At 41.8% G+C, this 57,339-nt stretch overlaps 1 long non-coding RNA gene across 1 annotated transcript; it reads left to right on the forward strand.

Moving 5' to 3' along the window:
- The first annotated feature begins 10,689 nt into the window (after positions 1–10,689).
- On the forward strand, positions 10,690–29,531 carry LOC118730521. Its single transcript, XR_004991500.1, has 3 exons — positions 10,690–10,837; positions 22,753–22,758; positions 29,521–29,531. It is a non-coding gene; the product is annotated as an uncharacterized LOC118730521 (long non-coding RNA).
- Positions 29,532–57,339: the final 27,808 nt, after the last annotated feature.

Genomic DNA, 57,339 nt, shown 5'->3' on the forward strand with positions numbered 1-57,339 from the left:
GGCAAGACAAAGCCATCCTCTGCCTTCTGGGAGCTGCATGTAAACACCCTGCGTTAAATCACAGTGACAACTTGGTTCGTTTATTTGTCATGTACTGCCCCCCTTCCCTCCCCACCTCCAGCTTCACAGCTGCTTTCTGGTGTGTCCGCCCACACGCAGAAGCACGTTATTGGGGAGGAAATGTTAGTGCTTCAAGACAGGAATGAAAAGCTTTTCCTACGACATAAATATCGCTTTGTTCGCTGCCTCCCTGTCCTTAGGAAATGTGCATGGCTTCTCCCAGGGATGAGACCCACCTTACTAGCAATGGAAAGCACCCTTCCTCACATAGTAACTGAGGACCTACTATGTACTAAGTGCTATGTTCTAAGTGCTTGTAATAAAGCAGTGAACAAAAGAGACAGGGTTCCTGCTTTTATGGAGCTTATATGTGGAGTGAGAGCACACAGTCAATAAAACAAACAACTAGCGTACGAGACAGCTTCAGGTAGTGAATACATAGAGTGACGCGATAGAGAATGACCAGCTGAGGAAGCGCATTTGAGCTGACTGACACCGGAGGATGGAGACCTGCCGGGGGTGATCTGGGGCTGAGTGTTCTATGTTAAGGGAACACCCAGCGTGAGGGTGCAAAAGGCTCATCTCACTCGCTGCCAAGCCAGTGTGTGCTTTGCTGATGTGGAGAACGGCTGGGGGACCTAGATCCCCCAGGCTGGTTTTCTGCTCTTTAAATTGTCTCTGATGGGTGCCCACAGGGTTAAGAACACGTGCTATCTGCTTCTCTGTGGAGCTTTCCTCTTCTGCAGGGTTCTCTCCAGAAAACAAACAAACAAACAAACAAAAAAACCCCCCCAAAAAAACAAGACAAAACAAAAAACAGATTGCATAGCTGGTTTCAAGTCTCTGCCTTTCCTCATCACCCCTATTCCTAGCTAAGCCTGTGAAACCTTTGCTGAGATCTGTGTCTACAATGCTCACGGAAGCCAACAACCCCCCCCCCCCTGCACACAATCATTCCTCTTAGCTACTACTAATAATAGAAATCGTGACCTTTCATCTACAGACAGACCTCCTCCTGGGAACTTATGAGACTGATGAAATGTCCATGTAAGCAGGACACCTGCGCCTGTGTGAACAGACCAGCTCCGGGTTTGCAGCGGTGGTTTCATCAAAGGGGAGGGGGGAAACGCTCTATCAATCAGTGCAATAGGAGCAGGCTTCCGCTAGAGCCGTGGTGGGCAAACTGCGGCTCGCAAGCCACATGCGGCTCTTTGGTCCCTTGAGTGTGGCTCTTCCACAAAATACACGGCCTGGCTGAGTCTATTGTGAAGAAGTGGCATTAGAAGAAGTTTAAGTTTAAAAAATTTGGCTCTCAGAAGAAATTTCAATCGTTGTACTGTTGATATTTGGCTCTGTTGTCTAATGAGTTTGCCGACCGCTGAGCTAGAGAAATTACTCACTGGATGCTGAGAGCAATTCTTCTTGCAAGATACCACCCCAGGGGGCACTTTGTGCCAGTTCCCCCAGATGCCCAAAGGAAATCGCTCAGTGACGGTTCCCTCTATATCCTTTTTTCCATTTATATGCCCATCTACCCTGGGAGCATTTGACATACACAGCACCACTGCCCCCCGCATAATTAAACTAAAAGGTGTAAGGAACAGAATAAAATAGGCAAGGCAAGTAAACAAAGTGGGTGTTGCAAATGCACGAGATTTCTCGGCCTCCTGAACTCCAGAGGCTTGTTCAGCCCACAGACTGGCACCGTCACGGTTCTTGCTGCTTCGGTTCTTGCTGCTTCCTTGGCTGAAACCTACCCCTGAAGTCCACTCACTCGCTGACCTTGATCTTCTGTAGGTTCTGTGCCAGGCCCATCCCTATGACACTCTGCTGCTCATTTCTTCTTCAGGGCCAATCTTAGATCATTCATTCACTTACATTTATGACATGTTTATTAAGCATCTACTACAAGCCAGCCAGTGGGCTTAGCTTGGGGGATACCAATCGATTCGGCATCATGGACAAGCTAAACATGAGTTTTACTAAGGGATGTAAACAAGTAGGCAAGAGTGACATGGGTAACAAGTACATTGATAGAAGTAACACAGGAGGTCTGGGAGCATAGAGAAGAGAAAGGAGGAAAGCTACTCCTTTGAAGAGGAGTAGAAAAATCTCTCTGCCTCTGCTGGCCTCATCTTCTAGGTGTTTCCTTGGCCTTTTCTACCTTTTCCTGTGTCTGGAGAGCCACAGGCCACAAATCATCAGTATCCATCCGGTCTGCTATCAGCTACAGAGCCAGTCAGAAGTCATCACCTTCTTACCTTTCTTGTCTGGCAAGTCCCTGCTCTGCATCGTTTTACCAATTGAAGCCTCACTCCCAGCCTCCTCTGCCCATCCCCACAACATCCAAGCAGCGGTTTCCTGTTTGTAGGATCACAGGGCTACTGCCTCAGCGGCACGAAGATTTAGGGTCATCTTCCCAGGAGTGATTATGATGCCTCCTGCTCCTGGTGACATATCTAGGTTAAGGGTTAGGAGGAGAGCTTTGTGGCTGTGGGGAAAACTCTCTCTGAGCACTAAAGAGCCTACCCGGGAATAAAACCGGCTCCCAGGCTCTCTTAGACCTGAGTCTCACTAGACCGTACAGGGTAGAACAATGTTAAATCAGTGATTCAAATGAGGAGATTGGCATGTACTTCCAAGCCCACGACCTGACATGCCTGCTAGAATTATAATGATAGAAGCTGTAATCTTCAGCACTCATTACAATTGATTGACTACACCAAGCAGGAAAAAAAAAAAAAGCATTAATAAAATCTTTTTGATGGTTCTGGGGAGGGGAAGAGATTTTTCAAGATGCACAGTATATTCTTTGTGATTCTTACCCACCCCGTGTCAAAAGCAATGAACAACACCTGTGTTGTATTCTAGGGACCAACTCTCTTTCTTTTACAGAATCATTATGTTGCTGAGTCACCCAGGGGTTAACCATTGGCTTGAGACTTACCAAGTGTTGGTGTTATTTCTTCTTCCACACAGATCTCAGAGGCAAACTGCCTGTCCCTTGACTCAGGCCTCATCTGATAAGCAAACACAATAGAATTGGCTGAATGAAAATCTCACACCAGGGCCTGAGTCATCTTAGGAAGGGCCCCAGTGGGCCCAGCGCTTGGTCCAGGTGCCTCTTCCTCCATAGCAGTGCTGAGAGTGTCCTCAGAATTCTCCCACTCGTCTCTCTAGAACTCAGAATTATTATTATTTTATAGATAATTTTTATATTTCCCAGATAACATGTTCTTTATAGAACAGTAGATAATAAATAAAATCCAAAACATAAAATTAAAATAATCCATAATTCTGCCCTGGCTGGTGTTGCTAAGGGTCATGGGTTTGATTCCTGGTTAAGGGCACATGCCTGGAGTGCGGTTTTGATCCCTGGCCCCAGTTGGGGTGTGTGTGGAAGGCAACCAATTGATATGTCTCTCTCACATGGATGTTCTCTGTATCTCTCTCTCCCACTCCATCCCTCTTAAAAAATCCTCTTGCATTGTACCACCCCAGGGTGCACTTGGTACCAATCCCCCCTCTCTTAAAAAAATCAAAAGAAAATATATCTTCAGATGAGAATTAACAAAAACAAAATAAAAAATCCATAATTGCAGCATTCTTAGATTGCAAACATGCTTGTTGATATGCATTCTCTGGACTTTTCAGTACGTGTAGTATATGCATTGTGGTGAGTGTGGGCATGTGTGCTAAGGTTTGACTGTCTGACTACTATACATGTTGCTTGATGATTTATTATTTTTTCCATTAATTACTCATTATGAACTCTTATATTATTACATGTTCTATATTTTTAATGGATGTAATTCATTAAATATACAGAGATTTAATTAAACCTCTCAATGTGGGATATTTAGAATTTCCAATTTTCATAAGGCTATGATAAACATTTCCCAGAGGAAAGTCTTTGCAAATACTCTCAAAATGTTTATTTTTGGGAACATTTTTCTGGGTCAAGGCCAACTTGGATGTCTTAGTCCATTCAGGCTGCTATAACAAACAGCATAGTTTGGGTGGCTTATAAACAACAGACATTTATTTCTCACAGTTCTGGAGACCAAAAGTTTGATATGGGGGTGCCAGCATGGTTAGGTCTAGTGAGAATCTTTTTTCTGAGTCACAGACTGCCTACTTCTCATTGAACTTTGCATCGCACAGTGCAGAGGACAGAAGCCTCTCTCCTGACTCTTACAAGGGCACTTATCCCATTCATGATCGTCTTTAATCCTAATACCTCCCAAAGGCCCCTGAGTATCATCTCATTGTGCTGCCCACAGTTTTGACATGAATTTGGGGAGGAAACAAACATTCAGTCCATAACATTGGACAACCTGCAACAATAGACAGGTTCATAGAATCATAGATTTCTCTTTGAGAGGAAACAGTGGTGCCCTGTTTGCTGAAATGTAAATTAATAGTAATACAATCTAACTCAATGTTTACTTCCGCTCTTGACTACCCCTGTCAGTCCATTCATGCTTGAACAGTTCCAGAAATGGGTAATCACTCTGTTTATATAGCTCCTTATAACCCACAAATAGTTTCACATACATTATTTTATTTTAGACCAAGAATAACCTATGGAGTAGAACTGATAATGTTTTTTTTTTTTCTCTTTTTTTCTTTTCTAGATGAGATGATATTGAATCCCAGTCACTCATCTTACACCCTTGTTCTAATTCTTTGGTTGTGTATAGACAGAGCAAATCTATTCCTTTTTTCACCAGTAAGTTCTTCCTGGTGTCTTTCAGGAGGAAAGATAAATAAGTTTGAACTGGGACGGAGGGAGTATGAACTGGAGGCCATGAGATCCAGAGCAGAAAGAAATGGGCTGTGGTGTAGCCCAGTGGGACTGCTTATGTGTGCGGTGAAGTTGTGCATAGAGGAAGAAGAGAAATGGGAATGAGGGTGAAGGGCATCCGGAAATACACCTGGCAGTGCCAATTGTCATTGTTTGGTTGGTCGCAGGCCTATTTCTGTTTAGGCTAGACACAGGTGTACTTTCATGTCATCTTTTTAAAAAAAATGATTTTAGAGAGAGGAGGGAGAAATGGGCAGGGAAGAGAGAGAGAGAGAGAGAGAGAGAGAGAGAGAGAGAGAGAGAGAGAAATCCATTGATTGTCTCTCGCACATGTCCAGAATGGGGATGTAACCGGCATGCCGGGTATGTGCCGTGACTGGGAATCAAACCTGCCACCTTTTGGGGTGGGAGGCAGCTGAGCCTCACTGGCCAGGGCTCATTTCATCTTATTGTATTCTTGTTATTAAAGTATTAAGAAAACGAACACACAAAGATAGATCACTCTGGAGTGGAGTTAATCTAGATATATTTATTTCCCTATTGTTTTTGATGTTTTGCCCACTTTTCCTTCATTTGAAGTTGCTTCTCTGATGTTGGAGAGAGAACATTTGCTTGATGATCTCAACCAGAAAGCTATCAAAGAGGCAGCATTTTCCCGACACTGTAGAGGGCAAAGCAAAGGGCAGCCAACTGTCTGGGAAACCGCTTAGGTTGAAGGAAGAGTGGGGCGGGCGCCCTCTTGTGGAATTCTGTTCATTGTCTAATCTGCCTGGCAACCGGCTTTCATAGGTCTTTAAACCAATGGCTAATTATTGCCCCTGGTGAATTTGTGTTTGTGGGTATTCTTGCAAGACAATTCTGAGTACAATTCCTGGACGTTTTCAAAATGCACCAAGAATTTATAAACTCAAATCAATGTGCGGTTCAAAAGGTCACATTATTATTATTATTTTTTAGAGAGCCAAATTGATTGTGAATTGTCTCCCAAACTGGCATGTTGAATGATTATGGCATTTTCATATTTTGGCATAAAACCTTACAAAATATGGTTTTGCAATTAGACTTTTTAAAAAACAAAAACAAAAACTGCCTTTCCCACCTGGGTAGGATTTAAGCAAAACCCAGGCAGTTTGGGGCTATTTTTAGTCCTGATTAATTATTAGGCCAAGATAATACCAAGTTCAGCAGCTTATTGGGAGGAGACACGACAGCTGGGCTCTCAGGAGAGCCCCAGGTCAGAGCCAACATCTTTACAACAAAATGGTCGGTGTTTTCCCCACCTCCGGGGAGCGCGCAGGGCGGCACCTTCTGTGACAAGGGTGTCGCCTAGCCAGCCTGGAGCCAGCGAGTGAGAAGGAACTGCTGATTCAGGGGCCTGCAGACATGGTTGATCTCACCACAGTGAAAATAGGTCACTAATGACAGGTGGCGAAAAGCCAAAAAAACTGTGGCCAGAAGCTCTGAACCGTCTGCTGGTGGCAAGACCCATTTTACTAGAACTCCAGAAAGAAAGCGATCTGCTTGAATTTATTTAGAACAACTTCAGGCTTGCAACTCACATGCTCAGATTCTGATCTCTTCCCTGCTGGCCTTTATTTTTCTTTAACCATTCAAGTTGTTTATTGTTTCAGTTTACCCAGTTTCCATTCCCACGCACTGAAATAACTCTGCAGCTCCTGCTTCTTCTTTTTTCTTTTTTTTTTTTAAACAGTCCAGCTGATAGGATTCTTCTCCCCTCAACCATGTCCCCGCCCCCTCCCTCCATGCCCCAAGTGGCAGGGAGCAGAAGGGGGACAAGGCCAGGGTGACATAAACCTCTCTGATTCCTTATATGTTGACACTGAGATGGTTTTGATCAGCTTAGAAAATACCACACTGATCTTCATGAAGCCACCCATGTCTATGATTCCAGAAAGTATCTGGCATTATTATTCTACACTAATAAAAGTGAAATATGCAAACTGACCATCACTTCACACTGCCATCAGCCAATCAGGAGTGAGTATGCAATTAACCTCATCACCTCCATGGAGACTGACAGCAGGGAAGAGGCAGCTCCCAGCACGGCCTGCTTGGCTGTCCCATGGTGTGGAGAAGGCAGGCCCTGCAGAGAGCAGAGAACCATGGGGAGTGAGCCTAAGCCATCAGTGAGACATCCCCTGAGGATCCTGGATTGGAAGGGTGTAGGTCAGGCTGAGGGACACCACTCTCCCAACCTCCGTGCATGAAATTTGTGCACCAGTCCTCTAGTTGTGTGATAAAATAGTATATTACTTCATTTTGAACAGTGTGGCTCCAGATTGGCATTTCTTATCATTCTCAGTAGTTCTCTGAGAAGAGAAGGGGAATTGCGGAGAGGAAGGCTGGGAATTGCTAGCGGGTCCTCCTCACAGGCCTGGGGTATCTCGGTGTAGAGCTTAGACCAGAGATTCCCAAGTGAAAATGAACTTCTCTCACAGGGCCTGGTAAAACCCAGACTGCTGGGCTCCACCTCCGGAGTGGGTTTGTAAGAGGGCCCAACATGGCGCATTTCCAAGCAGTGCACAGGTAACTACATTCTGAGAAACAATGGCTTAGGCAGTCATCAGTGGCCTCAGTACTGTCCCCACAGAAGCATATTCCATGTCCCAGAGCTTCTTCCACTGGACTGTGAACAGCTGAAGGGCAGGGATGATGTCTCACTCATCTTTGAATCTCTAGACTCCAGCATAGTGCCTGACACTGAGAAATTATTCCTTAAATGGTTGTTGAATTAATTAGTTAATGACTGAATCCTATCAGCTGATCTTAAAACAGAAGCAGGTTTTTCTGAAGGCTTGGGATTACCTTAAATGGAATATTGGTCTCACTGAATGCAAATGATCTAATCACTGAAATGACTATTAAAAAACACATGAATAAGAAGAAGTTAGACAACATATTCTTCTCAGTCCTGCTCAGGTTGAACATGAAGAGTTGGGGTTTAGGGAGAGGCTGGGCAGAGGAAAGATGGGCCCATCACATTTGACAAGGTGTTTCACCCCTAATTTGTAGTAAGGGCCAGAACTCTTGCACAACTGGTAAGCAGGAGGCCTCGGGAGTTCCCCCTTTCTTCCATGCACTAAATCTCACAGGGGAGGGTAGGAAATGGTGCTTATAGCAGAGAAGGGTTTTCAGTGTGGTTTGTGTTCCCACACATACTGGGAACAAGTGTGTAGCTCCTGGAGATTAGCTCCCAGAACTCCCCACATTTAGATGGGAATCAAGGGGAAAGAGGGTTTAAGTCTGGTTTGGCCACAATCCCCATCCCCCGTGACCTTATTCTAGCTGCTGCAGCTTGTCCTCCCTCATGCCCTACCTCACAATTTGCCTCTATCAATACCATTATGCTGTATGTTTTCTAGCATAGAGCATGCTATCCTCCTGCTTCTAGATTCCAACCAGTCCAAGTCTGGGTAACTTGAACTTACTTATGACTTCACTTAGCAGCCACCTTTTACAGAAGTCACTTTAAGTGTCTTTCCTCAGTGTTTTCATAATACTCTATGGATACCTCTATCACTCCGTTATTTATTCATTCAATATTACCTACTAAGAGGTCCAGAGCATGACATTCATGCACTTGGGGGAGTCGCTCTCTCTGGCCTGTGCGTTCTCCCAGTACAAGAGCCCTTGGGGGATGTCTGACTGATGGCTTAGGCTGGCTTCCCATGTTGTTGGTCAGACATCTTTGGAGCTGCTGCAGATGAGGGAGAGGCTCCCACCACCGCCACCGCCTCTGTGCTCACCAGCTGTGAGCCTGGCTTATGGCTGAGCAGCGCTCATCTTGTGGGAGTGCACTGACCCCAAGGGGGCAGCTCCTGCATTGAGTGTCTGCCCCCTGGTGGTGAGTGTGTATCATAGAAACCAGTTCCACTATTTGGTTAATTTGCATATTAGCCTTTTATTATATAGGATTGAGTACCTGCTATGTGCTAGTCACTGGAGATACAAAGATGAATGTGACATGCCTCTTGCTTGTCCTTAAGCAGCTCATGGTCTATGAGAGAATACAAATATAGAACAAGTAACTATAATGCAAAGAGTGAGGTCCTAAGTAAGCATTAGGTGCTACAGAAGTACACAGAAAGGGCACTTAACCTTATCTTAAAGTATTAAGGAGGGTTTTCTAGATAAAGAAACATCCTAGTAAAGATCTAAATGGATGAGTAGTATTTAGCTAAAGAGATGGGAGAAAAGCATGCCAAGAGAGGAAAAGCATTTGCAAATCATATAGTCATATATCTGTATATGATTGGCTATAGACCGTGGATTTGGTTTTATTCTTTTGTCTAACCTCAACTCATAGCACAGTACCTGGCATACAGTAGGCATCCAAGGAAATACTATGAATGAGTGAATGAATGAATTAACCTCAAATGGCTGGGGAGGGTGGCAATAACCACAGAAGGTGAGGATTCTTAGAAAATGAATATTTGTTGGCTCAGTGGCTCTCTATTTTACTTTCTTGCTCACTCCTTCCTGTGTGTATATATCAATGGGTTAGCAGACATGAAAATTGCATGGGCTTAATCTTACCATTTGCAACAGCATGGATGGATCTAGATGGTGTTATGCTAAGTCGGTGGTCAGCAAACTGCGGCTCTCGAGCCACATGCGGCTTGCGAGCTGCGGTTTGCTGCTCTGTTGACTAATGAGTTTGCCAACCACTGTGCTAAGTAAAGAAAGTCAGACAGAGAAAGACAAATATCATATGATTTCACTTATATGTGGAATCTAAAGAACAAAATAAGCAAATAAACACACAGAAACAGACTCAAGCTGCAGAGAATGGACTGATGGTTGCCAGAGCGGAGGGGGTTGGGGAATGAAGAAGTACAAATGGGTAATTACAAAATAGTCATGGGGATGTGAAGTACAGCATAGGGAATATAGCCAATAATATTGTAATAATTATGTAAAAAGCTGCATGGGCTCAGTGTGCAGGTGCATTTTATGTCCTGGGTATGATTGTTGATACAGTTTCCATGTAACAGCTAAATGATCCAACCCAATGCTTTGAAAACAAATGTGCAGTTTCTCAAAAAAAGATTGATGTAAACAAGGTTAGCACTGATCATGCATTTTAACACTACTTGAAATCTAGAAATATCACAATGTGTTTTCAGAATCAGACCTCCTTATTTTTTCATGATTAGATAAATGCTGATTTTTATTGGCGGTGGTGCTAATGTAGTTGCCTCCCAAGGTGTGTTCTGCCATTAATGAAACAGCAAGGTGTGTCCACAGGCCCACACATTTGCCTACACACTGTCAGTGAGCTCTGAATTTCTAATCACCTTGGGAAAATGGGAAGTGATTAACTCAAAGCAACGAGGTGATTTACACTCGCTGAATGAATAATAATGATTGCAGTGCTCATGCCTAAGAAATGTGCAGAGGAGTTCATGCAAGAAGCAAAGAACACACCTGTGTTCTCACAAATTGCTTTAGTTCCAGAAGCCCTACCTTAAAGAGTTGGGGATTCAAAGGAGGCAAGAAGCAGCTAGTGGGAAAATTTGAACGACTTGGTTGGAGAGTCCATCCTCCTCAGAGCATTACTTTGTGGCTTGACACCTATCTGCAGACAAATGCTCAGCACAGGCTTACCATGCATGGCTCACCAGGGTTCTTTGCAACTATGGGTGTCTGTAGAACCATCTGCAGAACTTTGAAATATAGCTTTACCCCAAAAGTTTGGTTTAATTGGTGTGGGATAGAACCCAGGCATCGGTATTAATTTGAAGTTCTAGGTGATTCTATTTAAAAGCCAGGATTGTGACTAATTGAGCTAGGATAGTGATTTTTAACTGGTGTGCTGCAAGAAGTTTTAAAACATGCAATACCTGCCTATTTAGTCAGGGGTACTGACCTCTCTTCCCTTAGATTGTCAAATAAAAATTGACAATAGCCAACATAACAATAACTGTCTGGTGTGAATAAGTCAAAATTGTACTTCTTTTGGTCAGTCTGGCAAAAAAATGTATTGATATATTTTGTTGTGCTGCAGAATTTTAGTAATCAGCTTATCTGTGCCATGAGATGAAAAGGTTAAAAATCACTGATCTAGTACCAGCAAACCGTGAGCCACATGTGGCTCTTTGGCCCCTTGAGTGTGGCTCTTCCACAAAATACCACATGCGGGCGCACACGTACAGTGCAATTGAAACTTCATGGCCCATGAGCAGAAGTCGGTTTTTGGCCTGGGCCAATCTATTTTGAAGAAGTGGTTCTAATGCCGAGCCACACTCAAGGGGCCGAAGAGCCGCTTGTTGCTCGAGAGCCACTGTTTGCCTAATCTTCTAGATCAGTAGATTAGGAGGGCCTCACGCCAGCTTGGGAGTGGCTCCTTGATTTCAAGTTGTTCTTTTCCAGGATCTCTCGGGGACAGGGACATGGAAGGGAGAAAAAGCAATGAGGAGCAATTAAGAGTTTGGTATGATCCTTTAAAACTCCAGGTTGGAGAAGCTTTAGGAAACGTGGGTTATGTGCCCTGAGATTAGTATTTTTAGCCTCAGAATCAGAAGGAGGTTTAGAAATGAAGAGTCATGATGGGACAATGGTTTTCAAGGAAGATACTTCTAGGAAGTCTTGGAAAGTGTTTGGCAAGAAACTCACTGATCAGTGAAATCAGAGGGAAATGGAAGATAAGTACTGGGCCAGGGGAGTGGGAACTGGGAAACCAGATATCAGGGAATTAACTGTTATAGTACCTACCTCAAAAACAATGGAGTATGGATGGTAATGTAACTTTTAAGATTTTTGTTTAGATAACTAAATATATTTTCAAAATTTATTATTTTAAGCATCACCAAAACTGTGAGGGTGAAATTTGTAAGCAGAACACCCCACCAGAGGTCTGCCCCCTAGTTACAGATTCCCAGGAGGTGTAAAGCTCTTTGCCATGCATATATTCCATCCAAAGCTCTTCAAGGCTCTCAGATCATACTAGAGTGCTCTTGGGGGTAAGTGTCATTGAGGAGAACATTCTAGCAACCATTTTAACTCTACACCATTAAGTAGTTCTAGTTTGTGCCAGTCTCGATGCCCAGTTCAAATTCACATAAAGAAAACCTGGGTCTAGTCCAGCCAGAGGTCCTGGGTTTCTTTCCTTGACCACACAACTGATTCTGAGCTTCCCTTTGGCTCCTTCCTGTTGGAGCAGTTACATTTACTAAGCCACAGAGCTGAGAGCCACAATTGGTTCCATCTTGGAAAGTCCCGAGCTCCCTGGAATAAAAGATGCTGTACCCTATAAACTCTGGAATCCTAGGACTCTGCCCCCTTCAAGAGACTCAGCATCTTGCAGGTGAAGCTGCAAGACAGAACATCAGTCCTGCAAATAGAATAAACCAAGATCACCACCCACTACTGCCTTGACACATCTGGCTTGGCATTGGTGAGCTCATATCTGGATAGAAACTTGACTGCACAGTCCCGTGGCTGCTGGAACTCCTGAAGGCTGGCTAGAGAGTCTATACTATCCCCCCTTCCCCAACAGAAGGTAGTGTCTGCCTTCAGGCCCAAACTAACTTCAGACACCAGGTACCCAAGGCTTTTTACCAGCCTCTCCCCTGCACATCTGGCCCCTTCCATTTTTCATTCTTTTTTTTTTTTTTAATATATTTTATTGATTTTTTACAGAGAGGAAGGGAGAGAGCTAGAGAGCTAGAAACATCAATGAGAGAGAAACATCGACCAGCTGCCTCTTGCACACCCCCTACCGGGGATGTGCCCGCAACCAATGTACATGCCCTTGACCGGAATCGAACCTGGGACCTTTCAGTCCGCAGTCCGACGCTCTACCACTGAGCCAAACCGGCTTCGGCCCATTTTTCATTTTTGAGGTGTGTTCTGGCGATGATTGAAGGCGCATCCTTCTGACTCTCTCCCAGCCCCTCCTTCCCTCCACCAGTACTGGAGCTTCCTGGAATAGCTTTGGCTGGCAGTAACTTGTAGCTTTAGCAATGAGTAACCTGCATCTCCAATTGGTGGGTCTAATGCATGAATCTCATTTTCAAAACTTTTACATACAGAAAAGTTGGCATACGAATTTTCAAAGGCTCAATATTCCTGGGTTACCAGCACCCAGATCAAAAAGCATAATATTCTTAGAAGCACCAATAATGTTTCTTTCTGGTCACTCTAGACTTCCAGCAGCATGGATTAGTTTTACCTGTTTATAATCTTATTAGAGGCCCAGTGCACAAATTTGTGCATGGGTGGGGTCCCTCGGCCAGCCTGGCTGGTGATTGAGGCCTGGGGCAGGGGTCACTGGCTAGCATGGGAGAAGGGCTGTTGGAGGTTGACCGGCTGGCTCCCTCTCCCCTGACTGGGAACATGGTGGGGGGTGGCTAGCTGCGGGGAGGAACCAAGGGTGGTTGGCCAGCCATGGGAGGTTGGCTACGGGAGCACACTGACCATCAGGGGGCAGCTTCTGTGTTGAGTGTCACACTGACTGGTGGTCAGTGTGCATCACAATGACTGGTCTTTCTGGCCATTTGGTTGTAATGGTCGTTTAAGCTTTTATATATCATATATATATACTAGAGGCCTGGTGCATGAAATTTGTGCATGGAGGGAGGGCTGTCCCTCAGCCCAGCCTGCACCTTCTCCAATCTGGGACCCCTCAAGGGATGTCCTACTGCCTGTTAAGGCCAGATAACAATACAGGACTGCTAGCTCCAAACTGCTCGCCTGCCTGCCTTCCTGATTGCCCCTAACCACTCTGCCTGCCAGCCTGATCACCCCCTAACCACTCTGCTGCCAGCCTGATTGATGCCTAATTGCTCCCCTGCCATCCTGGTCACCCCTAACTGCCCTCCCCTGCAGGCTTAATTGCCCCCAACTGCACTCCCTTGCAGGTCTGGTCCCTCCCAACTGCCCTCCCCTGCTGGTCATCTTGTGGTGGCCATCTTGTGACTACATAGGGCCAGGATCTTTGACCACATGGGGGCAGGCATTTTGTGCGTTTGAGTGATGGTCAATCTGCATATTACTCTTTTATTAGAGCATGGGTGGGAGCCAGTTGGTTTGCCCTGAAGAGTGTCCTGGAATCAGGGTGGGGGTTCCCTTGAGGTGTGGGGTGGCTTGGGTGAGGGGCCTGCAGTGGTTTGTAGGCCGACCACACCCCCTGGCGACCCAAGCAGAGGCCCTGGTATCTGGATTTTATGTATCTTCTACAATTGAAACTTTGTAGCTTGGAGTGGAGCCAATCATCCTGCTTGCTCCATGGCTGCAGCCATTTCAGTTTGGATTTGTTTACCTTCTATAATTGAAACTTTGTACCCTTGAGTGGAGGCTTAGGCTGGCAAAGGCAGGAGGAAAGCTTGGCTTCCTCTGTTGCCTGGGAAACCCAAGCCTCCCTTTTGCTCTCTGTGGCTGCAGCCATCTTGGTTGGGTTTATTTGCATACTCGCTCTGATTGGCTGGTGGGTGTGGCTTGTGGGTGTAGCAGAGGTATGGTCAATTTGCATATTACTCTATTTTTAGATAGGATACAGTGAGTGGCCTGATTATTATGATCTCTGAATGCATAGTAATCTGGCCACTCAGTGTATATCCTATATAATAAAAGGCTAATATACAAATTGTCCCTTCAACCAGGAGTTCGACCAGCAGGCAGGCTGGCCAACTGCCTATGTCCTCTCCCCCTGGCCAGGCTGGCTGGACCCCACCCATTCATGAATTCATGCATCGAGCCTCTAATATGTAAATATATTGAGTGGCCAGATCATTATCAGATTATTATGCGTTCAGAGATAATAATTATCTGGCCACTCAGTGCAGATATAAAGAGAAGCATACACTACAACTCTTTTATGTCTGACTTTTTGCTCAACATTATATTAGTGCAATTCATCCATATCATTGCATAGGATTGTAGATTATGCATTTCATGTATCGTGTAGTATTTTATTAAGTGAACACTTCATATTTTCAAAAATCTATTTTACCATTTTTGGGGGGAACCTCCAGATTTTGGCCATTACAAATAGTAGTACTGTAAGTGCTCTGTTACCGGTATTCTGAGTGGACATATGTAGGCGTTTCTGTTGGATCTTTGTAGATGTTGACATAGGGATGCATTTGCTCTATGTTCCTGCCTCCACAACCTCATCAAACATTTTCTGTACATTCATTTTATCCATCCTGGTATATTACTGTGGTTTTAAATGACATTTCATTCTATGTCAGCCTCAGGTATGAAGTTAGGGCATCTAATGAAAGAAGTCACTGTAGACATATGCTTGTTTTCACTTTAAAGAGATGCAGCCTTTCACCCAACTTTGAAACGACTTGTTTAAAGAGCCTAGCTTGAAAATCCAAAATTCTTCAGGCAGCTACATGCTAAAGGAACATTATCATTAACAGGCCTAGTCACATCTCAAAGGATCATGCAAATGACATTGTGTATAGGTACGCTCATTTGTTCGTTCACCGACAAACGGTTGAGACCTATCTACACCGGGCAATGCTCCAGATGTTGAGAACATATCAGAGGAGAAACAGAATATAGATTATCATGCAGGTCATATTCAAGGGTGGGGAGATAAACAATAAAAAAGTAAATAAAACAGCTTATCAGACAGTGGTTAGTGTTATGGAGAATAACAAGGCAAGAAAGTGTAAGGAGTGCTGGCACAGATTTAAATAGAATGTTCAGGGATGGCCTCACCAACAGTGACTCAAGAACAAGCAACGTGGGTGCTGGGGGATGAACATTCCTGGGAGATCAGCATGTGCAAATGCCCTGAGGTGGGAGCACATTTGAGGAGCAGCAAAGAGGCTGTTGGGAACAGGGAGAACAAGACATAATGGAGTGCAAAGAAGGAGCAGGTTTTGTTGGGCTAATATGCAAGTCTGAGTACCCTGACTTTTCCTCAGCTCTGAGGGAAATATCTTCAAAGCTGCTATGATCCCACCTCTCTGCAGTCTCGGTATCACATCCTCCTTTCATCTCTGACCACTTGGATCTTCCCCCTCAGCCTTGTATGGGTCAGGTTAGTGTCCTTCTCCCTCATGTCTTGTCTAGTTATTTAGAGGCCATTTTGGTGATGCTACAGAAGGTAGAGGGCCTGGATGGAGTTTGAGGATATTAATTTTTCTATGATACAGTGAATAATGCTAGGGTTCACATATTACTGAGAGAATCCCCAGGTGATAAATCCCATTGGGCCTGGGTAGCATGTGATTATCAACAGACACCCAATCAAACAAAATAAAATAAAAATAAAACAACATGGAGGTATCAATTTTCCTCTTTCAAATATAAAAAATATTAAAAAGGCCTATTTCCCATCTGCATCATAGAAAACCAAACCCTACCTTCAAAGTCCCTAACCCAGATCAGTGTCTCAACTCTAAAAGGGGATCCAATATATGCTGTTGATTCAGGCAAATATATCTGTAACTTTTCTGAAAGGGATTAGGGAAGAAGTGCTCTTGATATCAGAATACACTAAGCAAAAGAGAAAAATTCAGAAAAGAAAAGTAATAGTACATGAAGCAGGGAGTGTTCATTAATAAATGGTATTGGAAAAATCTGGCTAACCACTGAGGAAAAAAGTAGACATTTACTCTATAAACAAAACCAAAATTAATTACCATAAAAATGCTAGAAGAAAATATGAGTGATTTTTTTTAACAACATATATATGATGACTTTTTACATCATCCAGAAAGAAATCTACCATCATCACCTTTGGACATCTGTGTAAACACACTATTAGTATTTTACGTATATTAAGTTATTTAATCCTCACATAAACATATAGGTTTTAATATTAAAAATTCCCATTTCCAGCCGAGACCGGTTTGGCTCAATGGATAGAGCGTCGGCTTGGGGACTGAAGGGCCCCGGGTTCGATTCCGGTCAGGGGCATGTACCTTGGTTGCGGGCATATCCCCAATAGGGGGTGTGCAAGAGGCAGCTGATCGATGACTCTCTCTCATCGATGTTTCTAACTCTCTATCTCTCTCCCTTCCTCTCTGTACAAAAATCAATAAAATACAATATATTGTATTTTAAAAAAAATTCCCATTTCCAGATGATAAAGAGGCACAAAGAAGTTAAGTAATTTTCCCAACAAGTGGTAGTGCCAAGATTCAAACCAAACAAGTATAATTTCCAAATTATTAAACTGGAAAGGAAAATATATAAATATTTAAATACATGAATTAACTATATTAAAAATCATGTAATAGACAAATGATACTGGGGAAAAATCATGTCACATAAATAACAGGTAAAACATTAATAGCCTTTACAGAACAACTTCTCAAATGTTATTGTCCAGAACACCAGTATCCTGAATGCTAATGAGTATTCTGGAAAAACAAAATTAAAAAAAAAAAAAGTATTTCTTCATTGACTTTAGAGAGGAAGGGAGAGGGTTAGAGCGATAGAAACATCACTGATGAGAATCATTGATTGGCTGCCTCCTGTATGCCCCCTACTGGGGATCGAGCCCACGACTCACGCATGTGCCCTTGGCTGGAATCAAACCTGGGACCCTTCAGTCTTCAGGCCGATGCTCTATCCACTGAGCCAAACTGGCTAGGGCAACAAAAAAGTTTTGATGGTCAATTAAGTTTAGGAAATGATGTGTTATATCTGACCATGGAAGTCTTTTTCTTCCCCTCAGCACACCTACTAATATCTCAAAAAGCAATACAGTTCTCTGAAATATATTATAGTCTAAAAAATGTTACCTTTTTATCTAATGAATTTCTACAGATCAGAAAGGAAAATATAAATACCCCAATAGAAAAATGGGCACAAGAGAGAACAGATAATTCAAAAAGAAAAAAGTATATTTATTAGCTTGAAAGCATATGCAAGCTTGTTATTAGTCAAAGAAAAATAAAACAACATGGAGGTATCAATTTTCCTCTTTCAAATATAAAAAATATTAAAAAGGCTTATGCTTAATATTTGTGAGAGTTTGAGGGAAAAATGCACTCTTAGAAGTTGTCAGGTTGTGAGGTTGTCAATGAGTACAAGCTTTCTGGATTGAGGTGCAATTTGATAATAAGTGTCAAAGGTCTTAAAAATATATCACTTGATCTAGAAAAGTGTATTCATAGGAATTTATCCAAGGAAATAATTGGACAAATAGGCAAGCACAGGGTTTATTGCAGCATCATTCCTATTAACAAAATTGTCCGTCAATGTAAGTTAAAGCACATTTACATACTGAAGTACTGCACATCTTAAAAACAATAATTTTGATCTATTTTTTCCCCATGGAACAATATCTAAAATACATGCAGAAAAAAATCAGATTACTAATAATTGGTAATTATTTTTTTATGAAAAGAAAAAGAAAGCAAAAAAGATTAACATCATATACATTAAAGTGTGATTGGTGGTTAGTTTTCTTTAGTGGGATTTGGGATACTTTTTTTCACCCTTTATCCCTTTTTATATTGATTACTTGTTACTATGAAAATAAAAATGGTTATTACCATTTTGAAACATGACATTTTTATTACTTTGAAATAGCGAGTCACAGATTTGAAAAATAAGAGGATTTCATTCTTTAACAGATATTAGTTCTTTATTATGCTAGTAAACTCAGCCTCAGTCTAATAAGCTAAACTCAAAGGGAGGGTAAGTAGGACTCATGAGGCAGAAGAAAATGAAGCTTACAAAAACCCAGAGTCTGCAGAAATAATAGATCTTTATAAAAGGGATGTAGAGAAAAGAGGGAATTAAACTTCACTTGATTTAACTGCTGCGTTGAATCATTGGCTTGTCAGGGGAAAACCTGGACAGCCGACTGTTCTTGAATCAGGTAGAAAATCAAGAGAATGCCAAACAGTGCTGGGCAAATGGACGGGACGAGCCACCCTCTAGCAGTTTCTGAAGGGACTCGCAGCTCCTTGTTCTTGAATTCGTGGAACAGGATCTGGGCCAACTCCTTCCCTTTCTGACTAGCCCAAAATGAATTTCTTATGCAAAATCTTGACCAGTTCCAGCACACCCAGTGCTCAAGGTTGTCAGCCAGCTGTTGGAAGCTCACGCTTACTAATGTTCTTTTCTCTTAAATGGAGCAAAAATATGTTGTTTTACATACACAGGGAACAATGAATGGAAGGACCTAATTTGCATATATCCTCAACCTTCTAAAATTAGCCTTAGGACCTGGTCAGTCTATTTACCTATTCATTCTGCAGGACTAACCTGTTGAAAAGGGAAGGTGTCTGAGGGAAAACTGCCCTCTTCAATGATGATGTGTAATGGGAATTCCCCAGACAATTCTGGTGGAAAGGATAGGACTTGAATATTAATGAAGAACCTCTCTCCTTTTTGACTCCATCACTAGTTGGCAAAACTCTCTAAAAGCCCTGGGGGCTTCTGAAGGGGATATCTGGGGAAGGGAGCAGGGGCCTGCTCACTATGGGGACAAGCTGGCAGGACCACCGTGCTCTTAAGGGAAAGTTAAGACCCAAGACTGCTGTTCTTTGACTAGTTCCTTAAAATATTCTCTTTTTTAAAAAAACAAAACATGCTTTATTTATTTATTGTTTAAATATATGTTTTTAATTGATTTTAGAGAGGAAGGGAGAGGGGGAGAGAGATATATATAGAAACATCAATGATGAGAGAGAATCACTGATTGGCTGCCTCCTACATACTCTCTTCTGGGGATTAAGCCTACAACCCAGGCATGTGCCCTGAGCAGGAACTGAACTGTGATGTCCTGGTTCATAGGTTGATGCTTAACTACTGAGCCACACCAGTTGGGTGGAATATTATTTTTTTATTCTTAAGCTCTCATTTGAGTGATCAAAGAGACATTTCCCTGTATAAATTTGTATTAAATTAACATATAAGCCAATTTAGGAGCTGGATCTTAGTAGGTTGATTTTTATTTTACTTAGTGGAGAAACTTTCAAGTTCCAATGGAAACTGTAGTTTTCTGCATATATTTTAAAAAATAAAATCCATTCTAAAAAAGATATATTTTAAAAAGTAGAACATTTGGAGACATGTATTATCCTCATTCTCTACCATCCAGTCTTAATAGGTAGTAGTGTATTCTAGTGGTTAATTAAAGTCAGAAGCACTGTTTCTTTATCCACACGGTAATATCTGCTCCACTGGGTTGCTGTAAAGATGAAATGAAATAATGTTTGGAAGTACACAGGGCTAGCTTAGCACAGAACTGTTAACAGAGGCCAGCAGTAAGTACCACTAGCACCTGGGGCATAATCCACTTAGCAAGCATCTCCAAAGAATCTTTAGCTATTTAGAAAGGTTGGCATCAGAAACTTGAAAACTTCAAAATATTCTGTCCTTCTAGAAACACTACTGTTTGCTGTGTTATGGGGTAAATTTCCCCACACCAACCCCTGGTCCATTCAGGTACTACCCTGGGGCTGGGTTTTTCCCTTAATCGCTCCCACCTTCTGAGGGTCAAGCTTTATAAGTTCTTAACCACTCCTCAGCTTGCTCACGTTGCATCTGGAAGGAGAAAGTTATGGAGACCCTATTGACAAAGGGGCCGTCCACAGGGGGCAGTTCAGGTGGGCTCAGCAACTTCTCACATCATGGGGGTCATCTGGGGAGGTATATGGGAACGTGACAGGGGAGGGCCCTGCCCAGCTCAGAGAAAAACAAGTGAGAGGAAAAGGTAACTGTGCTCTTGGCTTGAGCCAACCAGGCCCCCAACAGGCCTCCTGGTCACTGGTCACCTGCAGATCTTTGTCTGAGGAAATCTCTCTGATCTGCCTGGAGTGGAAATAAAAAATCTGGAAATAACCTTTCCTGTCTCTCAGCCTTCCAGTCATAACAACTCTGATTTTTCTGCAGGCAAAGTAGATATGTCTGCCCACTGGGGGAAAGGTCAGGAAGTGCTGGAAAGCAAGGAAACACAATGATTAATATTTCAAGATCTTATCTTCCACACTTGCAATGAAAGGCTTTTCTTAATTCTGTGTAGTTGTTGGAAATGCAAGGAAAATAGAGATAATTGGGGGGGGGGGGGATGTTGTGCATTCCTAGGAATTTCTCTGGATGGAAGATATCACATTAGAAAGCCAAAGAGCTCCTGAGGCCCCGAGGTGGGTGGAGGGAGAGAAGTGGTCACAGAGCACTCTTGCTCTCTTCGTGTACTCAGTGTCCCCGGCATTATTTCACGCTCTGCTCTTTTGCTTCCCTTCTTCTTCCTCCCCAAATCCTGAAGAACCAGGAAATCTCAAAGGCGGAGACAGGATCTGTTTTAAGCAAGACTATGTTTATTAGCAGACTCCATAGCTTTCTCTTTCCAGATGCAGGGTGAGCAAGCTGAGGAGTGGTTAAGAACCGCTATACTTTAAGACTGGGCCTGTCTCCACATTTTCTCCCTGATTCACAGATTAAAGTGGAATTTTCCAGGAAGGCTTGATCTGGGAGGAATCCTTCTCTTGGGTCTACAAGGTCTCTTTATGCAGTAGGAAAATCCCACCCTGTGAGCATCTGTGGGCAGTCCACTAACCGTCAGACCTAAATTAAAGAGAGCAATGGCATCCCAGCAGAAAGCACCCTGATGGCAATGTGGTTTTCACACTGTGACAAAAGTCTCAGGCTTTTTTTTTTTTTTTTTTTTTGATAAAGTGTATAGAGGAACTTGACTTCTCCATTTTTATTAAATAATAATATTATTACTATCAAAAGAATTTTGGAGTATGATTTTTTTCTCAGCAAGTCACTTAACCTCTTTTTTAAAATTTAAATGTTGTTTTTCAATTAAAGTTTTCATATAATATTATTTTATATTAATTTCAGGTGTATACATAGCTTTTAGACAATCATTTACTCTACAAAGTGTTCCCCCTGATATTTTCAGAACCCACCTGGCACCACACATAATTATTAAAATGTTACTGACTATATTCTCTATGCTGTGTTTTACATCCTTGTGATTATTTTGTGACTTCTAATTGTACATATTCATTTATTTTTGTAAATCCTTACCCAAAGATATTTTTTTATATTGATTTTCAGACAGAATGGAAAGAAGGGAGGAAGGTGGGGTCAGGGGGAGAGAAACATTGACATGAGAGAGACACAGAGATTGGATATCTCCTGCATATGCCCCAACAGGGGCTGGAGATCGAACCCACAACAGAGATACGTGCCCTTAACCAGGATTTGAACTCATGACCCTTCAGTCCATGGGTTGACACTCTAACCACTAAGAAAAACCAGCCAGGGCCAATTTGTACTTCCTAATCCTTTCACCTTTTTCACCCAGTCCCACCCCTCTCCTCTCTGTCAACCATCAGTCTATTATCTGTACTTACAGGTCTGTTTCTACTTTGTTTAGTCCTTTATTTTGTTTTTTAGATTCTACATATAAGTGAAACCACATGGTATTTGTCTTTCTCTGTCTGACATGTTGCACTTAGCATAATATCCTTGAGGTTAATCTATGCTGTTGCAAATAGTAAGATTTCATTCTCTTTTACAGGCAAGTAATATTCCATTGTATATATGTACCACAACGTTTTTATCCACTCATCTATTAATAGGCACTTATGTTGCTTTTGCATCTTGACTATTGTAAATAATGCTGTGATGAACATAGGGGTGCATATGTTTTTTTTTTTTTAAATATTGTTTTGAGTTTTTTTGACTATATACCCATAAAGCATTTTTTTTTTAAGGAACTTCCATACTGTTTTCTATGTCACTTGACCTCTCAGTTTCCCATATAATAAATGAAGGACTGTATAAGTTTTTACATACTTTCTAGCATTTATACTATTCTTTTAAGAAATATTGTCAAGTGGTTAAAAACCTTATGTTGGGTGTTATAGGCATAATTTTTCCAGCTGACTAAATTTTAACTGTTATGGTATTTCTTGTTCATTTCCTAGATAACAGTGAGTGTATCTCTTAAATGTTAGACCTACTTGAATAGCTTTTTGAGTGTCTGACATTTACAAGAAAATCTGAGAGTTTACTCCCCAAAATGCTGCCACAGGAACAAAATACTAAGATAGACTTGAAGATCAGAACCCAGTAATGATGATTGAATTTAATATCTTCATTACTTAGGAATAGAATAGAAAATCTTAAAAGAGAACATGGTGGGGGATGGGGTGGCAGGTATGAGATTTATGAGAACCTTTGAGTAACCAAGACTTTTTAAACTATAGGGAATGAGTGAGCCTGAGCCGGAGATAGCAAGGCATCCTCTTCATTTCCCAGTCACTCCCACAGGGCTATTTCTGTAGACATGCAATCACTATGGTTGGAGAATAAATGGGAGAGAACAGCATGCTTTGATATTTTTGAAGTAAATACTTAAAAACAAACAAACAAGGTTTCTCAAAGGGAGGCCATTATTTATTTTGCTTGACTGTTCTTCCCATTCAGCAAAACTTGTCAAGAGAATCTACTACTGCCCCATTTCTTCAGGTCACTCAGAATCAAAGGCTTGATCTGGGAGGAATCCTTCTCAGATTAGAGGCCAGATTAGAGATAAAACCACAGAGCTCAGTTTGCAGAGGTTTGTGGGCCTCCTCTGTCTGCTATTCTTCCAGTGTGCCTCAGGTGGGCCTAATCACAACATACCAGGTAGAAGGCGGGATGTATGCAGAAAGCACCCAGTCACACATGTCAGCAGACACATCAGTACACCTTGGAAGCAAGATATGCTCCTAGGTCCCATGGAGTTGATGTTGAGGAGAACCTATTGTTTCAGTTAATTTCTCTGAGGCTTTTGGATGCCAGGGAGTCTGCTATTAGTTTTCTTTTTTCTACATATGCATACAAAGATTTCTTTCTTTATCCTGGAGTACCCTAAAGAACAACAACAACTCAATGCCCATTCTTACCTCAGGCTTCCCTTCATTTCAGAATCACGAAAAATAACTTTTTATATTCCGTACTAGGGTTTAACCTGAAGTTGACCTTCATAGTAAAACTTCACCATGTGTTCTTCACACCAATCCACCAATCACTGGTCTTTTGCTAGAATGGGCCTATGGGAATCATTCTATATTGTCCTCATGAAATAGTTTTCTGTCTTTATTGCTAAAACCAAGGCTTGTCTCCCTGCATGGCTTTGATGATTTTCCTACTAATATTGTCAAAGTAAAAGAAAGCTAAGTATTCAGGAAGTTTAATACAATACCATGAAGACTCTTTTAAAGTTTTTGATAGGAGTAATTGGTCGGCGATATCCCAATCATCACCATTATCATTATCTAAAACAGTAAATACCTCTAGATTGTGCAACATAAATTATAATTTGCTTGCAGGACATTTTCAATCTAGCATACAACTATTCACAACTACATTTAGCTAAGCTAAATAAATAAACTAGTATCAAACAATCATAAGAATTAAATGTTGTCATTGAGGCATGGGGTATTGGACTAATGAGATGAACTTCTATCTCTACAGATGTGAGCATCAAATGCAGAGTTTCTTAGATTATGATTACCAAGTAGTTAGAATGTCTTTGAACTTAAACCTCATCTTGAGAGACCACTATAAACATAGCTTGTTATATATGAACTAGAGGCCTGGTGCACAAAATTCGTGCACAGGGGGTGTGTGTGTCCCTCAGCCCAGGCTGCACCCTCTCCAATCTGGGATCCCTCAAGGAATGTCTGACTGCCCGATCCTGGTAGGAACAGGCCTAAATGGGCAGTCAGATATTCCTCTCACAATCCAGGACTGCTGGTTCCCAACTGCTTGTCTGCCTGGCTTCCTGATTGCCCCTAACCACTCCCCTGCCAGCCTGATTGATGCCTAACTGCTGCCCTGCCAGTCCGATTGCTCCTAACTGCCCTCCCCTGCTGGCCTGATCTCCCCCAACTGCTCTTCCTTGTAGGCCCAGGTTCTGCCCAGCTGCCCTTCCCTGCAGGCCCAGTTGCTCCCAACTTCCCTGGTAACCCCCAACTTCCCTCCTTTGCAGGTGTGGTCCCTCCCAACTGCCGTCCCCTGCTGTCCATCTTGTGGCAGCCATCTTGTGTCCACATGGGGGCAGCCATCTTATGTGGAGTGACAGTCGATTTGCATATTACTCTTTTATGAGCTAGGATCTTATAACCACAAATGAAAAACCTATAATCAATACACAAAAAATACAGAAAACAGAACCCAAACAAATATCAAAAGAAAGTCATCAATGTACATGAGAAGACAGCAAGAAAAGAAGATGCAGCACATACCTACAATGGAACTTTATTCAGCCATAAAATAAATGAAATCTTGTAATTTGTGACAAAATGGGTGGACCTAGAGAATATTATATTAAGTGAAAGAAGTCAGACAGAGAAAAACAAATACCATATGATTTCACTTGTATGAAGAGTCAAGAAAGCAAAATTAATGAACAACCAAAAGCAAAACAGAAACAAACTCAAGGACACAGAGAACAAACTGATGGCTGCCAGAGGAAAGGGAAATTGAGGGAATAGGTGAAAAAAGTGAAGGGGATTAATAAATAAAAACTTTTAGTTATAAAGTAATGTACATGATAGAGAATAAATAGTATTATAATAACCATGCCTGGTGACAGATCATTACTAGACTTACTGTGGTGATCACTTTGTAAGGTATATAAATGTATAATTACTATGTTGTACACCTGAAAGTAATATCATATTGTATGTCAACTATAATTAAAAATAAATGAATATCTCCCTCTCCAAACTTAAAGATTACCAAATACAAGCAATGAAAATTTAGTCCCTAAAAAGAAAAATAATGTTCACTGCCAATTTAGAGAGATGACATAAACCCTTCCTATTAAGATTCAAGTTCCAAGGTATTGATTCTGGTCTAATAGTTTTGTCTCTTATGGATCCCATTTTACCCTTAAAATCAGATTGAGGTCCATTAAAACCCGGCTACAATGAGCTGGCATTTTTATTTAATTCCTTCCCATAGGAACAATGTGTGTAAGCAGCCATCTGCATGATTTAAGGCAGGTTATCCTTCCAACAAGCCCACACCTACCTCCTCCAAGAGGACAAGAGCTAAACAGACCCATCTCTTGAAGATCCAGTGAGCATCTTGAAGAAGGTATATGCTATAAGCTTAACTAAGCACATTGCAAAAGGATTTAAACAGGTCAGTGGTTAGAATAGAATTTTCTCCTATTATCAAATGTATGTTTGCTGCCCATTGGTCCTTGGAATTATTGATTGGTTCCTGGGGTCACATGTTGGCATTTATCCCAGGGCTTAACAAGCAACATACAATTCTGTATTCTTTCTCTGCCTGTAGACTTTCTATCACTTGGCATGGAAATCATGTAAAAGAGAAACTCTAACTCACAGGCCAAAAAATCATAGCAAGTTTTTATTTTTTTTAATTAATATTTTAATATCAGGAAGGAAAGAGGAAATTCCTGAATCTAAGTGCCAGAGTCTAAAAAAGTGAATGAGTCTAATTTTAGTGGTTTAATCCAATCATGGGGACTTGAAACTAAGTACTTGTCATAAGAGGCTGAAAAATGAGAGAGAAGCAAAATATTATTTTCCTACATGGAAGACTGAAGGTAAATCTGTTTATTGTAGGAAACATACCTTATTTTCTTCCTCAATCAGATTAATCACCCATCTCTCTCTTCTGTTCTGACAGTGGTTTATCAATTTAAATTTTATTTGAGAGCCCAGGAGCCACCCTTCCTGATATCTGCCAGATGGCTAAAAGGGTATTCATTATACTCTTAATTTTTATTTGATAATCTATTTTGTGTTCATAAATTTCCATGAAATATTTTTATCTTTTCTTGTGTGTGTGATAGCAATGAGGAGATTATCAGATAATTGTATACTAGAGGCCTGGTGCACGAATTCGTGCACAGGTGGGGTCCCTCGGCCTGGCTCGCAATAGGGGTTGATTGGGACACCTTGACCATTCTTGATTAGAGGGGATTGGGGCCTATTGGGGCCAGCCTGCCAGGGAGAGGGGCTGCAAGAGGTTGTCTGTGGGAGTGCACTGACCACTAGGGGGCAGCTCCAGCATTGCGCGTTTGCCCCCTGGTGGTCAGTGCACATCATAGCGATTGGCGGGCCAGTTGTTCATTTGTAATGCTTGCTTAGGCTTTTATAGATAGATAGATAGATAGATAGATAGATAGATAGATAGATAAGGCCATCCAGAAGAGTCTGATGGGGTTTAACACAAGTAGCTACACCTATATATAGGTAAATACCATAAAACAACTGTATTTTCAATTCTTTGCTTCAAGCTAACATGCTCTGTCTGCTTTCTCCCTGTTATGATGAAGGGTTTCTGGGCCTCCTGGGCCAGTGTGGGGTTGGCACCTGAGACCAAACAGTGGCACAGATGATGGAAAGTAAACACAACTTTGGCACAAGGGGAGGTATTTTCAGCATCTGTCAACTCCTTCGTCTGTCTCCTCTTTGCCTCCTTGCACTTGGGATTGACACTGTTGTCTGTTTTCTACCCACAGGGAGGCAAGAGTGCAAAAAGCACTTGAAGGCCCAAAGGGGGTTTTTCTGCAGAGATAGCAGTAATTTTAATGAAGAAGGGGAAGTTTTTGAAATGGGTCAGTTTCCTAAGGACTGCTATTGGCAGCTTGCCTAGAAACTGGTCTTTCCTGCTCCACATCATGGAGCAGCCCCTCCTGGGAAGCAGAACAGAAACAGTAAGACAGAGAGGAAAGGAAGGCCAGGATGGCTGCTGGAGTTCTATCGGAGCCTGGGGACATGGCTCCGCAGTCAGTGAGGTTATTGACTTGACAGTTAATTGGGCACGTTTGTGGTCTTAAAGGACCTGAAGGCCTTAGACTCATTTTTAAGGGGGCAGCTGTCAAACCACAATTACTACCTTGAGAAATGGATAAGAAAAGGAACAGAGTTAGTAAGGAGCACAAATTAGCATACCCATTGGCTTAGGGTTCACAGGAACTGAGCCAGGTGAAGCTAAATGACAGATATCAAGCACCAGGTGTTTGTGTTTGAGATTTTAAAAAAAGTTATTAGTTTTCCTATCTAGCCAGAGATGTTTCTCCAACCTAGCGGTATAATGCAGGCAGGGTTAGGCACATAGGAAGGCTCAGAGAGATGGGAAACTTTAGCAACAGCAGCAGCAGCAACGGTGAAATCAGGTAGCACAGACACTGAAACTATTGCAGGATCGATCGGTGTGAGAAAATCCTACAGCAATGTCATTCTGGAGGCAGGGCGAGTGTGGGTCCCCAGGGGTGAGACCCAAAGGCTAATGCACTGTGTATGATTCCATATGAGCGTCCTTCGGTGTCAGCAACTCTGGCGTTGAACATTTGTGATTGTTTTGTGCGTGTCTGTTTAACGCAACTGTAGCTCCAAGACGGCAAGCACAGTATCTGTCTCACTGCTCTCACTTTGGGAGCCCTCTGCGAGCACCCCTGGAAAAGGCAAAGCACACTGCTTCCTCAGTGCAAATGGTCTCGGAGCCTTCCTGAGTGATCAGGCGGGCGTGGGAGGGGAGATCTGTTTGCAGGCTCTGCTGTGACTCTGGTCTTGTCGATGTTTTTTTTCTTTTCTTTTTTTTTCCTTCTCCTTCAGAGTGACAAATAAGAAAGCTCTGTTCAGGGCTGTTAAAATAGAAAGTCCTTAACTGGGTGTCAGGTCGCTAGGTTCCTGGACAAAGCCTGGCAGTACCTCACCCCTGGATAAAGTTACAGCTGATGACCAACTGACCAGCAAGCTTTGTCCCTGGGTTGTCATGTTACCCAGGCCCACAGAAATGCCATCCAAATAGCACTACCTTGGCAGGAGTGGGTGGGTATCACCTTTTAGGATAAACTTAGTGTGTGAGAGAAAGAGATAGGGAAAGGGGTAGAGGTGAGGAGAGGAAAGAGAGAAAGAGGGAGAGGGGCAGAGGGGAGAGAGGGTAAGGAGAGAGGGAGGGAGGATATAGAAAGGGGGAGAAGGAGGAGAGGGAAGGGAGTGGCTCTGACTATAGGGAATGGATGAGATACACAGAAGTTTTTTTCAGTCCATTACAACTCTAATTTCTGCCTCCTTGGTTTCTGCCATTTCACCTCAAAACGAACTCCTCTTCTTTGGAGATGTAATTGGATGCAGTGCCAGCCCAGCCATGGCTGACTTCGGATCCAGGCTCCACAAGCTCCTTTTGGGAGCTCAGTGACAGTGGAAATGTACTCTTTTGTCTATGTGCTGTTTTGAAAATTGTGTCTTAACGTACTTCTGTGAGCAGAGTGGCAATGGAAGACACCCTCCCGGAAGCTTGTGGCTGCACACGTACAGCAGGGTTGTGTCCCACCATGTGTCAAGATGGGGTTTTTACTGGTATCTTAGGGAACACTATTCCCTTTTATTTCGTCCACTTCTCCCTGATATTTCCCTTTTCCTTTTGTTCTCTCAACAGACCATAATATGGGCTCTGGCTGGTTTGGCTCAGTGGATAGAACATCGGTCTGTGGACCGAAGAGTCCCGGGTTTGATTCTGGTCAAAGGCACCTGCCTCAGTCATGGGGTCGATCCCCACTAGGGGGCATGCAGAGCGGCCATCCATGAGTCTCACTCATCACTGACGTTTCTACCTCTCTCCCTCCCTCTCCCTTCCTCTCTGAAATCAATAAAAATACAAAAACAAAAACACAGACCATAATAAGGCTCAGAAAGCTATGTTATTTATCAAAATTCATTAAGATATTTTTTTCTTTATAAATTTAAAAGTTGAAAGTTATAGCTTATTATTTGGTATGCTTAATATAATATACAATATTTTCCATTCTCCTATGAGTCAATAAAAAACCACAACCTCTAGCTAAATTGAGAGCAAATTTACCGAACTACGTAGTAGGAAGAGTTTGTTGTTTTTGGTTTGTTTTGTTTGTTTTTTTACGTTTCTTGGTATCTTTGCTTTTTGTCCAGCATATTAAAATACTGGTCCTTATGTAAATTCAAGCAACATGTTCAAAGTTCAGACCATGAATTATTTACACGCCTCAGTACCAGTCTCATTAGCCACCCCCTTGCACACTCCTTACGATGACTGAGGTCAGGGTTCCATTGCTGAGCAGGATAGAGCATTCTGGCAACAGAGGGAAGAAAAGTTTTCCCTTTGTGCAAGGGTCCCCCCCCCCCCCCCCCCCCGTTAACACAACAGCTCTAACTGCCATTTAAAAGCTAACATTGTACGTCAGGCAGCATGGTCAGTGTAAGAGCGTGTGCTTTTATTTCCTGCAACAGCTTCGTGGAAATATTTCCCCTAACTTTATAGGTAAGAAGATGAAGCCTCTAAGAAGTTATTTAACTTGCTAAGGTCCATGCAGCTGGAAAATGGCTAAGAATGCATGCTCCCAGAATCCCCTTCTTAGATGGATGTGAATCAATTTGGCTCTTGATCAATAGATCTTAATAACAACTCACTCTCCCCCTCCCAGTTTATAAAGCACTATCACATACATTCTTTCCTCTCATTCACACTTCAGAACAGGCCTGCAGGTAGGTCCTCGTGATCCCACTCCACAGATGAATAAATTGAGGACCAAATTAGTGAAAACGGGACAGCAAGTCCATCCTAGGGACCATTTGTGAATGTCCTCTAGCTAAAGACCAATATGCAATTTCAGAAGAATAAGTTAAGTGAGCAGGCTCTTCTCCAGAGAATTCTGATTGATCAGATATGAACAAAATAAAAATAAATAATTTCCTCAACATTTGGACGAGAGGAGGACAGCAAGGGCAAGGACTGCTGCTTTGACAACCTGGATCAGTGCACAGTAGAGGTGTGTGTGTGTGTGTGTGTGTGTGTGTGTGTGTGTGTTCACCCGTGCACCTGATTTACTTGGCAGCCGAGGATGCCTGCGGAGTGCTGAGGTTTTTCTTATCCAACCAGGACACAGAAAGGGAACGCTCTCAGTGGGTTATAAAGCCCACGCTGGAGTGCGCTGTCTTAGACTGTACCCGACAGAGAAGCCCAAAGGCAATTATATCTCAAGTCAGTGTTCCCCTAAACACGCTCTGTTTAAGGGGCCAGCTTGGACCTCCTTTTAAGGAGCCAGCTTGGACCTTACCAAGAACTGCCAGGCAATTCACATTGCCCACCTGACACACACTGCACACCAGACCCTTCCAATTGTATCCCCAAAGCCTTTACACTCTTTCAACTCAAACGTGCTGCCTGCCGCATTCAAGCTGCATTGTGACAAAATTGATATCTTTTTTCATAACTCAGGACCTGAGGGCTACAGCTCCCTTAGAGAACCGCCTGGCAAAAGCAGTTTTAAAACCCCCTGCCAAAAGCCATTTTAAAACAGATTTCTCTCTCTCTGGCAAAAAGAGAGAAATCTGTTTTAAAATGGCTTTTGCCAGGGGTTTTTCTCTGGGGCTATCCTATCTAATAAAAGCCTAATATGCAAATAGACTGAATGGCAGAATAACCAGTCGCCATGACACACATTGACCACCAAGACGCAGTCGCTCAATGCAGGAACTGCCCCCAGCCTGCAGGCCCAGCCCAGCCAAGGTGGGCACCAATGGGGATCCCCTCCCCTCCCCTGATCGCTCTGTGGGTCACCCCACAGGTTGGCCCTGATCACTAGCCAGGTATTGGGACCCTACCTGTGCACAAGTCTAGTGCACTGGCCCTCTAGTTATCAATAAAGCTGAAGAAAGAGGCCACACCCACCCTAGCCCATGGCACACGTGTGTAATGAGTATTATTACCTTGGGGTGTTATTGATTTCTTTTTGGGTATTACTGATTCTAGGAGACCTCTTCAAATCTCTGGGCCATATGGTTCAGTTCCTCTCTATAATATCATAAGAACTCACTGACATAATAGGAAATATACACAAGTCTGCATTTATGTCCAGAGGTAAAAGGGGTAAGTAATAGTGCTTCTGATCATGCTCAAATGAAATAATTATCTATGTTTACTAACTCTTTCCCAGCATCAGTCCCTTCTCTGTTACACTGTTACACTATACCATTGTTTAGGAGATTGGCTTCTTGCAATGATTCTTGAAGCCAGAGCTATTGTCTGTGCTGCCTCCCCAAATTATTTTTCTGTTGGACACTGCTCGCCCAGGGTTGGAAGAGGAACAGGCCAGGGTGTGTCTTTTCTTGCGTAATTGTTTGTACCGTCTGTGCCAGCACGGCTGCGAGTCAGCTTGTTTGTCACATGTCGCCAAGCCTCACTGGGCAACCACCACGATAATGGCCACTTAATCCAGCCACAGAGGACGCTGGCACCCACGGGGAGCTGAGCGCCGCTCGCTCTTCTGTACGGAGAGGCTCTGCCTGGCACTAGGCAATCACATCCCAAGTCAGTGTTCCCCTAAACACGCTCTGTTTAAAAAGAGGAAAAAAGGCGCCCTCGAAGGGTTAACATCTCGGAACAGTTGGGAAGTTAAGAGAGGTTTTTTTTTTTTCTTCTTCCTAACACATTTTGAGAGTTTAGGAAAACCTAGAAAGGAAATGCCTAAAAAAAAAAGCTAGTTCTTCCCTCTCCGTATTTCCAAATCATTTCGTATCTTTAAAAAAATCTGTGTGCGTAATCTTCAGGGAGGAAGGCGAAGAATATATATATATATGCTGTTGCTGACTTCCTATTTTTAAATATAGTATTTCAATACCTGCAAGTCAAACTTGTTATTTTGAAATTACGTAGCAACGATGCTGAGTTTTAAAATAATGCAATTCGGAGCCCCTTCCCAACCCCCTTTTCAACCTTCCTAAAATGTAAGGCCTTCAGAATCCCAACAGGGGCCAGTGTTTTCTGGAGGCTGAATTAAATTTCGTTACCATTGCCCTATCTGTGTGCAGCAAGTAGAATTCGCTTGACAACGAGATACTATCAACTCATTTTCAGGATGATTGCAACACTTACGTATGAAAGGACTTTCATCACATTTTAAACTATTTTTAACATTTTTGTTTGAAGGCAAACAATTAGTGGACAGATTACAAAGCAGTAGCTCAGCTATTACATAATTTTTATGGATTACTTGAAAGCATCAAAACATCTTTCAAAATTCTGTAATTTCTCACTAACTTACAAGAAGCTTCCTTTCATTTATTTCAAATGGGTGAGATTTTACTGACCATTGGAAAATGGGATACTCCTGGGAGGATTTCCAGATGGGATACATACTTCCTAACTATGAGGGTTAGTCAGATGGCACAGCAGACATAGACCCAGCATTAAAGTTCTCATTTATTTGTAAGTGTTTTTTTCCCCATTTTTATTTTAAAAAATTTTTTTAGCACCTTTAGGCACTGTGTTACATGCTGAAGATAACAGAAAAAATATATATACACATTGCCTAGGCTTGTTCTCAGAGAACTTATAGTCAAATGGGGAATAGAGAAGTTATCATCCAATACATGCTTTGATGGACTGAATTGTGCTCCCCTGAATTTTGTGCTGAAACCCTAACCCCCAAAGTGACTGTATTGAGATAGAGTCTTTAAGGAGTTAATTAAAGATAAATGAGGTTATAAGGGTAGGGCCCTAATCCGATAGGACTGGTTCCCTTATAAGAAGAGACTGCACAGAGAATAGGCCATGTGAAGACACAGCAAGAAGGTAGCTATCTGTAAGCCAAGGAGAGAGGCCTCTACGACGGCACTTTTATATTGGACTTCTAGCCTTCCAGAATTGTGAGGAAAATAAACTTCCGTTGTTTGAGCCTCCCAGTCCACAGTACTCTGCTGCCAGAAGCCAATTCCAGCATGTCAGTAGGGCTGAATCATCTGGAGATGGCTGAGGGCTTTTCCCCAAACCTGAAAAGGATGCATAAATTGATTGCTTAATCCCAGACAGCTGAGGACATTTCAATGTACATGTTATTGCCTCCTCCTGGCCAAACACCTGAACAGCCATAGGCATTTGACAATGCTTCTGTATACAAGCCCTGGCCTTTGAAGTATATCCACTTTGCCTTAGGAAAATTAGTGTTAATAAAAAGCAAGGGGTCCTAAGATAGGAAAACTTAGTTCCTTTATCTAAGTCTTCTCTGGCTCCACATAATGCCTTCCAAAATTATGTTTCATCTCTGGACTCTTATTTAATTTATACACAGCACCTTCTCTATATTCCTGAATCCTTCTAGATGCTGAATCATGAACCCTGGCACTCTGCTACGGCAGTGAAAGCTAACTAATATGATTGGGAAGTGCAAGGTTCTTTGGAGGTATATGGAAGGGGCCTCTCGGCAAAATCTGAAGAAACAGCAGTTGGAGAGGGGTGATGGAGGAGGAGTGTTTTGGTGGAGGTTGCAGTATAGGTGAAGCCACAAGGCAAAGAGAGCATGGCCTGGAGATATGAGACAGAGGGAAAGCAAGTTCAATAATCTGCGGCCTTAGAGGGTGAGGGTGTTGGTTCTGGAACAGATGCAACTCTGCAAATGTATGACTTCTCAGAACAAGACAACACAACCCAACTATTCTTCTCTCTTGAGATCCATTCTTTTCCCTTTGGGCTTCCATAATTCTACATTCTCTTGGTTTTCTCTACTTTGTTGATTACTCTGAGTCCATTTTGGTCTCTTCTTTCCGCTGCTCACCTCTAAATATTAGAGTTTCCTAATATTCAGTACTTGACCCTCTTCTCTACTCTTTTTATACATTCCTCCCAAAGGTGATTTTTATCCAGTTGCATGGCTTTAAATAGACTCTATATGTCTGTGGCCTCCAAATCTCTATCTGCCTTGACCTGTTCCTCAAATATAGATTTATATGTTCATTTGTTCATTGATATTTGTCGTTAGTTGTTCAATAGGTAACTCAAACATAACACTCAATTAGGTAGAATTTTACTGGCTTGTGAAAGGTGCATATACATTGAAGTCTGCTTTCTTTCCTCTCTTCAATGCCTGCAATTACCTTGAGAATAAACCAAACTAGCCTTTAAGAAAACGAGGGGCTACATGGACCATATGCCCAGTTAACATCAGTTGTATCAAGCCCAAATCATCAGAACTGCCCAGCCAATTGATAAACTCATAATAAATAACAAATTTAGTTATTTTAAGCTACTAGTGCAGTGGTTCTCAACCTTTTTAATGCCATGACCCTTTAATACAATTCCTCATGTTGTGGTGAACCCCAACCATAAAATTATTTTGCTACTGTTAATAAACCATAATATAAATATCTGTGTTTTCCAATGATCTTCGGCTCTACAGCAGTGGTTCTAAGAAAACTGCTAGCAGGGTCACCTAAGACAGATAGAAAATATCGGAAAACACAGATACACGTAGATGTCAGACAGAGAGGCCCTAGGAAGAAAACAACACACCTTACCACATGCTCTATTTAGCTCTCATTGGTCCAGAGTGGCTGCGGCATGGTGTCCACACTGACAGAAGTGTCTACCAGGCTGGCTCTCAGGGCGTGAAAGAATATGGTAGTTCTCAGAGCATGGGGAATATTTTTTGGCAATGTAATGCGCTGCTAAATGATGGAGATACATTGTTCTGAGAATGTGTCATTAGGTGAGTTCATTGTTATGTGATCACAGAGCGCACTTACACAAACCTGGATGGCATAGCCTACATAACACTTAGACTATAGGGTATAGCCTATTGCTCTGAGGCTACAAGGTTATACCGCTTACAGGCGTCCTCAAACTTTTTAAAGTGGGGGCCAGATCACGGTCCCTCAGAGAGCTGGAGGGCCGGAACATGAACTACTAATTCCTACTGTAACACCTCGGCTGCGCTCACTGCCCAAAAAACCTGGCGGGCCGGATCAGACTCCTCTGCGGGCCGCATGTGGCCGCGGGCCGTAGTTTGAAGACGCCTGCATAACAACACAAGATTCAATCAGCCACAGGAGAAAAGGATGCAATCAAGAGATGCACAAAACAGGAGAGGCATAGGCCACTGCTGGTGTAACAAGGCACACTGTTTTACAGCAAACTTCTTTTATGAGTAGAAAGAGTACGTTGTACATGACGATGAAAAGTATAGCATAGGAAATACATAAACCAGTAGCATAGTCGTTGTAGGGAACTAGCCTAGAGATGCAGGATGTTTCCATCAGCAAAGGCATCTGGGAAATGTTGGACTCTCTGTTTAACCCTCTTGGATTGTTTAATTCTCATTGGCCTCAGGCTTGGCTGACTACCCAGAAAACCAAATGCCCCTCAAAGATAAATGCCATGCCCCCAGGAAGGAGGTTAATGAAAGTATAGAGTGTGGAAAACTGCCCAGTATTATCTGTTAACTTAGAAATGCATTGTTCTTTCTGTGGTCTCTGTATCTACCCACCATGTGGTTTTACTATTAACCTCCTGGGAGGGCGTAGATTTCTTCCCAGCCAGCACTGGGAACAAGCAGCTGCTTTGCTCATGTATGTACATTTCTCCCATTAGAGCTCTTATGGATTTGAAAAAGGCTAAGTGTCAGTTCTTCTAAATCAACCCTGAATTTAGACTTTTGGGGCTTTCTCCCAACAGTCATTTATGATCATTATCGCGTGTGAACTGCTGTACATGACGGTATGGGCTACTTTTATATGACAGGCAGCTCAGTAGGTGTGTTTACACCAGCATCACCACAAACATGTGAGCAATGCATTGACCTACAAAGGTAGGGCGCTGCCACAAAGACACCAGATGACAGGAATTTTTCAGCTTCATTATGATTTTATGGGATAACCATTGTATATACAGTCCATTGTTGACCCAAATGTCATTATGTTACACATGGCTGTATTTTATGAGGTAATTATTTCAAAGCACAGCACTGCTGTAACAAATGTAGCCCGTTGGTTAAGTACAATACATGGGCTTTGGAATCAGACAGACCTGCATGCAAATTGGTGTTTGCAATTCATCGGTGCTGTCCTTGTGGGCCAGTTCCTTAACCCCTCTACATCACTATGCAATGGAGACAACATCCGCCTCCTAGAAATATTGCAAGGATTAAGTGAGATACAGCATGAAAATCTCCCAGCTCAGTACTCAATGCCTATTAAACACTAAGTGTAGGCAATAATAATAATGAATGACTTAAAATGTTCCCCAAAATATATATATTCTACCCAATAGTAGTGTACTTGAAAACGTTAGTAGGTATGCTGCGAGAAGAAAAAAAAAAGTTTTGGAGTCACAGAGAACGTCAATATACTAAAGGCTCTGTTGGGGTCGTGCAGCCAAGAAATCAGTTGAATTTTGTTTAACCTAGCTTTTCTTAAATTTATTTGAAATCTGTTTGTTTTTTAAACTCTTGGAATACCTATTACATTTGTGGGTCACCAGTGTTCCCCAGAATACTAGTTGGACGATGCTGGATCATGAAATAACTTTCAGTTGGGTGACAGAAAGCAAAGCAAGAGTTAAATCTAAAGGAGATTAAGTGTAAAACCTGGCCTCGGTGCACGCTGGCCCAGGATTGCGGTTGGCTCTCGGCCTCTGTCGTCTGGAGCAGTGTGGATCAGCGTCTCGGCCATCTGCTGTGAAGGGCAGCACGCAGTGCGGCAGGCAGGCTTTTAAATTCTGACTCAGAATTTACTGTTCCAACTGCAGGCCTCACTTTGAAACAGCAGCTACCCAGAGCCCTCAGTGGCAGCTCAGCCCCTGAAGGAAAGCCCGGAGCTCTGTGCTGTCCTTGTTAAGAGCACCCAGGCCAAACCCTGGCTTTCCTTGTTAGCCAGAAATGGCCACACATGTTTCATACTTTTGTTTATTTGAGTTTATTTTGTAGGAAACCACATGAAGGATAAACCATGTTGGCCAATGCTGGTCACAGTATAGTAGCCCCTCAAAAGAGATGCTTCTGAAATGAAAAATTATGACTAAATCAAAGAATATACTATTGATTCCTAAAGCAAGACACTGGGGCTCTAGTGGCTACCTCTTCTGAACAACAGCTGGCTATTCATGCTAGGGACTTTTTTTTTTTTTTTTTTTTTCCCTAGTTGAAAGTTTACAGAGTTACAGAAAGTAGGTAGGCGATCCTAAAGACAGAATAAAAAGAAATATCCTTTTTTAAAATAAGGAAAACAAAATATATATGTATTTAAGCATACTATTGAATTGATGTTTACCATAATATTGAGTTGATATAATGTTAATATTGAGTCCTTGAAAGGGGAATTTACAAAGGAAAGAGAAACCAAATTACATTTGTGATAAGATAGTGTGTATATTTTGCCACTAAGAACACAATTATTCTCATGCTTTATGCATCATCACATGGCACAGAGAATCATGGAATTCTTACAATTCACTTATGAACTGAGCAAGACTTAAGGTACAATACCAAGTTTTAACAAAGATCACAAAAACTGACCCTTGCCCCAAAACAATGAAAACCAAAATGCTTCAGACACAACCAACATTGACTCTGGGATACAAGTTTAAAATGAACTGCAATACTAAGAAATTAAACCCAGCAGCCTCTGAAGAGAAAACTACAATGTGACCAAGTAAGGTTTACCATAGGAATGCAAGGAATGGTGTATTAATAGGAAATCTATAAATAAAACATTTCAAAAAAAGTCAGGAGAGAAAAATTACATAATCATCTTAGCAGATGGTACCCATTAATGATTTAAAATATACTAGCATGGTAATAGAGAATAGTTCCTTTGTAGTACTTACTAGAAATACTTAATACACAGAAGAGCTTGTCCATTAGAATTAGGAAAAAGATGAGGATGTCTGGTATTACTTTTATTATTTTCCTGAAAGTTTTAGCCATTGAAATAAGATAGGAAACAAATAACAGGGTGATAGTTAATTGTGTGTGTCAACTTGGCTAGGCTGGTGCTAAGATATTTGGTCAAGCACCAGTTTTGATATTGCTGTGAAGATATATTAGATGTGATTAACATTTAAACCAGTAATATATATTAAAAGTAAACAGATTACTCCTTATACTCACCTAATCAGTAGAAGGCAAGAGAAGAAGGCTTTAGGAGAAGAAGACTATGGTCCTGGAGGGACAAAGAATTCTGCCTCCAGGCTGCCTTTGAACTTGAAACCACAACAACAATTCTCCCCTGGGTTTCAGCCTGGTAGCTGGCCCTGCAGATTTCAGATTTGCCAGACCCCACAATTGTGTGAGCCAATTCCTTAAAATAAGTCTCTCTCTATATAATATATATACACTTTCTCTTGGTTCTGTTTCTCTGAAGAACCCCAATACAAATAACAATGGCAAACATCTACTGAAAGCTTCCTATGTGCTGGGCAATGTTTTAAGGGCTACCCATGTATGTATTTTGTTATTTCATCCTCACAATAGTTTTAAAAGATAGTGTGATTTTTCTTCCTATTAGAAACTAATCAGAATGAAATTCTCTAAGAACTCATAGGGATGTCCTGGGTTAATGAAAGGAAATGTAAAAGCCTACATGTCCTCCCTTTTACTTTTAGGCAAATGACTCCAACCAACTCTTTCTGGGTAAGATATCAGTGCTCTGCCGAAACTGGTTTGGCTCAGTGGATAGAGCGTCGGCCTGAGGACTGAAAGGTCCCGGGTTCAATTCCGGTCAAAGGCATGTACCTTGGTTGCGGGCACATCCCCAGTAGGGGGTGTGCAAGAGGCAGCTGATCTATGTTTCTCTCTCATTGATGTTTCTAGCTTTCTATCCCGCTCTCTTCCTCTCTGTAAAAACTCAATGATATATATATATATATATATATATATATATATATATATATGAAGATATAAGTGCTCTGAGACCATGCACTGATGGTAGAATCAATCTTATGGTCCTGGCAGTAGCCAATGAAATTGAACACAGGCTGGGAAGCAACAGTAGTCAAGAGCCATTGCAGGGATTTGGCTTGCACTTGACTTGTGCTCTCACAATCCTGTATTCATTTGCTGTGGCTGCTGTAACATATTACCATAGACTCAGTGGTTTAAACAACACGAATGTGTTATCTCCCAGCTCTGGGGGCCAGAAGTCCAAAATCAAGGCATCAGCAGGGCAGCACTCCTTTCAGAAACGCTAGGGGAGAATCCATCTCCTGACGTGCCAGCGCCCGGAGGCCACATGCAGGTTTGGTTCCTGGCCCTTTGCTCCATCTTCACAGTTAGCAGCACAGCGTCTCCCCATTTCTCTCTCTCTCTGACCTCTGTTTACATGGTGCATTTCCTTCTCTCTCTTACCGTATTTTGAGCTGTTTGTACCTTTCTTATAAGGACCTTTGGGATACTTTGGGCCCAATGTAAGAATCTTCCTCTATCAAGATTTTTAATGTAAACACATCAGCAAAGTCCCTTTTGCCATGAGAGTAATATATTCCCAAATTCTGTGCATTAGAATGTGGGCATCTTTCAGGAGGGGGTGCTATTCTGTCTATCTTACTTACGAAGGTAGGAGAGAGACTCCATCATATACTTTGCAGAAGGGTCCCTCCGAATAGAACAAAGAGAAACTCATTGTTATCATGGAAGATGCCAACCTTCAGTGTTTTCCTGCTCCTGGTTCTCTGGCGAGAAGCCCGTTGCACAGCTCAGTTTTAGGGCAGCCGTTCCACAGGCCAGGGGGAGCTTCTTTGCAACATCAACATCGCCTTCCAACCTTCCCATAGACACGGAACATAAGAGGCTTTTACGAAACCAGAAAGAAACATGGATTCATATTTTCCTCATCTGCTTGTTTGGCAAGGCTATTCCAAATATAAAAACAAATACCAAATTCACGGGGAACAAGATTAATAGCGATGACTTCCTTAAAGTTAAAAACCTATATAGGGTTTAAAAAAAACCCACAAGGAAACCCCACACAAAACAGAAACAGAGACTTTCAGTTTCTGGTGCCACATCTGAGAGGTCACCACTCTGTCCAAACATCTAAAAACTTGAACTGAAAAATCAACTTATCCTGTGTCCCTAAGAGAGGGAAGGACACAGACACAGGGAAAACTGAGGCTGCCAAGACTGAGCAAACAGCCAGGCTAACACACAGGGAGGCAGAACTTGAGGGAACAGAGACTCCAGAGCTGGAACTTGAGGGAGCCAGTGCCAGGGCAGGAATAGAGCTTGAGGCTCCTCAGTGAGTTTGCCTCTGAGAGGCAGAACCCTGGGGCTCAGTCATGGGAGCCCCCACAGTTTTGTGAGATTTTCCTCTGGGAGCTCAACCAGGCTGTCACAGTAAATATGGGAGATGAAGCCCATGCTTCCAACAGGGTGAAGAGACAGAGACATTTGAAAAATTTTCTTCTTTTTATTGATTTCAGAGAGGAAGGGAGAGGCAGAGAGAGATAGAAACATCAATGCTGAGAGAGAATCGTTGATCGGCTGCCTCCTTCACGCCCCTACTGGGAATGGAGCCACAACTCAGGCATGTGTCCTGACCAGGAATCGAACTGTGTCCTCCTGATTCAATGAGCCATGATGGCCAGGCCAGGCAGAAAGAGCCATTTTGAAAGACACAAGCACTCTGTTCTTAATAAGAACTGCCCCCAGGGAAACTAATTGCCCAGGGCCTCACCTGCTGGGCATTATCAGAGCCTAACTGGCCTGGGGGAAAGGAAACACTGAACTTGAGCTCCATCTAGCCATCCTGTCCTACCTGAGGGGGAGAGAAACGAAGAAGCACATGTGACACTCACAGTCCAGAGGCACAGGCTCACTGAGACTGAGACCTCACCCCAGGGCTGCAGAGCATTCCCTCCCCGCACAGCTACTTTGTTACAGGCCTGCTTACAGCGGTTCAATCGATCTGGTCCATCATGCTCACTAGCAAGAAAAATTCACAAGACATAACAGAAGGCAAAAAGTACAACTTGAAGAGACAGAGCAAACACCAGGACCAGACAAGGCAGGGATGTTCAATTACCAGACAGGGGATTTGAAACAACTGTGATTCATATGTTAGGAGTCTAAAGGGTAGAGTATCCAGCATGCAAGAAGAGATGGGCAAGGTAAGCAGAGAGGGAAATCCTAAGAAAGAATGAAAAAGAACCAAATACACAGTAACAGAAATGAAGAATGACTTCGATGGGCTTATTAGTAGATGGGACTCATCTGAGGAAAGAATCTCTGAGCTTAAGACAACTTGAGGTGAACTGAAACCTCCTAAACTTAAAAGCCAGGAGAACAAAGACTGGAAAAAAACAACACCTCCCCATAATATTCAAGGACTACGGGACAACTACAGAAGATGAAACAAATGCATAATGGGAATATCAGAAAGAAAAGAGGGAAAGGAACAGAAGTATTTGAAACAATAGTGACTAACAATTTTCCCCCAATAAAGTCAGACTCAAAACACATATATATAAAAAGTAAGTGGATAAAGAAAAATATATACCAGGATCACACTAATCAAAAGAAAGCAAGAATATTTATCATAATTTATTTTAAAAATTAATTTTTTTAAAAAATTAATATCTTTTTTATTGATTTCAGAGAGAGGAAGGGAGAGGGGAGAGAGACAGGAACATCAGTGATGAGAGAGAATCATTGATCAGCTGCCTCCTCCATACCCCCTATGGGGGGGGGGGGTTTGAGCCCACAACCTAGGCATGTGTCCTGACCAGGAATCAAATCGTGACATTCTAGTTCATAGGTTCATGCTCAACTAATGAGTCATTCCAGCCAGGCTAGCTATATTAATTTTAGAGAGTATATTTCAAAGTAAGGAAATTTATCAGTGATAAAGAAGGGTATTACATAATGATGAAGGGTCAATTCTCTAAGAATACAATAATCCTTAATGTTTATGTGCCTAATAAAAATGTGTTAAACTATGTGAAGCCAAATCTGCAAGGAGAGATAGACAAATTCATATTCATAGTTGGAGACTCCAGCACCCCAATACCAGATTGGACAGATCCAGCAGGCAGAAAACCAGTAAGACTTAGTTGGACTCAACAGCACCATCAATCAACTGGATTTAATAGACATCTATTGACTACTTCATCGAACAACAGCACAATACACATTTTTCTCAAACTCACACAGAACATTCACCAAGATAGATGTCATTCTGGTCCATTAAATGCACCTTAACAGATTTCAAAAAGTGTAAATATGCAATGCCTTGTCTCAAATCACAATGGGATTAAACTAGAAATCAATAACAGAAAGATAACAGTAAAATCCCCAAGTAGGTGGGTATTAAACAACATACTTCTAAATAACACAGACTGAAAAAATAAAACAAAATTAAAAGACAAATAATAAACTAGAAAAATACATTTGCAAAATGTATAGCAAGGGGCTAATATATTCAATATATAAAACACAGTTACAAATTAACAGGAGGAAAAGACAAATACTCAAGAGGCAAAATAGGCAGAGAAAATAGACAATTTACAAAATAAGATATCTACATGTGAAAATGCTTAACCTCATTGGTATAAAGCACATGTGTCAAACACAAGGCCCGCGGGCCAAATCTGTCCCTCCAGGCCTTGCAATGTGGCCCGCACCGCGCTGTCATCACTGCACTCCACTGCGTTTCCATCACAATGACAGTTTATGACTGTTCAGTAAACCATTCGGCCCGCGATTTAGGCTGGATTTTAGATTTTGGCCCCTTCTCTGATTGAGTTCGACACCGCTAGTATAAAGGGAAATTAGACTAAAATAACTTGACAAATATAAAAATAAATAACTAATTCTAGAAAATATGTGTGCACCCTTCTCTGGTTTGCTTGTAAGAATATGTATGGTACATTTCCATTATACTGATAATATGTATTAAAGCTTAAAAATTGTACACAGTCAATGACCCAGAAATTCCATTTATAGAAATTTAGCTAAAGGAAATCAGGATTACAAAAATTGAGCTGCAAAAATTTTCCACAAGGTTCATTTTATATATATTTATATATATAAAACCCTTATATGCAAATAGACAGAAAGGTGGAACAACTGAACAACCAGTCACTATGACATGCACTGACCACCAGGGGGCACATGCAGAACATGGCAGGTGTCTGCCTCAACGGGATGGTGAAGCAGGTGAGTGGGGGGTGCCAGACCAAAGTGGGACAATGATCACTGTCATCAGGGCAAGCCTCTGGTGGTAACTGAAAATTCTTTGCTCCCATGTGCCATGGTCCCACCAGCACTCACACACACTGCTGGCTCCTGGCACTGGCCCCAATTGCTCTGTGGCATCAGTTTGTAGGAGCGGCAGTGGTGGGAGCAGGGCTGCAGGTAGACAAAGGACTGGGGGCTATAGTGGGAGAGGCTGGGCAGGGGTGCAGAGGATGGGCCAAGACCCACCTCTGTGCCCACCACAGCCTTGTGGCCCACAGTTCCTTTCAAGGTGCACAAATTTGTGTACTGGGCCCCTAGTGTGTGTGTGTGTGTGTGTGTGTGTGTGTGTGTGTATTCTGAATATGAAAGGAAATAATCTGAATATCTGAAGAAAAAAATTGGTTAAACAGATAATAATCTTCCATAAAATAGAATGTAATTTAGTCATTTAAAATGAGAATTTTATCCATTCAATCTTATTTATTATCAGAGTATGTTTGTTGTTTTCTTGCAGTAAAAAACAAACAAACAAACAAACAAACAAAACACACAAAAAACAAGGGCAGAGTCCTGACTGGTTTGGCTCAGTGGATAAAGCATCAGCCTGCAAACTCAAGGTTCCTGGGTTGGATTCCAGTCAAGGGCATGTACCTAGTAGGGAGTGTGCAGGAGGCAACTGATTGATGTTTCTCTCTCATCGATGTTTCTAATTATCTCTCTCCTTTCCTTTCTGTAAGAAAATCAATAAAAAATATTAAAAAACAAACAAGGGCAGAGACTCTTTATTTAAAAGCTGTGCACTTAGTGACTAGAAGAGTGCATGGCATGCTTCTAGTTTTTTATATTGATCTTGAGAGTGAGATTAGAGATATTTGTTATTCCATTTATTTATTCATTCATTGGTTGCTTCTTGTGTCTTATTTGGGAATCAAACTTTGGAGTATGGGGATGATGCTCTAATAAACTGAGATGCTTGGCCAGAGCTAAAATATGTTTTCAAATAATAGAACAGCATGTAAAACACTCACAATTTAAAAATAATCAAGATAAAAAAATTGTGGAGAGTATGATGTGAAAACAAAGAAACAAAAAGATTAGAAGAAAACACATAAAATGTTTATATATGTTACCTCTGGATGATGAGATTAAAGGTGATTTAATATTTTTCCTTGTACACTTAACAGTTTCTAAACTCACCATAATGACCATGTATTAATTTCATAATTAGGAAAATTTTAAAAAATATATATTTTATTGATTTTGTACAGAGAGGAAGGGAGAGAGACAGAGAGTTAGAAACATCAATGAGAGAGAGCCATTGATCAACTGCCTCTTGCACACCCCCTATTGGGGATATGCCCGCAACCAAGGAACATGCCCTTGACCGGAGTCGAACCTGGGACCCTTCAGTCCCCAAGCTGACACTCTATCCACTAAGCCAAACCGGTTCTGCCTATAAAAATTTTTTTAAAATATGTTTTATTGACTTTTTACAGAGAGGAAGGGATAGGGACAGAGAGTTAGAAACATCGATGAGAGAGAAACATTGATCAGCTGCCTCCTGCACACCCCCCACTTGGGATGTGTCTGCAACCAAGGTACATGCCCTTGACCGGAATCGAACCTGGGACCTTTCAGTTTGTAGGCCGACGCTCTATCCACTGAGCCAAACCAGTTTCGGCTAGAAATTTTTAAATAAATTATAAAGTATGTAATAGTGTATTTTGTCAAGTTCACATCTGTTCTTCATAGTTTCTTTTAGAACTGGCTACTCAAAGTGAGGTCTGTGGACTTATAGAACTATCCTGGAAACTTATTTCAGATACAGAATTTCTGCTATATCAGAATCTGAGCTTTATCACGATACTTACGTAATTGGTATACACTTTAACACCTGAGAAGCACTGTATTAGGGCACTCTCAAATGATCATTGCATTACTGCACTGAGTTGGCTAATTACTGTCAGTATGTAGCATTTGGCATTCTGCACAAAGAATAATAACACTTCAAATATCTTTCTGGTATAAAAATAACTTCTGCATATTTTTAGTGGCTCAGATGTCAATGATTTAGAAATACCTGGGTGAAATTTGCCTTGGACTGGCCTCTGTCCCAGGCCTTGCTGCTGGCTGGTTTACCCTCTGATTCAGCAGCTGCTCAAGACCCTCACTGCCCTCTTCCACTCACCTCATTGACTCGGCTCATTCACCCCTGCCTGAGCTACCGAATTCAGCTTTTGCTCACCTGCTCAGTCATACTTATCTGCATGTTCCTGTTCCAAATAGTAAAATATTCTGTCACTTCTGAGATTGCCCAAACAGAGATTTATGGGGTCAGGTAGACAACAGTTGCTTTGGTAGAGATTGATTTATTTCAGCCATTGAACATTTACCAGGTACTTGATTAATAGGATAGTCCATGACCTTGAAGCCCTCTTGATGAATGGCGGGGATGGCAAGGGAGGAGGTGGCATCATTTAGAAAGACCATGCAGTGAGCTGACAGGATATGTGCCTCTGAGAAGACATGGGAATGGAGCATTAATGGTGACTGGGGAAAGACACGAAGGATTTGGGGAGGAGGTGACATTCTTCTGTGATCCTCACCCCCCAAATGAAGAGACTTCCCATAGTAGATACACTCCTGGACTGTGCACATATTACTTTTTACACTGTCATCTTCCCTGGCAGACTGATAATTCAATGATGGCACACAATGTGGGTGCGTAAGCCATATTTGCTAAATAAAGGGATATGTTCTGAATCTTGGAGAGAGAGTTGGACTTGGCCATGATGATGGTGGTTTCTCCCGGGCAGAGAAAGTAGAAGGCAAGAGGAATAGAATAGTACAGCATACTATAAAGATCATTAGCATACCTTCCTCAAACGGTATATAGGTGGATCAGGCAGACAGTTTCTTTAAAAAAATCATATATATATAATTATATATATATATAATTTATATATATAATTTATATATAAATTATATATATAATTATTATATATAAATTATATATATAATTATTTTATATATATAATTATTATATATATATAAATTATATATATAATTATTTTATATATATAATTATTTCAGATTTCAGAGAGGAAGGGAGAGGGAGAGAGAGAAACATCAATGATGAGAGAGAATCACTGATTAGTTGCTACCTGCACATCCCCTGCTGGGGATCCAGCCCACAACCCCAGGTATGTGTCCTTGACCAAAATTGAACCTGGGGCCCTTTGGTCCACAGGCTGACTCTCTATCCACTGAGCCAAACCAGCTAGGGTAGACATTTTCATTTTAAAGCAGACTTTTGTAGATCTACCATAGATGGAGGTTAGGGAGAATAAAACCTTTTGGCCAGTGAGCTGGGACAGATTTAAAGTTAAACCTCCAGCCACAAGCACCTCTCACAACATGGTTTCCTCACTGAAAAGCCTGTGTTTGCACTGCAGCTGCCCAGGATTCCCCATCCTGTGTGCTGTCTATGGCTGTCCCCTTCAAAGCTGAGTGCATGCATGCTCTGAACGAGCAGCAGCACGGCTCAGCGTCTGGGCACCTAGACTTTTCGGAAGAGGAAGCAGAGTTGGAGGGCTGCCAAGGCAGTAAGCTGTCTGCAGTATGACCAGGAAAAAGAAACGCTAGGCTTCTATCTCCAGCATCTCCTCACCAATTTCCTTCTCATCAAAACACTTTGGCATTTGGACAGGCTGCTGTTGCTTTGGGGGAGAGTGATGTGCACAGTGACATTTGTATTAATGCCTTTCCAAGGACCGCCTTCTGCTTACCAAACCGTAACAGGAAGGTGGAATTATTCCAGGAAATGTAAAGTATATGTGTGCCAAGGGTGAACAGCTCAGTAGGTTCACAGGGGAGACATCAAAGGGCCTATCACAGAGCTCTTGGCGCCATCACCTATTTGCCCGATGGCTGAGGCACTGGGCAGGTTTGGCGAGGGAGGCTCTTCCTGTGAGTGAGAGTATTGTGTCATTAGGAGCCACCAGCTGAAAGTGAGTAGGCCAAAGGAGGGAGATCTGCAAGTTCCTGAATTGCTGGTTTCAGAAACCTGCTCCTTAGCGAAGGCAGCCCCTCCCCAGGGCTGTCCCACCCTATCCTAAGGCTCCTGGGGCTTTGGCAGGCATGAACTCCAGGTCACCCAAGATAAATCACAGGTTCAGGTTCGGTAGGGGTCATTGCCTCTGCAACTCCAGCAGAAGGTGAGAAAAGAACATGGGAGACATAGGAACCTGTGCTGAGCCCAGGAATACTGCACAGCTGTTTGCTTCCATCACAAACCAACTTCATTCAAACCTCTAGCAGGGGTCCTCAAACTTTTTAAAGTGGGGGCCAGATCACGGTCCCTCAGAGAGCTGGAGGGCCAGACTATATGAACTACTAATTCCTACTGTAACACCTCGGCTGCGCTCACTGCCCAAAAAACCTGGCGGGCCGGATCAGACTCCTCTGCGGGCTGCATGTGGCCCGTGGGCCGTAGTTTGAAGACGCCTGCTAGTGAAAGTGGTTCCCTGTATGTGTCCAGCTACACTTCCCAGCAAAGTTCCACGGGCCCAGGATGTGTAGAAATCAACGGAGGGAGGGAGAACTTTCATTTTTCCTTCACCCAGAGCATAAACTACCTTTTCTTGCTCCTTTTATAATAGTACATTGGCCGGGTCACACTGTTCAAATGTTTTCGGAGCATGGATCCAAAAACTCAGACCTTGATCACAGAGAGCTATATATAAAAAACTCCCTTTTAGAGAAAATGCTTTATGTGCTCCTAAACATTTTTATGTATTTTCAGTCTTTTTGGGAAGACATAAGCCATCTGTGAGGTGCCTGGGTCCATGCTTTGATGTGTGTGGAAGTGAAGGGCGCTTGCAGGAGCCTGATCGGCGATGGACCCAGGACTCCGGCTTCTGGTGTCTCCCCCAGCACCGGGAAGGCTTGTCTTCATCCTGCATCAGAGGCCTGGAGTAGCGCTGCCCCCGGAGAAGGTGCCGACAGCACGGTTTGGCAAATTCACTTTCTCTACATCTGGGACTCACATCTCAAGCTTTTCATGGGATTTTGGGTGCAGTATCTTTCTTGGTTTGGTCTAAAAATAATCTTCAGTAGGCAGGGAGAAATGCTGAGAAGTACACAAATTGCTGATGTCAAGGGGGAAAAAACCTAATTTCTATTATACCTTATAATTCAGCTTTTATCCCACTCATATTTGTTTATTCAGCAGCCATTGTTCTAATTCTCATCTGTATATTGCCTAACATAATTAATCTTTGGGTCTTACAGTAGCTTCTCCCTTTGAAAGCCTGCCAACATATTCCTGGAAGAATCTTATTTCACCAGCCTCTCGGGGAGGATGCTCAGGTTCTGAACGGAGCTCTATACAAAAGAAAATATCTGCATTCTAGGAAGAGTATTCTTCAATGTCCTAAATTGCACAAAAGTCCCCAGTGAGCTAATGGTGTCCCTGGAAGAAAGAGAACTCTGGCTCATGCTTTATATATATATATATGATTCCTTGTCTCTGAGGATAGGATTTTGTCAGTTCTCAACATCCAGCACCTTTTAATTGTTAAGGTACTATAACAGACATACAAAATGACTGGAAAAAAGCCCACAAGAAAACTAGTTATTCTTGTAGGTTTTGTTGTTTTTATCCATACGTAATTTATAGATTATATCAGAATGGATTCACAATTCTCTATGCTAATTTTTTTTGTAGTTGTTGAATATTATACCACATTTCCATGGATTTCTATTTATAAAAAAATTATATAAATTTAGCTGAAACTGGTTTGGCTCAGTGGATAGAGCGGACTGAGGGGTCCCAGGTTTGATTTTGGCCAAGGGCATGTACATTCCCGGTAGGGGGTGTCAAGGAGGCAGCTGGTCGATGTTTCTCTCTCATCAATGTTTCTAGCTCTCTATTCCTCTCTCTTCCTCTCTGTAAAAAACAAACAAACAAACAAACAAACAACCATAACCTTTTAAAAAATTATATAAATTTAATAGTATATAATTTCCACTGAAGAAAAGAATGACAGCAAATTTATTCCTTTGTGTTGGACTTGATGTTACTTGCAGTGTTTTATCTTCATGGATAACACATTCATAAACATCAGTGGATCTATAGCATATTAACAGGTTCATGGTCTTTGATACGTGTTGCCATATTAATTCCTTAAAGAACTGTAAAGGTTTACATCCCATGAATTTTTTTATGTTTGAATAAAGCACAAGCCAAGGAAGGGATGATATGCAACACATTTCGACTAGTTGGGACATTGGTTTTTACTGATCTCCACTGAGGCAGCTGGTCAACCTGCCTGGGCACACTGCCTGAATATGGGCCCTACAAGGATGACAAACTTCATTGCCTTCAGGGCACCCTTTCCCCCTACTTTTTTTTTTCCACCTGTGTTTCCTTCTCTATTTCTTAGTCTACAGTTTTCTTCTGTTCTAATTGATGATTTATTGAGTATTTATTATGCCTTTACAGAATAAATTACATGTATTCTTCAATTAAATCTTGGAATAAGCCCATCAGGTGGTTTAGTCCCATTTTATTTATTTATTTATCTATTTATTTATTTACTTATTTATTTTTAGCCTACAAAATGGGACTAAAAAGAAATATATATATATATATATATATATATATATATATATATACACACACACACACACACACATATATATACACACACATATATATGTATATATATTAATATATAAAATTTATTTATATATATATTTATATATATGTAATTTATATATATATATATATATATATTATTTATTTATTTATTTATTTGTAGTTCAACTTTCCAAGCGCACAAGGCTTGGAAGGTTGAACTTCTTGCCCAGGCACACAGATATGAAACATGACAGAGCTGAGATTTCAAACCAGTCTGGATGTCTCCATAGTTCTTAGCTCAGAGGCTGCGCTGGCTGCAGGGTGTTGGGCTTCTGGGTGGATGTGAGGGCAGACGAGGGAGAGAAGTTGGAATCCTCAAGGGACTGAAAATCAGTTGATTCGGTTCCCTTTTTGCTTCCTGCATTATTAAACTTTTCGATTAGTTTCTCCTGGTGTCATATTTATTTGCAGCTGTTAAACATTAGAAGACTTCAGAGGGGGGATTTATTTAAAGCATGGTTATTAAAATGTCTATTTTGATTTAGGGGTTTCTTCTGCTTTATATTACTCACTTGTCTCATACCTCTTTAATCTATAGTCATTTCTAATAAAGAACTTTCAGAACCTACCAGCCAAAGCACTTTAAGTGATTCTTGCCAAGTCTCATTTAAGCACATTATTTCCCAGCCGAATTATCACTCAGCTATACCCCTGTCCTTTTATCATTTATAAACTTGGCCATGTGTCCATTCAGGTCCATTACAAAGTCACTTACATATTTTGAGACCATGTCTTTTTTTATAGTATCCCATAGTCTCATGACTGGAAAAGTTTCCTGATTATTTTCCTCTCTAATATGCAATGGTTTTCAGTTGAATTTTCATGAGCTGGGTTGTAGATGTCAACCTTTGAAGTGGGGATGGATGATGGATGTTTTGGAGGAGTTGAGGAAACACTCTGTTTCTGGTTGTAAACCTCGGAGAAACTTGGAAGAAAATTAGAAACCAGTATATGAGGATCGGATACTCTGGATGTTTCCCTCAAGAGCTTTGGGTATGCAGAGCGAACTAGGGCTGCTGAGGGGCAGGCCTTGGGGCAAGTGAAGAATAGGTAGAGTAGGCAAATTCCCATCTTTGAGTTTTTTTAAAACACAGACTGTGTTTTAAACTACATGCACTCAATTTCTTAATTGAGTGAATGTAGTTTACTTGGGAGGTGGTCCTAGGAGGTGGGAGTGAGAGAGTGTGGTGAGTAAGGGAAGGAGGACAGGTAAATATGATGAGTCTGTGTTCAAGGTTGCTGATGTAGGTTGCACCTCTGAGAAGTACATGGGATGCCTTCTAGAATCTTCCACATGGAAGACAGAAGGCTGGAGCATTCATGTGGCTCCAGTGCCCTGTGGATTAAGGGTTGCCTCAGTGTAATAATGTCCCCAGCCTGCACTCCTCATTGCCTGCCTACAGGCCAAAAGCAGTGGCTCCTTTGGTACTGGAGAAGTAGAACAGGTGACGGTGGGCTCTTGGGAACTGCCTATTACAGTCCTAGGTGAAATCAGAGGTGAGCCAAAGGCACATAACGCAGTCACCAAATGTGAACTACATAGCCACAAATGAGATTTAAGGCTCTAATTTCAAAATATATCTTCAACTTGAATACTTCCTCCCACCTCCACCATGATCACCCTGACTCCAGCCCCCCTTTTCTCTCATTGAACCTTTACAAAGGTTCCTAACTGGTCTTCCTGCTTTTGTACTTGCCTTTTTACATTCATTTTGCCTCAAGCACCCCTTGAAGTACATTATCGCTCTTCTGTGCAAAATCCTATAGTGCCTTCCTATCACCCCAAGAATATATCAATAATACGAAATTCTCATCTGGCCCCTGGATCCTTCTCCAACTTCATTCCCAGAGACTCCTTGGGAATGATTCTGCCTCTTTCCTTCCCTCAATGCCTGGTATGAATTTCCCTCTAATTTTCATGTGCGCCACGGTGTCACTAAATTCAGCGTCACCTCCTCAGTGTGGACTTCCTGCTAACTTTTCCTAAATTAAAATTCTGTACTATCTTTAACTTCTCGAATTCCAGATTTCTTTTTCATCACAGCACTTTCTACCATCAGGCATCAGCTTGTTTGTTTATTGCTTTATTTATTGTTTGTCTTCCCCCATAAGAATAAAATTCCATAGAGACAGGGTTCACCACTCTGTCTCCAGCATCAAGAAGAGTGTCTGGTGCAGTATAGGTTGTGAATAAAGGAAGAATGATGCCTCCTCCTTTAAATCCTTTCCCCAAGTATTCCCATTTATATGATCTTACCATAGTAAGAGGGCATTACTTGATTGTAGGAATCTCTTTTACGACCCGCGTGGAAAGAGTTCAAATTCAGGGTTCAGATTCTGGAGACGGGCCACACACAAATGAAAAGACTTGAAATTCAACTTGGCCATATGGGGGGCCAGGCGGTAGTCCAACTCTAGTGGAAGAACTACCCCTGCTCTGGCCCTGCCATCCCCTTTTATTGAGGCTTTGGGGAAAACATCTTAGGCAACATAAACAGAAATTTACATGTAGCCCTTAGGCAGGAAGTAACAGAAACTTTCACGGGACAAACAAGGTGGAGGCTGCTTCAGCTAACAATGTCTCAACTAAAGGGTGAGTGGTTAGAGCAATTAAGGTTGTTGACCAGCCTTCCTGGCTTCCTGTCAACATCTTTTTTTAGTGAAACTGATTAATTTTCCAGCACTTGATCACTTATGTTAATGCAACAAGAATGCAATGAGAACCTCCATCCCAGGTTGGTGGTACTTCCTGCAGGAGAAGGGCAGACAGGGAGGCTCACACATAGGGCCAAGCTTCAACCACTTAGCAACCCATGGTCTGTTTGGGACCAGCAGATTCTATATGTTTTTGCCTCTTTTCTAATTCTCTCTTCTCTCCCACCCACACAGAAAGTGACAGGGAAGGAAAAGCTAAACCATCTGTGGGAAGGTCTGGCAGAGAAGGGACTTGACAGTGACAGTACTTGGGAAGCCTGACTCCTCGTATCCAAGTACTTCCTGCAACAACACAGACAAGGGCCCTTTATGAAAGTGAGCACAGAACTGCAAGAATGTGCTTTTGGGAATTTTGACAGAAATCTGCATTTTGCAGGAGTTATGGTGTTGTTTTTTTTTTGTTAGGAGGAAAAGTCTCCCCCTTTGCCCTTCTTTCCTCATCTGCACACCAGATGCCAACACTAGGGAAACCTGGTATCTCCCCCAGTGGTGCCCCAACATCCTAATTCCTCTACATTTTTGTCTTTAAAACTTATCTATCTCCCTTAGGACTCTGTTGATGTTTTAATGGAAAAGGGCTATCATCCTATTCTTCCACTCAAGTAAAAAAAAAAACCAAAAAAAAAAAAAAAACACAAAAAAACCCCTGTAGTATTCTAGAAACAACACTTCCAACTTCCTTCTCCAGATCAAAGAAGTGAATCTAAATATGGACATCCAGGCTAGTGGCAAGAGAGGATGGGTTACTGGGAAGGTGGATTTGGAACTTCCACAATGTCCTGGTGGAGGCATAGCTATAGATAGGCTCTGGGATCTGACTTCCGAGGTCCAAGTCCTAGTTTTGCAATTTGATTAGTAGTGTAACATTAGGGATATGTTAAACTTCTATAAAATGGGGATGATTGCTGGCCTTTTTCATGTAGTTGGTATGAACATTAAATGATAATAACTGGACCTTTATCATGAGTTCTGCATGAGTGTCAAGTGAGTTAATGTGTGTGCAAGTGCTTAGAAAAATGCCAGAGCCCACTAAGCTTCAGAAATGGTGACAATGAGTCCATGGAACTTTCAAAGGGAACTCACAATGAGCCAACCATCCTGACCACTGGCTTTGCCTTGTTGTTTACCTAGTTCCCATGTCTACAACACTACCTTCAAACTGTTCTTAACATGGAATTTTAAAATCGATTACTTTCCTTAAAAAGTCACATCCTGTGAATTTTTGTTGACTAGAGAATAAAGTCCCACAATGGGGCACTCAAGGCCCTTCCCCCCCAATCTGTCCTCAGCTATGCCTTAGGATTCTATGATTACATGTGACAGAAAACAATTTAAACCGGCTAAACAAGTGGAGGGATGTGTTGTCTCATGTACCTGGAAAGTTAAGGGCAGATTTTTTTAGACATGACAAGATCCAGGTGTATCAATGTGTTGGTCTTTTTCTATGGCAGGCACTCTCCTCAGAAAGACCCTTGGTAACTCCAGGTTTTCATCATCCTTATAGCTACCAATCTCATGGAAAGAGAAAAATGATGGGAATCAGAGAAGGGACGGCGCTACGAGCCCCCGTAACGATATCGCCGCTGAAGTGCTAGCTCCACTCAAGTAAATAGTCCCTCAGTCGCCCGCCGAAGCACTCCTCATCCGAGCTCTCATCGCTCCGAACGCCTACTACGCCGCTCGAGCGCTCACTCTCTCCTTCCTTCGCACTCTTCTGTTTTCTCTTTCGTTCCTCTTTCTCCTTCTTTCCTCCTTCCTTTCTTTCCTCCGTCCTTTCTTCCTTCCTTCCCGTCCTACTTCCTTCCTTCCTTCCTTCCTCCTTCCTCCATCTCCTATTCATTTATTTTCCTTCTTTCTTTCTTCCTTTCCTTCCTCCTTCCTTCCTTTCTTTCTTTCTTTTCTTTCTTTCTTTCTTTTTCTTTCTTTCTTTCTTTCTTTCTTTCTTTCTTTCCATCAGTAATGAGAGATAAGCACTGATTGGCTGCCTTCTGCATGCCCCACAATGGGGATTGAGCCTATAACCTGGTCATGTGTCCTTACTGGTAATTCAACCGTGATCTCCTGGTTCATAGGTCGATGCTCAACCACAGAGCCACATCAGGTGAAAGAGAATGAATGTCTCTTTGATAAAATTCCAACAAAATTCCTGGGATTTAGTTCTGGGACATTAGATAACTTGAGTTGTGTACTTAATTCTGAAGCAATTACTAAATTCAGGGAAATAAAAGGTAGTGATTGGTCAAGTGATACTCACAGGTCCTTTCTTGACTCCATTCTTCAGATACTAAGAGAAGATGGGTTTCCCCAAAGGAACTAGAGTTGCTATTACAAAGAGAATGGAAAACGGATATTGAGTAGGCAAAAGGAACAGATGTCCACCACAACTTAATCTCCCTGCATTTCCTACCATTCTTTGAACACGTGCTACAATTTTTCATTTCCTGCCCTTACATGTGATGTCTCTTTGCTTGAAATGCCTGTCTCACACCTCTACCTATCAAAAGTTCAAAGTATATTTAATATTATACTTCCTTTATGGTGCCTACTCCTTGACAACCATAATTTATTACCTTTATTATAGTTACCATCTTCATCCAACTTGTATTATATTGCATTGTGTATATGTCTTTCTTCTTTTACTGGATTATAAGCTTCCTAAGGGATAAAATCATGCCTCATACCACTTTGCACACATGTATAATATTTGTAGATCAATGAGCATCTTCCACCATGTGAAAAGCTTTGTGTCAAATGTGAGATACCATAATAAAAGTTAGTTGTTGTCATCATCACTATTTTCTGGTATGTGATCTTCTACATTGCAATTCTAATAGATATTTGCTTGATTTACTAGAATATCTAATTGTAATCAGAAGTGATTTTCAGCAATCTCAAAATTCTCCATATTCACTTTCCTTCTACATCCAAGATCAACATAATTCAGGTGCAGAAGTGTGCCTGTTTTCCAAGATACTTCAGGCATCTAGGCCAAACAGAGTTATAACTTTATTTTGTGACTGCATTTAGATTATTTGGCATTGCTTTGGTTTTATTTCTTATTAGATTTTTACATTTTAACAGTCTATCTTTTGTATCCTATGGACTTTAATCAAATGCATAGTTTTGAGCTTTCCTAGGGCCAGTGAGCACATCTTTTCTTGACCCTGGATGTTCTGACAGGCTGTAACAAGAATGCCTGGCACTGGCCCAGTTTACCAAGGCCTGTGACCTTAATTTGACCCTACTGGCTTTGGCTCTCCCCTGAGCCTGTAGCCCATTCATAACCTAGAAAAGGAGTTGAGTGTCACTGGGTACTGGAAGAGTGATCCCTGGCAAATTTGAAGTGGGCTACCTTGCCTCCCCTGTCTTCTTTTTTCCTCTATGTTGTACATTTCCTTCCTTTCAGAAGTCCCTCAGTCTAGTCATCTAGATCTGTATTTTGTCCTCTATACTTTCTCCTTCTCAGTTTATAACAATTCTACTTGGTGACCCTTTTTAAAAAAATTATGTTAGTCATATTTCTTGGTCATAAACAATGAATTATAGACATTTGTGACTTGATATGTCAATCATTCCAGATCACACATCTCTTAACCTATTTTAATCCCCATCTTAACCCTCCAAGAAAGTTGATGGCAGAAATGATCTCATTTTTCAGATGAGAGGACTGAACTGAGACTCAGAGACATTGGCTCGGGTTACATTTCCTAAGTAGCACATTGTAGAGTTAATATTAAAATCAACGTCTATCTGATTCTAAAGTCCTTGCTATAAACACTGTATTCTTACCCAGTCCAAGCTGCTCAAGCATTTTCTGACTTCTCATACATAGATCGGTCCATAAATGACATATTCATTTACAATGTGCAATCACTGTGGGGAACATCAAGATATGTAGCAAGTGCCCCGGGAACGGTAAGGATGGAGCAGTGACTTATGCCTGGTATGGTACAGCTGAGTGCTGAAGGATGATTAGGTGTTTAGCAAGCACAAAACAAGAGGGAGAATGATATTGTTTCTCTTTGACATTCTAAGAATATGCCCGGCATGAAATGGGGAGCATAGGGTCTGCCCAATAGCCCTAATTTTGTGGCCTCCTAGATTGATGCCTCTGGAAGGAGATTGTGAGGTCAAAAAGGAGGGAAG

This window comes from Pipistrellus kuhlii, unplaced genomic scaffold (genome assembly GCF_014108245.1).
Source record: "Pipistrellus kuhlii isolate mPipKuh1 unplaced genomic scaffold, mPipKuh1.p scaffold_m20_p_3, whole genome shotgun sequence".
NCBI classification, from domain to species: Eukaryota; Metazoa; Chordata; class Mammalia; order Chiroptera; family Vespertilionidae; genus Pipistrellus; species Pipistrellus kuhlii.